This window comes from Papio anubis, chromosome 14, assembly GCF_008728515.1.
Source record: "Papio anubis isolate 15944 chromosome 14, Panubis1.0, whole genome shotgun sequence".
In the NCBI taxonomy this organism is placed as follows: Eukaryota; Metazoa; Chordata; class Mammalia; order Primates; family Cercopithecidae; genus Papio; species Papio anubis.
In genome coordinates, this window is record NC_044989.1 from 74902315 (window position 1) to 74974174 (window position 71860).

Sequence of the window (71860 nt, forward strand, 5' to 3'; positions counted from 1 at the left end):
TAAGTACCTGGCACTACAGGCATGCACCACAATGCCTTGCTAATTTTTGTGTGTGTTTTTTTTTGGTAGAGACAGGGTTTTGCCATGTTGCCCAGGCTGGTCTCAAACTCCTGGGCTCAAGCGATACTCCCACCTTGGCCTCCCAAAGTACTGGGATTACAGGATGAGCCACCACTTCCAGCCTAATGTTCTATTTCTTGATATTTATTGTGGATATTGGGTGTTCACTTTATACTATTTAACTATACAGTCATGTTTTATGACATTTTCTATATATATGTTATATTTAATAATAAAAATATTTTTAAAAGAACATTAGGACAATCAAAAGAAAACATAAAAGAAACACGATAAAAAAATTAGCTAAAAAATATGTCCCCACCTCTGAGAACTAAAATCATTCTATATAATTGTTTTTAGCTAAAGAATGTAGGGAAAATTAAAGCTTCTGTGATTTCCCCTGTGACCAAGAGAAAGATAATTACGATAATTTTCAGAAACACTTTGGAATTTAGAATCTTTAAAAATGATCTAAGAATACATAGATAGATGTATTTCCCCAGATGAATTTGTGAAGTTATTCACTTCAAACTTCCCTTTTTGAATGGCGGAAGTCAGCATTTGTTCATTCAACATTTTTAAAAACTGAGTTCCAATTATGTGCTGGATACAGCTAGAAAAATAAATGAATGAATATGCTAATCTGTTGAAAGTTATCTTGAACCAGAAATCCAAATCAATTACTAATGTATTTACCAAGAAAGCACATAACATATTTTTAAACTGTACTTTAAGTACATGGGGCCAATTTCTACATGGAATGCTGAACTTGAAGCTGACACAGAGAAATTCACACAAATAGGCAGTTAGAGGCCTTATTTAATGTGTAATTAAATTTAATTATCCATCTCCATCTCTCACTTCTGAAAATGCCATTTTAAAGTAGAGGCAGTCCTCATTTTGCATGGTTCCAGTATATAGATTTCAGTTACTACAGTTTAGTTAATTAACATCAGTTCTCCAACAACACAGTTCAAATTTCAGTTACCATGGAATATTAACTGTAATTACATAAAGTAGTATCTAGCTCTTCAGTTCACAAATTATTACATAGTTATCAGTATCAATAGTATAGTATACTGATATCGTGTACTGATATAATATAGTGATCAGTGCATCATGATCAGTAATTAATTACATCACTTCTTTCAAAGTCTTTTGGTGACTGGTCACTGCAGATCCGTTATTCGGTTAAAGCGCAGACAGCAAAGTGCATAGTTGTGTCGCCTCCTTGTCTCCTAGTGATAAGCCCACGTGATGTTTTACAAAAATGAAAATTGAAGGAGGAAATTAGCCAATAAAAAGAGCAGCAAAGAAATAAAAAATGATAATGCTGAGAGTGAAATCTGAATCTAACATAAGTGGAGTTAAAGGAGAAACAGCTGACTATGAGAGTGTTGACACTGCCTCCATTTGATAGACTCTAGAGAAGCAGCCAGAGGAATTTCGAGAAGGCAAACTTATCAACATACTTGAGGAAAGTCATTGTGATGAAAAGGATGAAGACGTCCTACAGAAAGGGTCACTGGCAAAAAGCTTCATTATTAAAGAAACTTTCAGAGATATTTTACAAAATTGAAGGTACAAAGGATAAAATGTAGGAAATTGACCCAAACTTAGAAGTATGAGTTTGCCAAGACACACAAAAAATGTTTGCTCTCACAAGTTTTACTATGAGAAGAAAACAAGTACTGTTCGAACTACTCTTGATAATTTTTTTTCAACAAAACACTTTAGCTTTCAATGTTTCTAATGTTTTAAGTTAGTGTATGAAAGTTTTACTGTTTTACATTTCCCTATATACTTAGTAAGAAAGTTTTAGTGTTTTGACAATTTTTCAAGGTTATAGAACGACTGTAATTTTTCCCATTGGTGTTTAAGATCTCTTTGAATGGTTTCAGCTTGCAGTCATTTTTCAATCCCACACTAATGTGCAATTGGAAGACTGTATTTTAAATGAGGTAAGAGGCAGCTGTCTTCCTTACATCCTCAAACATCATCAATTCATGCATCTGATGTGTCTGGGCATAGTACTAAACAGGATCTGACCTTATTTTGACCCTACACTCTCCACTTTTGCCAGGAACACTCGCTTAATGATTTCTCCCTGCAAACTGGTTAAAACTGGAACTGGGCCTTGAACCACCCAAAACCACCAAGTTACACCCAAACTAAAAACTCTCCAAGGACTTCCAATTACACCACTGGAAACAAAATCCAAATTCTTTACCCTGGCCCTAAAGTTGCTTGTGCCTTCTGCCCAAATCTCCATCCTCACGCCAGGCCCTCCCCTGCCCGCAACCCGGGAGATCCACCTCTCACAGATAGGCCTCTCGCTGTGTCTCTCTCGGTGGATGTTCTGTTCCGTGCTGAGCTTTCTAGGTTAGGGCCCGTTTACGTGCCCTCGTTCACTTTGTCACGTGATAAATGATTCAATGGTTCTCCCTACGGCAGGGCCCCATTAAAGATTTCGTGGGCCCTTTCCTCCATTAAAAAAAGATTAAAAGAAGTTAATGGATTTTGTAGGCCCTAAAAATCTCATTTTCCCCTCCTGATGTGAGAAAAAAATCAAAACACTTTATTTGACTTTACAAGTTCACTTTAAACGAAATGAAAACATTCTCGTGGCCGGGCGCGGTGGCTCACGCCTGTAATCCCAGCACTTTGGGAGGCCTAGGCGGGCGGATCACAAGGTCACGAGTTCGAGACCAGCCTGGCCAACATAGTGAAACCACGTCTCTACTAAAAATATTAAAAACTAGCAGGGCGTGGTGGCGGGAGCCTGTAATTCCAGCTACTCAGGAGGCTGAGGCAGGAGAACCGCTTGAACCCGGGAGGCGGAGGTTGCAGTGAGCCGAGAGAACGCCATTGCACTCCAGCCTGGGCGACAAGAGTGAAACTCCGCCTCAAAAACAAAGCAAAACCAGAAGAAAAAAAAAATTATCGTGGCCCCCTGAATCCTCGTGGTCCCTCGGCATGGGGCCTACCGTGCCTGACGGATCAGCAGCCCGGCCCTCGGGCCTGGGGGTCCCGCGGAGGAAGCTCCGGGCCCAGACTCCGCGCAGGCCTGGCCGCCCAGCACAGTATGCGGAGGGATGACCCGACAGCGATTTCGGAGCCTCTCTCTGGGCGTCAGTCCTGCCCCAGCACTCGCCACGGCCCGCGCAGCCAACACCTGCCTGAGGACTGGCCCGAGCTCGGCCCACGCCCAGCCTGCGAAGTGGTGCCAGCTGCTCTCGGCTGCCCTCAGCTGCCCTCCCTCCCCGAGGCGTGGAGAAGCGGCCCTGTCTTCGGAAGGCTGAAGCCTCTTCACCTGGTCCTCCGGACTCTCAGCGTGCGCCTGCGCGTTCGGAGGCGCCCCCGTTAGGCCCGCGCGGCTGGGTGGGAGTCTTACTGCGGGCAAGGCGGGGCCCGGCCGCCTCAGGGTGCGCTTCAGGTGACGCTTCAGGAAAACGGTCTCCAAGTCCCTAGACGCCCTGAGAACAGTCATTCTTTGTCCCTTAGGTAGAATTTTGTCTATTTGTTGGAAATACTGTGCTAAACCTGACATTTTTTCTTTTTCTACCGCTTCCCTCCCTGAAACATCCCAGTAGCGCCCCCACCGACCGTGTTATTTGTTTTAACTTTTCCCTTCCACATCATTTCCTTCAGCTAGTCGCTATTTTGTTCACTAAACATCTGTGGTGGGCACATTACGTGCCGTGCACTGTGCTAGGACTGGAGTACAGTGGATGTACAGACGATGGTCCCTGCCCTCATGGAAGTTATAGGCTACCTTCAGAAAGTTTTTTAAAGTCTTTTCAAACTCCTGTATTCCAAGAGGGTCTGTCCCTGTCTTCATATTCATTCTCGCTTATTTGAGGTTGATTCCCATAGTCCCTTTGACGAACTCCAGATGGGGTAGGAGCGTCCTGGTCCTTAACAGTTGGTTGGTCTGGGTCTTCAACTCTGTCTGGTTAAAAAGGAATTCTCTGAATTAGTCCACAGGAGAGGGAAAGAGAATGCTACTTCCAAGCTAGAAATGTACAAGCAGTTTTCCTTGTTTTCTTTATTATTATTATTTTCTCAGTTCATTGCCTAGATGCAGGTTGGAGGTGGGGTGGGACAGTATTTCAATGAATGGCACAGGATAGGTTACATGTTTCAACAGGAAAAGAGTCACCTGCTTGTATTCTAGCCCCACTAAACCATTTTGCTCCTATCAACTGTTCCTCAGGGTAAGAACAGAACTATTTAACTTGTGTCTTTTTTAAACACTATAATCTGATATACAAGAGAGTTCCTGTGTTTCTGTTGAAAGGGTAGCTTCTCAATCGCTCTTCCCCCCATATAGTCCAAATTAGCCTTCCTGTCTCTAATCTCCAGATTATCCTTTCCACTGATGTTAGAATTGTCCTTGTAAAAATATTTTGATCATATTCTTTGTCTTAAAAACGGCTTATGTTTCCTTTTTGGTTAAAGGGTCCATTATAACTGACCCCACCTACCTTACTAGGCTCAACCCCAACATTAACTGTCTTACTCCCCTTTGTGTTGCTGTGCCAGAATACCACAGAACAAGTAATTTATAAATAAAGGAAATGTATTCTTAAATTCTGGAGGGTAGAAATCCAAGGTTGAGAATCCCACATCTAGTGAGGGCATTCTTTCTGTGTCATCCCATGGCAGAAAGCAGAAGGGCAAGGGAGTACAAAAGAGCAAGACAGCAACAGGGAGCTGAACTCACTTTTACAACAAACCCACCCTTTCAGTAACTAACTTACTTCCAAGATAATGACATTAATCCATTTATGGGGGTAGAGCCCTTATGACCTAATCACCTCTTATTAGGACCTACCTCTGAACACTGTTCCATTGGGTATTAAGTTTCCAGCAAATGAACTTTGGAGGACACATTCAAACTTGAGCACTAGCCTCACTCCAAACCATACCACCTATTGCTCTTACCTACTATTAATTTCTTTCTGTACCCTCTATAGCATTTATTAAAAATATGCAAAGAACTGTACCAGAAATGGAGACTATGACATAAGAATTGTTTTCTGAGGGTGACAAACTATAATGGTCATGAGAAAGCACCTTGCAGACTTTAAACTACAAGGAGTGTAACTGACCAAGGGCATCAGCTGCTGCCTTAGAAATCTACTGCCACATTTCCATGGAGGCCCTCTTCCCAGCCACTGACTGAATGTGGTCGAGATACTGAGGCAGACCCATTCCTGGGAAACAATGCAGTCCTCACACAGCACTCCTCTAATGGCCAACATTGGCTTGATGATTTCCCAACAGTCTTGCTGAACTATACTCCAGTCTGGAGTATAGTATGTGGAAGAGGAGTGGCAAAGATGAAGCAGTAGAGTTAGGCAAAGGGCCAGAACATATACGATCTGTGGACTATATTAAAGACTTTGGATCTTATCTCATAGCAAAAATGGAGTGGGCTAGAATGGGGAGATAAACTGAAGTGTTTAAGCAGAAGAGTGACATGATCTGATTTGTGTACTGGAGAGAACGTTCTCCCTGCCTTTCCTGACTTAAAAGGAATGGATTGGGGGCTAAAATTGGGGTGGTGGCAGCGGGGCACAGGGATAAGACTAGAGTAGGAAGTAGCCCAGGCAAGAGAAGATAGTTGCTTGAATTAGGGTGTTGGTAGAGGGGACGCAGAGATGTGGGAGGAAATATTTAGGAGTTAAAATTAACAGGCCTTTGTGATTGATTCGATTGATTAGGAGGAATCCAAAATGACAGGGCCTAGAACACAGTAGGCATTCAATGAATACTTGTTGAATAAACGAATGCAAAGTCTCTGGCTTAGACAGCTGGAAAGACAGTAGTACTATGTATAGAGATGGGAAACATTGGTTTTAGCATCTACACAATTACCAGGATGCTATGAGGGTGGGGATGACACTTCAGTTTTGGGCATGTTGAAATCAAGGTGCCTGTGCTTACATTATGTGGAAATGTCCACTAGGCTCTTGGATGTGTGTGTCAGAAGCTGAAGAGAAAGATATTGCCTGGAAATGTAGATTCATAAAATCATTGTTAACTAAATTAGTATGAATGAGACTACATAGAACAGTGAGTTTTTTTTTTTTTCAAAGTGGGGATCTCAACTCATTAATGAGTAGTAAAATCAATTTAGTGGGCTGCAACCAGCATTTAAAAAAATGGAGTAGAATAAAATGCAACATGATAGGGGAAAAAAATGAGAATTTAGCTCCTGAAGTAAAGGTAAATATGATGTAAGTATGACTTTGCTAAAAATTTAACTCACTAATATGTACATTAAGTACATGAATGCATGTACTTAAGTGTGATTAGGTTGCAATGTAAAATGAAGCTCTTGTTGTATGTTTTTTCATATGCAAAAAAATTGGAAAAAGATTTTTGAAAAAAATCAAAAGACAAAATAACCAATAAATGATGTTCAGAGAAGGGACTAAGGCCTAGGCTAGACTGATGAGAAGCAGCTTAGGAAAGGCATATAGTGGTGCTAGAGGAAGAAACTCAGATGGGGGTGCAGGGGGGTGGACAGGGGCTTCCATTATGTTGAGGTTGGTTTTAGAAAGAAGATTTCAGAGAGACGATTTGAAGTGCTGATCCCAAATGCCTGATTTTCCCTCTAGGCTAAGCAATTTGAAATCAGGGACCAGGTCTTTTTTTTTTTTTTTTTTTTTTTTTTTTAGGAAGGCTGGAGTGCAATGGTGTGATCGTAGCTCCCTGCAGCCTTGAACTCCTGGGTTCAAGTGATCCTCCTGCCTCAGTCTCCTGAGTAGCTGGGACTACAGGTGTGTGCCACTTGCTATTATTATTATTTTGCAGAGACAGGGTCTCACTATGTTGACCTGGCTGGTCTCGAACTCGTCTTCAAGTGATCCTCCTGCCTCAGCCTCCCAAAGTGCTAGGATTACAGGTCTGAACCACCATGCCCAGCCAAGGGACCATGTCTTAATCTTCTTATCTCTAGTACTTAGTAAAATGCCAGGCATATAGTAGGCCCTTAATAACTGTTGAAAGAATAAACTAGAACTAGTACTTGCACTTTAGAAAGATTATCCTGATGGCAGTCTGGAAGGGGAGGGATTGGAGGTAAGGTTTTTGTTTTTTAAATGAACTATCATACAGTCCAGGTGAATGATGATGATGTACTGAACGATGATGATAATGGAAAGAAAAGGATGGATTTAAGTTATTTTTTAGTCGGATTTATAAGGACATAGTGACTTCTTACATATGGGCATGGTAGCTAGTCTCCAGGAAAGGAGGCTGAAATCCTTGTTCCCACTGAAATCCCTGTATACTACCTGATGAAGTCCCCTTCCACAGTGCATCAGGGCTGGCCTGTGTGACAAGTAAAATATGGCAGAGTGATTGTGTGTTACTTCTGAGGCTAGGTCACAAATATATCATTTGCTCTTTTGCCTTGTTCTTTTTGATCACTTTCACTGAGGAAGTCAGCCCATTTTGTGAAGACATTAAATCACCCCCATGGAGAAATGCATGTGGAGAACAACCTTCACTTACTGCCAACAGCCACTACCAATTTGGCAGGCATGGAAGTCAGCCATCTTGGAAGTGGATCCTCCAGCCCCAGGCAAGCCTTCAGTGGACTGCTGCCCCATTTGATATCTGGACTGTAATCTTGTGAGAGACTTGGAGCCAGACCATCTAGCTAAACTACTCCTAAATTTCTGACGCAGAGAAACTGTGAGAGATAATAAAAGTTTATTCCAAATGTCTGATTTTCCCTCTAGGCTAAGCAATTCGAATTCAGGGACCATGTCTTTTGTTTGTGTTTGTTTTAAGCCACCAAATTCTGAGGTTAATTTGTTACATTTGTTTTGCAGCCTAGATAACTAATACAATGGGGGTGAAAAAGAAGAAAGCAAAGATTACCTGCTAAATGCAGACTAAGTGGCTGAAGAAGGAGCTAGGGTTGGGATGAAGGAGATGGTGAGTTATGCTCAGGACCTATGCTTGCCTTGTTTGTAGGATATCCAAGTGGATATGCCCAAAGGTAGTCTTTGTTCCTCGCCCTCAAAGTCCTACCAACCCTAGAAGACTCAGTTGAAATGTCACCTCTTCTAACCTGGTCCTTCTGCACGTTATTATAGCAAACATGCATTGCTTCGTATTGCAATTATCTATTTGCAGTTATTTGTTTACATTTGGAAGCCCCACTACAGTGTGAACTCCCTAGGGCAAGGGCTGTGATTTTTAGTATTTTCTGCACAATCGTGTATGTGTGCGCGCGTTACTCTGTGCCTGCCCAGCACATAAGCAGCTGTCCTTAAATGCTTGCAAAGTATTAATTTTGAGAAACTTGGTGCATGTATCCACGTCCTCTTATTAGTAAGTTTTCCTTATTAGTACAGCTATGGGCATTTGAGTTTTTGGGGTGGCCGGGACAGACTCGCTACTCGAGGTCCCTGAGTGGCAGCCCCAGCCGACTTCCGAGGCAGAACTCCCACCTTCACCTGGGTCTAGCTCCGCCTCTGCCTGGGTTAGGCCTGTCCTCCCCTCAGCCCCGCCTCCACTCAATCCCGATTGACTGGAGGAAGAAGGCGGCCCGACCATTGGCCCCTTTTTGAGGGGGCGGAGCCAGGCGGTGTTTCATCCCTCAGCCTCAGGCCGAGCCGGACCAAGCCGAGGGGACCCGAGTGGGGCCGAGGCCGGTAGCCCTGCGGCCCTGAGCAAAGGCAGTAGCTTGCGCCGCACCCGCGGCCAGGCGGAGCCAAAGATGCCGGCCTCTGATGCACGGCCCCGCCCGGGTCCCGGGCCGCCTACAGCCTCGCCCTTCCCTCTGCTGCTACTGGCGGTGCTGAGCGGCCCGGTATCCGGCCGCGTCCCCCGCTCGGTGCCCAGAACCTCGCTTCCCATCTCTGGTAAGGCGCGGGCGCCCACGCCCTCAGCCCTTCGCGCCCACACCCACACCCACCTGCTCCCCAGACCGCGCGGCGGGACCCGGGCCTCTCAGCCTGGTGTATGGCGTTCCACGCCGCCCACGCCCTGCCGGGACACGGGCGAGACCCTCGCACTTCACCGCATCCCCTCTGCATCCCCCCCGCGCCCCGCAGCTCCGCATCCCCAGCCTGGGCCTCGCGCCTCGGCTCCCACGACACGCCCAGGCTGCCCCAGCGGGCCCTATTCCCAGAACCGCGGTAGCGTCCAGTCCTCACCGTGCGGACACTGAGGCCCAGAGCTCGGGTGGGGGCTGCCAGAGGTCGTTCATTTCGAAGTTCCGTCTCCCTTAGTCCCCTGTTTCCCCGCACACACACCTGGGTCCATCATTCCAGCTTGACGCCAACTCTGCTTTCAGACCCATCAGTCTTTCATTCTACTCTAGCTTTCCATTCCAGTCCCCAGCTCAGCATTTCCATCTTCTCCAATTCATTTCCCTATCAGTTCTACACATCATCCGAGCCTCTTGGCCCTTCTCACAGCCCTAATCTTCCTAACCCTCCTCCTGCTCCCCTAACATCTCTGACACCAGCTCCCATTCTCCCATTGTTGGATCCACGTGAACTCTCCTAACTTCCTCAACGTTCCTTGCTGCGTCTCTGCCCATTCCCTACATTGAATATTGGTAAACCATTCAATGTGCTGATGTAAAGTTCTGCTTAAATGATTTTTCAAGTCTTCAGAAGGAAAAATAGAGGAGGGGGATATGATCCTTTGAAAAGATGTGGAAGAAGCTAGGAGACGTCACAAGGTTAGAAGTGATCATTGGAGCGATTCACATTTTAGACTGCTGAGGTGGATATGAGCGTGGCCATGAATCTTGTCTTCTCAGTGGGGATTGAGTGTTATCAGCACCTTGGGCAGACAGAACCAGTGAAGCCAAGAGTACCACCTGTTGGCAACAACTCTGGACTGGTTAATAGTAGTTTAGAGTTTAAACTCAGACGAGTGCCATATAGGAATGCTGTGATTCCCGAAGGCGAAGTTGTGGCCAGAGCCTGGGGTTTCAGTTTGCACCGAGCAGTAGCCACGAAGTAAGTTGAGATTGCCGGGCTGAGTTGATGTGCAGGCATCTAGAGATGTCTAGATGGCAAGCAAGGTGAAGCGGAGTTGAGGATATGAGGGGAAGTTAGTTGATCCAGGGCTTATACTAAGCATGACAGAGTGGGCAGGATACAGCACAGAGGTAAGTATGGGTGTGGGAGGATGGAGTGGGTGGGACTCACATCAGCACATCTAGGAATGAATGGGTTGGTGTCCATTCTACCCTCTTGAGGGTACTGAGCAGAGGAAGCAGGTAGAGCAGAGCTGTATTGGTGCAGGGGTAGGGTCCCCAGAACCAGAGGTTGAGCTAGGAAGGTAAATTCGTGCCAACTTATTCCAATCTTTAAATAGATAATAATTTTGAATGCTGATATGAGGTTTAGATTTTTTTTTTAAATGGAGTCTTGCTCTGTCACCCAGGCTGGAGTGCAGTGGCGTGATCTTGGCTCACTGCAACCTCCGCCTCCGGGGTTCAAGCAATTCTCCTGCCTCAGTCTCCCAAGTAGCTGGGATTACAGGTGCCTGCCACCACACCCAGCTAATTTTTTGTATTTTTAGTAAAGATGGGATTTCACCATGTTGGCTAGGGTGGTCTTGAACACCTGACCTCAAGTGATCCACCCACCTCAGCCTCCCAAAATGTTGGGATAACAGGCGTGAGCAACTGCGTCTGGCTAGTGCTCTATTTTTATAGAAAAAGCATACTTACCCACTGGATTGTGTGCTAAATATTCTGGCCTCATCTATCTCTGGTTCACTTGTCAAGGCTCCGTTTCTCCCCCATGGCTGCTAAATAAATGGTACTTGGAAGAAAACAAAAATTGGCCCGTTTGGTTTTGCTCTTGTGGACTCGACCCTTAGGAAACAATGGCTAACATCACTCTCTCCTGTCTTCCTGCCAGAGGCTGACTCCTATCTCACCAGGTTCGCTGTCCCTCAGACATACAATTACTCCGTTCTCCTTGTGGATCCTGCTTCCCACACACTTTACGTTGGCGCCCGGGACACCATCTTCGCTTTATCTCTGCCCTTCTCAGGGGAGAGACCCCGCAGGGTGAGAGACGAGAGGGAAGGACCCCTGACCCCGTAGCATGTGATTAAATCTATGATTTTATGAGTGTGTGTGGGGGGGATTTCATAATAGCTAAAGATGTAACCGCAGGGGTAGTAGGAGGGGGTGAGTTGGGAGACATCATCCACTTTGTTTTCTTAGCTAAGAGTATGGGGGATCAGGGTGACTGGGGAGGATATGAAGGAGGTTCATGATGATGGGGAGGAGACCACAGTGACCAGGTTTCAGGTGACAATGGGCAGAGGGATCATTAAAATTACAATAGGGAAACAGCTTTCAATTTTTTTTTTGACCATTATTAAGAACTATACAGTTGGAGCATCCCTAATCTAAAAATCCAAAATTCAAAATACTCCAAAATCTGAAACTTTTTGTGTGCCAACATGGCACTCAAAGGAAATGCTCATTGGAGCATTTTGGATTTTGGATTTTTGAATTAGGGATGCTCAACCAGTATGTATTCTGTGAATATCCCCGAATCTGAAAAAATGTGAAATGTAAAACACTTCTGATCACAAGCATTTCAGATAAGGGATACTCAGTGTGTACTGTGTATTGTGGCCCAGTACATAATTATGTACTGAAAGAAACCTTTCTTGAAACAATATCTACTCTCTTATATTTTGATATATTCTATTTCATTAAAAATGATGTTGGTCATGATTTCACAATTGATTTTATTACTCATTAATGGGTGGGGACCTCCATTTGAAAAACAGTGCTCTAGGGGGACTTTTGAAGTTCCCAAACTGATGGAGGTTTAATCTCCTCTAACATTGTGGGAGTTTGATGTTAGGGGAATCTGGGTGAAATGATCACTCCTCCTTTCTCAGATTGACTGGATGGTTCCTGAGGCTCACAGACAGAACTGTAGGAAGAAAGGCAAGAAAGAGGTAGGTGTAAATCTGAGTCCTGTCTTGAGTGTCAGTTGAGACCTTGGCCCAGCCCTGACTCTCAGTCCCCTGTAATGCTTCCATCCCAATGGGCCCAGGCAGAGACTCTTAACACCATGCCATCACCCATCATCTCCGATCCCAAAGCTGCGTCTGACTGTCCTGACATTACCTTACCCTTCCTTGTACCTGCTGCTTCTGATTCTTTCTAACCATCTCTGACCCCCAGGACGAATGTCACAATTTTGTCCAGATTCTCGCCATTGCCAATGCCTCTCACCTCCTCACTTGTGGCACCTTCGCTTTTGATCCGAAGTGCGGGGTTATTGTGAGTGACAGGGGTGGGAGGAGAGGGAGAGGGTGCCTGCACCAATGTGAGTTACTTGGGGTGGTGATGGGAGGATGGGAAGGGTTTTCTGTGAGCTACCATGATCGGGGCATGGTCAAGGCAACCATTGTGCATGATAAGCATTGGGTGTAGGGGCTGTCCTCATGGGATGAGGGTATGTGTAAACCACTGAGGGAGGGAAAGGGAGGTTGTCTGGAGAGGGTAAGATATACAAAGTGTAAAGAGAGACGTAGTGGGATAGTTAAGGAAGTTAGGGATGCTGGTTGGGCTGGGGAAACAACAAATCCAGGGAGAGACTTCAGAAACCAGAAACTCATGTTTCCCTTGCCCTGTGCATGCTTTGTCCAGGCAGCCTGGGTTCATTTCTTAATTAGTGAAGCCCATTGCCTGTTTCTTCCTTTCATAGCATGTGACTGTATCTTACCACCTTCTCTTACTTCCACTGCCAACTTCATTATGTGTGGGCTGTGACTCTCCTCTCATGGCTTCTGATGTCATTTCCACTAATGTAATATCTGCTGGCCCCATATTCTGGATCTTGCCTTCAGGGCGGGCACTCTGTCAATCACGTTTTCTTATAGATCTTGTTTATTGCTGCTCAAGGCCTGGACATCACCACCCTCAAACACAGGCAGGCTTGGGACATGTGTATCCCTAATCACATCTAGGCTAGTCATAATCTCTGGGACTGATGACTGTTTCTGAACTCCCAGCTTTTCCCATCAGTTACACAGTAGTCAGCACTGGTGTTCTGGCAACTCACATTTGTGACAAGCCCCTGGGGTGAGTCAGAAGCCTCGCATATCCTTTATATCCAGTAGCTTCCCTTTCTGCTCTGTAGAGCAATAGGAGGGAGTATAACAGCTCCCTTTTTTGACCTAATCCTTAACTGTAGATCTTGTCTTGACTCTTCTGCAGTCCTCAGTAATCCTTGCCACCTGGATCAAGTCAGTGTGTATCTCTAAACCCCTCTTTGTTGCATACCACCCTCATATCTCTGGCTTAGGATGCTAATCATAATCATATGCATGATTGCTCCAGTTAGTCGCCCTGGGCTGCCTTGGGGTGGGTTGGACTTATGTTGAGTCCTTTTCATAATGCAAGTGATACAGGCTCCCTACCAGCATCTGGATAGCTCCCTCATTCTAGAAAGGTTCTCAGTTCAGGGTGGTGGTGAAAATCTCTGTATTCCCTCAGGTAACATTGAGGTCTGATTTCCCTACAGTTTTCCTTAAGTTTGTAAGGTAGCAGTGGTACTGCCATTGCCATATTTGTCCTTTTCCATTCTGCCAGGCTCGGGGATCCCATGGGTATGAATGCCAGAGCCATGGCTTATAGACAGTGTGATTGTTCCAAGTTAGTCTCCTAGGGCCTTTAATTCTTCCTTGTTTCTCTGAGGTGGGACTCTAGTGGTTGTTATATAAGGTATCGAGACAGAAAATGTTCTTTCTGGACATACCTATCAGGATTGGTGTGACTTGGATGCCTGTCTCTTCTCGAGGAACATCAGCAATGAAGAGTGAAGCCAGGGGTCTATGTCCTGAACTCCCACAAATTCAGCTCTTTCCCTGAACCCTCCTGTCTAGCAGGCTTATGAAATGAGGGCCCATCCTTTGGTCAAGGCTTGTCTGAAGGAGCATATAGAGACTAGCCCCAAAAGGTCAGCTCTGGTAACCCTTTGATACACATCCTGTCTGCTCTGTAGACGTTTTGAAAGTTCTCTTCTGCCTTAACCTGTCTTATCCTACTACCCAGCAGCCCCAGTCTGCTTGACCAAGTTCTTCCTTTATCCTCACTGCTGAACCTCTCATGATGACTGATGACTTTGAGACTGTATATAAACAATTATCTGAGAGCTTTGTTTTGGACACAGCAACTTGCTCAAAGTTGATCGTGGAGAAATGAAGGTTCTTAATAAAGGAAGTTCAAGCATTGGATCTAAGGGCTCCCACAATGTGGAATGCTGTCCTTCAGTGATAGCTCATTGAACATTGGAGGAAAATATCGTAATTTGTTTTGTTGAGGGACCTCCAGCAGTTAACAGAGAAAAATGTTAGACTTCTAACAACAACAACAACAACAAACAACAACAACGGCAACCATTCAACTGAATGTCTGCTTTGATGAAGACTTGGTATTAGGTACTTTACATTAAGGATTAAATTTAATTCTTACCACCGCATCATGAGATTTAGGTATTATTTCCATTTTACAAGTAAGGAAACTGAAGTTCAGAGAAATTAAGTATTGTGTCTAAGATTGTATAGCTAGCAGAGGCAGAACCAAAATTTAAACCTGTGTTTGTCTCTGGCTCTGTTCCACTATCCTGTCCGTTACTCTAGCCTGCAGCCCAGAAGACCTTATCTGTCTTCAATTTCTTGTGGCATTTGATGTGTTTCATGTACTAGGAACCATCTTTCTTTTCTTTCCTTTTTTTCTTAGCCGTCTGGGAAAGGTCCTTTCTATGCCTTGAACTCCTCTTGGCCAAGGCCAAAGGACCGGTTCCAACCCATAGCTCAGAGAGAGCCTTCCTGTCCAGCTCTGGCCTTCAGCTTCAGGGACTTTGCTTTACGACAGCTGATTTTGAGAGACTATGCTGCTGACTGACACAATGACGATACAATGAAGAATCTCAACATTCAGATAGAGAATGTAGTGGAGTGGTCATGTCTCTTTCAGACCCAAGTTAAATGTCATTTTGACCATGCAATAATCATAACCTATCTAGTTAATAGGAGGCTCACTTCCTCAAAGGTTGGAAACCTGGATGACATGATGATGCCATTGGGGAAAACTAAAAGAGAATTAGTTTCGACATGTTGAGTTTTAAGGGGCAGCTAAGAAATCTCTGTGAGGAAGTCCAGCAGTCAAATAAAAATATGGGCTAGAGTTTGGAAGATACCAGATTTGGAGAGTTTGGGGAATGATTTGCACAGAATATCTGGCTGGAAAGAATGAATGAGATCTTTGAAGCATATGTGAAAGCGACTATGGATAGATTCTTAGGATACACATGTAGGAGCTAGAAAGAAGAAGAAGGAAATAGAGAAATAACAGGAGGGATTCCAGAAGGGTAGAGTTTCAGGAGAGTCAAGGAATAGAATATTTCAAGGAAGGGGGTGAATCAAAAGTATCCAATGGCACATAAAGAGAATGAGAACTGAGAAAAAGTTCATCCCTTTAGTCCTTGGAGAAATGTAAGGCAGTAGTTATAGGCATAGAAAACATAATTTATTTTCCAGGAATAACAGGTGATCTGGTTTGGATAGAACAAAGGTCATTTTGAGAAGTAGTTGAAAATAAGTAGGTTTGGCTAATGAGGTTGTACTCCAGGCAATACTGGGCTATTTTCTCATTCTCTTGCACAAAAATTTATTATTAAGTCAGTGACCAATACTTCAGAAGATTAATCTTGGGTGGCTATTAGAATAACTTGGTTGGTGGGGGTGGCTAGATGATGTGGAGAAAGGAGTTTACTGCCATGCTTTAGGTGAGAGGTAAGAAGGGAAGCAGCAGCAGGTACATACCACATCTCTAGAGTGCCCAGCCATTTTGTTAATCTCTCACCAAATCCATCTTTCTCCTGAGGTGAGGATGCTCCCACTGTCACACAGCTGGAGTGCTGTGCCTCTGTGGATCCCTCCATTCCAGCAGACTCTTCTGACCCAGCATTCCCTTTTTGGGTACTTCCAAAGTTTTAATAGGCCTTCTTCAAGACTCTCAGTTAAATAGAACCTTGTTTGCCATCTAGAGCAAGAGATGAGCAATTGGAGTGGGCTAATAGTACACTTATGTTTGGGGGATATATATTGATATTTCTGCAACAGCTACCATGGAAGTAATTAGGCTCCAATAACACCATATGCCCACCCCAGTTTGTGAACTAAAGATACAATACCTGGCATCTCCATGCCATAACTTTGACTCCCAACCAGCCACTGTTAACTTCCCTCTCAGTCCTAGGTTGAAATCATCCTTGTTTTTAGATGTTATCTTGAAGCCTCTCTTAGTGCCAAATGCTAGACTAAGGTAACTTCTGGCTGGCCATGATGAAGTTCTTACACCTCTTGTTCCTTGCCCAGGTCAGTCCCTCTGGAGTCCCTGGGTGAGGAAGGTACCTATCTACCACTCTCAAATTCTGACCTGAGCTTCAGGTCATTCTTTACCAACTTTGCAGGTTCCCCCATCCTCTGCCCTTGGTCGTATGATGCAGCTCTTTCATCCTTGGGGTGGGGAATAGGAGGAGAATGGCCCTTGTCTCTCTAGGCCTCTGTGTTTCAGATAGTCCTTTATCGGCCTGTACTTTTCTTTGTCCTTCCTAAGGTTTCCAGTCCTCAGGAGGCCTGCTTTCTTCCTGATCCTTTTTGTCATGTAGCATATTCTCCAACCAGTTACAAACCCTACAGTTCAGCAGTGTTTCAGAGGAAAGACCTACCTTCAGCCTCTTAGGTGCTTCTTGGGCTGTCCTAGGAATTTCTTCATCAGGGCATGTGGGTGTTGGCTACTGGGGGAATTGAGGGAAGAGGAATAAACTGATGAACAAAGGATAGCAGATATGAGAAATGCAGGAGTAGATGGGGGCATCAGGAATAGCTGACTGGATATATGGGGATGGTAGTTGGGGGTGGGGAGTGGAAGGGGAGAGGAATGGGAATTGACCTTTTCCTTCATCTGACCATCTTTGTAATTCTCACCATGAACCTGCCCTGTGACCCCTAAACCAATTGCCCCCTTCTGGTCTATAGGACGTGTCCAGTTTCCAGCAGGTTGAAAGACTTGAGAGTGGCCGGGGGAAATGTCCTTTTGAGCCAGCTCAGCGGTCAGCAGCTGTAATGGCTGGTGAGTGGGGAGAGACAAGAACCTGTAACTTCTTGCTCTAATTGCCTCCTTCCCCACCCCTGCTGTTAGAATTTCTGTGTTCTTTCTTACCTTGGAATGTCTATTATTCCCATGTCTCTTTTTAGCCTTTCCTGTTCTTCCCTGAGTGCCTGTGTGACCACCTGCTTTTCCCCACCTAGTATGATATCCCCAGGATTCTCTCTGCAGAATGTGTCCTCTGCACCTCTAGTGTAATGTTTCCTCTCTTAACCTTATTTTCTTTTCTTATAGTGTTTTTTTCCCTGTTAATAAGTGGAATATACTACAATGCATATTGTAATAAATTTGGAAAAAGTATAAAGAAGAACATGAAAAAAACTTTTAGAACAGCACTGTCCAAAAGAAGTTTATGTAACGATGGAAATGTTCTAGATCTGCACTGTCCAATACAGTAGCCACTAGCTATTGTGGCTATAGAGCCCTTGAAATGTGACTAGTGTGACTGAAGGAAGGAATTTTAAATTGTACTTAATTTTATGTAAATAGCCCTATGTGTCTAGTGGTACCATATTAGTGCAATTCTAAAATATCTCTATTTAGAAAATTATTGCTAATATTTTAGGATATATCCTGTATTAGTTCATTTGTGTTGCTATAAAGAAATATCTGAGACCAGGTAATTTATAAAGAAAAAAGTTTATTTGGCTTATGGTTCTGGATGCTGGACATGAAGCATAGTGCTAGTATCTGCCTCTGGCAAGGGCCTTAAGAAGCATACAATCATGGCAGAGGGTGAAGGGGAGCCGTGTGTCACATAGTGAGAGAGGGGGCAAGAGAGAGAGGGAGGAGGTGCTTTTTTAAACAGCCAGATCTTTTGTGAACTCAGAGTGAGAACTCACTCATTACTGCTAGGACAGCACCAAGCCATTCATGAAACATCTGCTTGCATGACCCAGACACCTCACACAAGGTCCACCTCCAACACTGGAGGTCACATGTCAACATGAGTTTTGGAGGAGACAAAACATCCAAACCATATCATATCCTAGATAGATATTAATGTGTGAGCACACCCATGTACATTCATGCACATACATTTGCTGGCCGGTCTTTTGTTGCTCAGGGGAGTCAGTAATGACTATTAAATAAATTCCTGCTAGTACTTTTTTTGAACAAGCTGTCTATGATTGCTCAAGTGTGAAATGGGTCTATCACAAACCTAAACCTCTTCTGGAGAATGACTAATTTGTTAGCAGCCACACAGCAAATTGTTTTTGTGCCACATAGCCTAAATTTTAGATCAGACCACCCAACATACACCCTCCAAATTCAGCGAAAAGCCATTTTCTTGTGATGGTGTAAAACAAGCAGGTTAATAGAAATTTTATGAGCATGTACATATTATAAAACTTTTAAATGTCATGCTACATGGATGTAATTTTGAATTCTTCATGTAACTTTATATCATAGGCATTTCTATGTAATTTAAAAATTCGTTATAAAGATAATGTTTAATGACATGTTACTCATTCTGCTAACATACCACGAATTAAACAATTCCATATTATTTATATAAATTTAATTAGTTCAGAGATTTTGCTGTTACCTATATTGCTATAATGAACATCTTTGTGCATACATTTTTGCTCTCATTTTAGGTTGGTCTCTTAAGATTCCTAGAAATGGATTACTGTTTCAAAGGGTGTGAACACTTAATGGCTCATTATCTGTTGCTAATTGAGTTTCTAGAAAGAGTATACCAATTTACACCCTAAATCAGTAGTGAATGAGAGCAGCCTTTTTTTTTCACATACATTTCACCAGAATGTATTGTTCTCATTTTAAAAAATCTTTGCTATTTTGAGACTAAAAATGGCACCTTGTTTTTATTTGTATTTCTTTGAATATTAGTGAAGTTGAACATTTTTCATGTTTTAGTACTTATTTTTATTTATTCTTTGGTAAATCCTCTGCTCATGTTCTTGGACCAGTTAAGAGGTAGGATATTAGCTTTTTAATTACATATCTTTTCCTTTGTGATTGTATATAATTTTTAAGCTCAATCCTTCACTTAAAGAGCAGATAACATTTTTTCTTAAAATTTTTTTTCCAAACATGTAACTCTTTGATCTATTAATATTTGGAGTTATTTTGATGAATCGCATGAGAGGGGGATCTAAATTAATTTTTCCCAGCTAGCTAATCAGTTGACTCAGCATCATTCATTATACTGTTTTTTTCTTTCCTTGGTTTTTTTTTGCCAACTGTATCATAAAATTAATTTTTGCCTATATTTTTGGGAAATATTTTATATAAAACAAAAATTGGGACACAAGATCTAATGATGAAAATTTTTTCCTATGCATGACTTTATTTTTTAGGGAAAGTCTTAAAAGCTATACAAATTACATCAGTCTTTAGTCTTATAGTTAATGACTTACCTTTTTCTGAAAAATAAAAGTTTTTGAAAATGAGCATAAAGTATATGTTGACTAAATACAATATTTTGAGTTGTCATGATTATCATTATCTACTGTTGAAATTGATGAAACCTTCCTTATACTCATACATGTTGGAATAAAACAGTTTAGTTGATAGTTTATTTTTATAGGTTTTTTTAATCAACATCTTTGGCAAAACTCTGAGTCATTAAGAAAGGTTTCTGTAAAAGTAGAAAGATTTATACGATCTGAAGAGAAACGCGTGAACCCGGGAGGCGGAGCTTGCAGTGAGCTGAGATCCGGCCACTGCACTCCAGCCTGGGCGACAGAGCGAGACTCCGTCTCAAAAAAAAAAAAAAAAAGAAAGGTTTCTGAGTTTTCATGGTTGTGATGTCTCTTGAGTCTATAAAATTGTTTATCAACAAAATGACTTACTTGCAACAATCTAAGATAATCGTTTATCATACTTTTGTTTGAAGCAGTAATTTTTTTTTTTTTTTTTTTGAGATGGAGTCTCGCTCTGTCGCCCAGGCTGGAGTGCAGAGCGACATCTTGGCTCACTGCAGCCTCCGTCTCCCAGGTTCAAGTGATTGTCCTGCCTCAGCCTCCTGAGTAGCTGAGATTACAGGCCCCCACCACCATGCCCAGCTAAGTTTTGTATTTTTAGTAGAGATGGGGTTTCACCGTGTTGGTCAGGCTGGTCTCAAACTCCCGACCTCGTGATCCGCCCGCCTTGGCCTCCTAAAGTGCTGGGATTACAGGTGAGAGCCACCACACCTGGCCTCAAGCAGTAATCTTTAAGCATGTGCAGCCCTCTGTGAGTAATTTCTCTTTATTCAGTCAGCAAGTGAATTCGTATTAGAATGTGGTTTAAGAATATAAATTTCCAGTTTTAGTATATATGCTGCTGAAGCGAGCATAAGAATACAAATTTCATAAAGAAGATCATTGTGAGACAAAGTGGGAGGAACATTTTCAAAAAGGTTTTAAGTCTTTTTTTTTTTTTTAAATAAAATTCAATGTTGCCTTTCAGTTGATGATTGATGGAGGTGATCAGAACTCACTTCCTAATGGCTTCAGTTAATGTGGAAACTCTGTCTCTAGCTGTCTCAGACCCAAATCATAGTCAATACTAATATTATACATTTTCATCTGCAGTTATTACTTTACAGGGTTACAATTTAAAAGTTTTTCCTGGTCTGACATAAGGGCTAGCGTCTACTTGGGGCTTTCTAGAATGATTCATTATGCCTTACTTTGCCTCTGTTTTGAAAATAGCAGTATAGAAATAGTGGTAACATTATATAAGAATTAGAACCAAAATTCCCAATTAGGTTCTAAAAAAATGTCCTTAAAGATAATAGCAGTATTTTGAAATGAAAAGAGCTTTTAATAATGAAAATATGATTAGAATATAATAGGAGTATTTACTTAAACCTATAAAAATTACACTGTGCATTGTAGAAAATTGAGAAAATGTAGAAATATATAAAGAAGAAAGTAAAAATGTTATTTGTAATTCTATCATTACCAAGTAACCACTATTATTATTTTGGAGTATTTTGAGTGTTTTCTTCTACTGTGTCTATGTGTCTGCGTATTTATTATAACTTGGAATTATGTATATTTCATTTACTATTGTATACTGAGCATTTTCTCATCACAGAAATTGTTTCTTCAAAACATGATTTTTAGCAATTGCATCCAATTACATAAATTGTACTGCATACGTAGATGGATGTAGCATGATTTAATTATTTCTATGTAATTATACATTCAAATTTTAAAATTATTGTTTTTATAAATAATGCTGTAGCAGGAATCCTGTTACATAATTCTTTGCATTAATCTACTTAATTGCATATGAGTCAATCCAAAAAGTGGAATTGCTACGTGTAAAAGTCTAAATATTTTGATGGTGCCTGATGGATTTGGACAAATTAATTGCTCTCCAGTTAGTCCTACCAGCAGTGGCTAAAGGGCCTGTCCCATTGCACTCTTGCCAGTCCCAAGTAATATGTACAAACAAACAGTGACCTCCTACAAAGTCCGGTATGATATTTACATATTTTGATTGGCATTTCTGTTAGTGAGGTTGAACAATTTTTCATGTGTTTATTGGTACTTCTGTTTCTTTTGGGAAAGCCTCAGAAATCTTATTTTCAAATATGAAGTTTATCTGTACTGTACTTAGATACAATTAAGAAAATGATCTCCTTGTCTTTATTTGCGCTGTTCTAATTTGGAAAAATATGAATATTTTGACATTCACATTAGCATAAGAACATCGGTGATTCCTTCTCAGTCTTCTTGATAGGGCTTTCGTCTTCTGCTCATTCTTAAATGTTGGAGTTCCTTGGGCTTCTACCTAAGAGCCTCTTCTCTTCTTACTCTATGTAGTTGTGATCTCAGTGAGCCCCATGGCTTCTGTTTCCGTTACATTCTGTTGGCTCCCAAATCTACATCTGCCTCCTGGACATTACCTGGAGGTACAGACCACACGTCCTACTGCCTTCCAGACATCTTCAGTTGGATGTCCCACAGGAATCTCAAAATCATCATGCCCCAAAGTGAGTTCATTGTCTTTACTCACCTCCCCCAGACCTGCTTCTCCATCAGTCTTCCCTCCTCCGAGTGTATAGTGCCATACTCACTCAGGTACCCAAGCTAGGGACAACAGTCAGTCGTCTTTGGGCCTCCCATCACATCCTATAATGGATAGGGTTTCTATCAAGAAGAGCAGAAGACTTTGCTCTTTCTCTTTGGGAACCCATCCTGTGTTTTTATCATATGGTTTTGGTGTCATTGCATCTTGTGATGAATGCATCTGCCAAGGAGCTCTGCAAATGTTCCAGATGCACTGCATGCTGCCAGCATTTTGAGGCCAAGTCTACCTCTTAAATCTCCGAGACTAGCATTCACACATGAAAACAAGACAGTTACAGAAATCCTACATGCCCGACAGAGGGAAATGTACAGTCAACACTGCATCTCCGATCATCTAATTATGCCCAATAATAGGCTTAAAAGAAATTTTTTTAAAGTATCCAGCTGGCTCAATCCTTAAATAAGGAAAAGACTTTTTGAGTAGGAGCTGTCTATCTGAAAAATGTCTGACCATGAGAAGAAAAGGGAGTGGAAGAAGAAAGGAGGCCAGGGCATGTAAAAAATCCGTGTTTTTTTTGTTTTTTTTTTTTTAAAACAGCGTCTTGCTCTCTCACCCAGGCTGGAGTACAGTGGTGTGATCTTGGCTCACTGCGACCTCTGCCTCCTGGGTTCAAGTGATTCTTCTGTCTCAGCCTCCCGAGTTGCTGGGATTACAGGCACGCGCTGCCACGCCCAGCTAATTTTTTGTATTTTTAGCAGAGACAGGGTTTTGCCATGTTGGTCAGGCTGGTCTCTAACCCCTGACCTCAGGTTATCAAACCACCTCGGCCTCCCAAAGTGCTGGGATTACAGGCATAAGCCACCGCGCCCGGCCAAAAAAAAAAAAAAAAAAAAAAATCAAAATCAGCTTTTTAAAACTAATGTACAAGGCTAGATGTGGTAGCTCACACTTGTAATCCCAGCAATTTGGGAGGCCAAGGTGGGAAGATTGCTTTAGCCCAGGAGTTCAAGACCAGCTGGGGCAACATACTGAGACCCTGTCTTTAAAAATTAAATTTAATTTAATTGATTTAAAATTAATTTAAAATTAAATTTAATTTTTAAAGACAGGGTCTTTAAAGGCCCTGTCTTTAAAAAAGACTGTCTTTAAAAAAAAATTAGCCAGGCATAGTGACACATGCCTGTGGTCCCAACTACTTGGGAGGCTGAGGTGGGAGAATTGCTTGAGCCCAGGAGGTTGAGGCTGATCACGCCACTTCACTCCAGCCTGGATGACAGAGTGAGACCCTGTCTTAAAAACAAAAAGTAGGCTGGGCATGGTGGCTCACACCTGTAATTGCAGTACTTTGGGAGGCCGAGGTGGGCAGATCACGAGGTCAGAAGTTCGAGACCAACCTGGTCTACACAGTGAAACCCTGTCTGTAATAAAAATACAAAAATTAGCTGGGCATGGTGGCGGGTGCCTGTAATCCCAGCTACTTGGGATGCTGAGACAGGAGAATCGCTTGAACCTGGGAGGCGGAGGTTGCAGTGAGCGAGATAGCGCCACTGCACTCCAGCCTGAGCAATGGAGCTAGACTCCGTCTCAAACAACAACAACAACATCAAACCAAAAAGTAACAAACACACTAATGAACTGATAATTCCTATTGTAAATCTCCTTTAAAAGGAAGCATTTTGATGCCAGAATGGAAATTTTAAACCCCCAGGCTGTAGAGAAATATTCACTGCCATGACACATGTTTATAGGCTTTCCATCTGGCAAGATGGGATCTATTTTCACACACAATTATGATTTTTCTTTGAGTGTGTTTCTTCGTCTTTTGTGGCTTTCAATGTCTTTTTTTTTTTCTTTTTGTATTTTCAAAATGAAAATATCTTAGTTTTTTTGCACTATAAAAGTAAAAGATGCTAACTACAAAAAACAAGGATTATTCAATGAATAATCTTTCCCAGGCTTGCAGTCATATATACATATTTAAAAAAAAATAAAAATAGGGTTGAATTATTCCTGGTGATGTTTTCTAACCTGCTTGTTGAGCAAACTCATCACTGTGGGAATTACTCGCTTTTGCACATCATCTTTCGCCAATGGCAGATGTGGCCTTGATCCATTCAGCAATAATTTGCAAAGCAGTTGTATGGTCAGTGTTATTATATAAACAATGTATCACAATCACAATATTTGGAATTGAGAGTGTCTTGAAGAGTCCAGGGCATGTGGTGATCTTGTGGACTCCTATGCTCAATATTGTAATGGTTGCTATTCTTTCTGCTGTGTAGGGGTGTGTGTGTGTGTGTCTGTCTGTAAGATGTGCTGCAAGCCCCCTGGTACTCTTAGGGCACCTGGAGCCCTGCTACTTCCTCCCAAAGTGTCTGATCCCTCCTGCTGATCCTTGGCTGTTCCACTCTGAGTGACTGCGCACTTCTCAGCATTTCTGGGCTCCAGTGTTGCTGATTCCCCCATTGGTCACTTAGGAAGTTTTGTGACCTCCATCTACTGCTGAATCTTTGCATGGTTATCTGTGGTCCTTTACTGTTTCCAGAATATTTATGATTGTTTTTCTCCAACCCTACATACCAAGTCATGATCCCAGCATCTGCTTTACCACATCTCCTATTCTTAGGGTATCCATGACAAGGCTTCTACCAGGGTTTTGATTTTAGAGCATTTAATGTGTCATGCTCTTAGGGAACATTTTCAAACTCTGGCCTCTGTGTCAACTTTTTCCCCCTTGGAAGTACAGAGGGTTGGCTCATTTGCTGTTCCATTTTCTGCCAGGACCTTTGACCAATACTTGGTTTTTCTTTCCTGAAATTTTCTAGAAGGGAATGGATTATCTTTGTATAGCTTCCCCCTCTTCTGGTGGCAGATTGAGCATATGGCCTTTTGAAGTTTCAGAAGGAGCTAACATGAATGAATGTCAACCATGTGCCAGGCCTTAGCTAGGGCTCTTTATCTTATTTAACCCTTAGCGCTATTCTGAGTGGAAGATGGCATTATCTCTGTTCTGCATTTGAGGAACCTGAGGCTTCGAAAGTTGCTTTGCCCAAGATCATAGTACCACTAAGTAGTCAGGGTTCAAACCCAAGTCTTCCTGGCTCCCAAACACTTGGATTCTTTTTAAAATTGCAAATAATGGAATAGTCTCACTTCCCCACCCCAAAAGAAGGCTTTCAACCCTGCAGTGCTGCCCTTGTAGGGCTCTGGCCCTCTTGTTCTCTACGTAGAGTGTTTCTTCAGTGCTGGTTACCTTTCTGGTGCCCGAGACATGCTGCTTCTCTGGAGCATCTGTGACCCCAGGATGATCATGCTTCCCTCCAAGTGGCCCCCCACTCTCTACTGCTTCCCCCAGTGTGCATGAGCCCTGTGGTTCTGGCTGAGCTTTCATGCACCCACTTCCAGCACATTGGCCTGTCTTGCTTCTCTAGCCTCTCTGACTTGATCTTCTCAGTTGCCTTTGGTAGCTCTCCCCTTAAATGGGAGTGTTCCCCAGGGCTCTCTTCTGGCTTTAACTTTTTCCCTGGCTATGACTTTCATGTCATGACTTAAGCATGAAGTGTGATGACTCCCAAGTTGCTGTCTCTGGCCCTGTTGCCCAGGCCCTTCCCTTAATTGCTTTCCAGGATCTCTGACCAATATCCTGAAGGCACTTCAGCCTTAGGATGTGCAACGAGTGGACTCATTTCCTCTCCAGCTGCGTCTTTTATGGGCCTTGTTCTATCATTTGCTATCTTGGTTAATAATGTCACCACCAACTATCATCAGTCTTATAAGCTAGAAACCTTGAGAAACATTGGTTTACTCCATTCTGTCTCATCTCATATTCAGTTGATCAATTTCAAATCCTGTTAATGGATTCTACCTCAGAAATACCTTCCAAATCCAGTCCCTTTATTTCCTCTGCCTCTGCCTTACTTTGGGCCTTTCACTCTTGCCTGGACTGTATGAATAGCCTTTTAAGTAGCATTATCTTTTTTAAAAACAAAACTGTTTATATCACTTTCCTCCTAAAAAAGTCTCTGCAGTTTTATGCTTACCTGCAGGGTAAAGTGCTTATCTGCTGGCATGGCAGAGCAGACTAACCACAGAGTGCCCATCCCCACACCTCCAGCTTCCTCTCTGCTCACTGGCCCTGCCCAGCAGCCCCTCTGCCCCCACCTGGCTGAGCATGGCTCCCCTCTTCACTGCTTGCTTGTCTTCCTCCCTGAAGTCCTCCTTCCATCTGGCAAATTTCTTATTCCCATACCCAGCTCACATGTTGCCTCTGAGATGCTGTTCCCTCAGGTAGATATAGCTGGGTGCCCCATATGTGTTAGTCTGTGCCTCCCGGAATCTGATTACACACTTGTCTTCCTGACTCACGTGGGGGTTCTTGGGGCCAGGGATTTACTTAGCACCCGGCACAGTTCCTTGTACGTAGTAGCTGGTGAAGGCATACCACCTTGTTTTCTCCAGAGTGCCTCTGATACTCAGCACACCCCCAGGGTGTTCATGACTTGGTACTACTCTCTGATTCATTTTCCTCCTACTCGTGTCAGACCCATTGGTGGTGGTACTCAGAGTGGCTACAGTTCTCTCCCATTCAGCCCACAGAGCTGAACCCCCCTTCCTTCCCAGAGTGTCTGTGATTTGTCTCTTACTCAATCCCCACTATCCCTGGAGCAAGCACCTTTGCCCCTCCACTATACTAGGAGGGAGGACCTGATTCCTTGTTGCCTCTCCTGGCTGCCTGTGAAATCTCCACTCATCTCCTAGGCCAGTATCTCTCAAAGTGAGGTCCTGAATTACCTGCATCCGATTACTCTGATTGCTTCTTCGAAATGCAGGTTCTTGAGCCAACCCCAGCTCTACTGAATGAGAATTGCTGGCCCAGGTATCTGCATTTAAATCACTTCCCCAAGTGAGTCTAGTATTCTCTAAAATTGTGACTTGTTCTAAAGCAGTGTATGCCCACTAATGTTCAGAAAGAACATTCATTCCCTGAGACATTTACCAGAGTGGGACAACTTAAATAAGATGGGGACCTGTTACAAAGCAGATGCCCCTTTTGGAGAGTCACAGTACAGTCAGCACATTACAGGGTTACTGAAACAGCAACAAAAAAGCCCCAGAGAAACAAGCTTGATTTTTATGAGGGACGCCTTTATTCTCATACACATGGACATTTCCACACAGTATTTTCTTAATGCTGGTTTCCCTGACTGCCCTGGAGGAGTTTATGTCTAGATTTCCTTAATTGCGATAATGCCTTTGATGTGCTCAGCAGTGTCTGGCACTCATGGGTGCTTAGTCCCTGAGAGTCGCTGCCCTGCTTTATGCCCTACTCTGCCTGTGACCTCTGTTGCTTCCCTCAGTGGGTCACTGATATCCCATCTCCTCCCTGTCGCCCTGCAGGGGGGGTCCTCTATGCTGCCACTGTGAAAAACTACCTGGGGACGGAGCCGATTATCACCCGAGCAGTGGGTCGTGCCGAGGACTGGATTCGGACAGACACCTTACCGTCCTGGCTGAATGGTGGGGAGAGGGAGAGGGGTCCTCTGGGGGAACTGATGGGGTGGAGTCTGGGAAGTCCCAGGTTGTGACCGTGAGGATCTGAGGCCACTGGTATTCCCAGCCCCAGCCTTTGTCGCAGCCGTGGCCTTGAGCCCAGCCGAATGGGGGGATGAAGATGGAGACGACGAAATCTACTTCTTCTTTACGGAGACTTCCCGAGCATTTGACTCATACGAGCGCATTAAAGTCCCACGGGTGGCCCGTGTGTGTGCGGTGAGACCCCATCCCAGCTGTCTGTCTGTCGTCTCCTGCTCTGTCTGTACCCCTGTCTTATCTTTTCCTCTTTGGGTCTCTGTCTTTAAATCTCTCCCGTGTCTCCTATTTTCTCTGCCTTGACTTCTCTTCTGGGAGCTTGAGGAATGTGAGAGAGAGGCTTTGGCCTCTTTGACACCCACAATTACCCTTGTGACACACTGTCTACAGGAGGTGGACTAGTGTAGAGGGTAAAGGGAGGAACTGGACCAGGGTTCAAGTCCCTGCTCCACCCACCACTTAACTGCCTTTGCAACTCTGTCCAGGTTCTTTAGTGTCTTTGAAACTTGTCTATAAAAAGAGGATAATAATGATGCCTGTCTGTGAGGGCTGTTTGCGTATTAAATGAGGTAACTTACGTAAAACACATAATGTAGTACTTTGTAAGTGCACAGTTAACTTAGTCACTGTCATTGTTATTGTGACCCCTTCACCCCCGTATCTCATTATCCCTGCAGCTACTCTGTGTGGCTCCCTGTCCTTGCATTTGTATGCATCTGTCTCCCCATCTGTCTATGTCTGCCCTGAAGTCAGAAGGAAACTTAAATTGGTCTCCATGCTCCTTGCCCAATGATGGTCATCTAAAGAGAATCTCCCATGTGTTCGTCACCGCAGGGGGACCTTGGGGGCCGGAAGACTCTCCAGCAGAGATGGACGACGTTTTTGAAAGCTGACCTGCTCTGTCCAGGGCCTGAGCATGGCCGGGCCTCCAGTGTCCTGCAGGATGTTGCTGTGCTTCGACCTGAGCTTGGGGCAGGGACTCCCATCTTTTATGGCATCTTTTCTTCCCAGTGGTGAGGGGTCTTGGTGTGGAGGAGAGTTACAGGGTGGGAGATAAGTGGGGATGGCACAATGTCAGTGTTGTCTCTTCCAGAGGGGGCAGGCTGTCCCGCCTTTGGCTGCATGGCTCGCTGTGTGTTTCTCGGGGGTCATCTCATTTGACAAGGGATGAGTTGCTGTCCCCTAGACCCCTCCAGATATCCAGCTCCAACCTGTGAATTCCAGGGAGGGGGCTGCCATTTCTGCTGTCTGTGCCTTCCAACCACAAGACATTCGGACAGTGCTGAACGGTCCCTTCAGAGAACTAAAGCATGACTGCAACAGAGGACTTCCTGTCATGGACAATGATGTGCCCCAGCCAAGACCTGGAGAGGTGAGGGGGCAGATCTTCATTCTAGGCCTGAAGTAGAGAGCTGCTATTAAGGCAAGAGCCCCACCAAGCATCACTGGCATGTCCTGTTCCTGGGAAACTTTGTCACCACCCCTGTATTTCCTCTAGTGCATCACCAACAACATGAAGCTCCGGCACTTTGGCTCATCTCTCTCCCTGCCTGACCGTGTACTCACCTTCATCCGGGACCACCCACTCATGGACAGGCCAGTGTTTCCAGCTGATGGCCACCCCCTGCTGGTCACTACAGATACAGCCTATCTCAGAGTCGTGGCCCACAGGGTGACCAGCCTCTCAGGGAAAGAGTATGATGTGCTCTACCTGGGGACAGGTATATTTAGTGGTCAAGCAGGTTGCCTACCTAGTGCATACACATTCTCGTCACAGAGAGAGTACTGTAATACATATGTCTGAGTCCCAGGCACGGGGCAATTATGTCATTATTATTGTTCCTTTCCTGTCCCCTAGAAGATGGACACCTCCATCGAGCAGTGCGGATCGGAGCTCAGCTCAGCGTTCTTGAAGATCTGGCCTTATTCCCAGAGCCACAGCCAGTTGAGAACATGAAATTGTACCACGTGAGTTGTAGATTTTGGAGAATCTATTGGGGAGACATCTGAGTCCAGAGCCAGTTTGTGACCCTGAGGTCTGGGAGATCCAGTGTATTCCCCTTCCCCGCTCCCTTTTTGTAGAGCTGGCTCCTGGTTGGCTCCCGTACTGAGGTGACACAAGTGAATACAACCAACTGTGGCCGTCTCCAGAGCTGCTCAGAATGCATCCTGTCCCAGGACCCAGTCTGTGCCTGGAGCTTCCGGCTGGATGAGTGTGTGGCCCACGCTGGGCAGCACCGAGGGTGAGTGTAGCTGCCTGGATTTCTTGCTTACTGTGCCAGGGCTCTGTCCCATCCATATGTCTATGTTTCTCATCTGTTAATGCTGCCCTGCCAGAGGCTGTTTTCTTTTTCTGTCTGTTAGTGTCTACATCACTCATGTGTCCTTCTGTCAGTCCATACTAACTCATCTGTTTGTCCATCTAGTGCCACCTCATCAATGTCCTTGCCTCTTGCCTCTCTGCTGGACCTGCCTTGACCTGACAGTGTGCTATCTCTAGTGGACGCTTCTTAGTTTTCATCTTACAAGAGCTCTTGGAAGTGTTTTCACAGTTGTCCACTCCCTCTTTCCTTGAAATACTTTACTCTTGGTCTCTATGACTCTGCATTCTTTGGTCTCCTTCACTTTCCCATCCAACTACTGAATGTTGATATTCCTCAGGGTTCAGTCCTGCACCCATTCTCTTTACACTTTCATGCTATCTCTAGGCAGTTTTATTCTCATTACTTTCAATACCATCTGACTGCTAATGACAACCACAAATATATCTAGTTGAACTGTGGAACTCCCCATCCAACTGTCTACTTGATATTCCCTTTGGATGCTTCATAAGCAACTCAAATTTAGCAAATCAAAGTGTGCGGTATTGTTTCCTCTTTCTCTCACATGCTCCTCCTCTGGTTTTCCTCATTCCAGTAAAGGGACCTCCATGCATCCAGTTGCTGAAGCCAGAAATTGCCCACATTGTATTATGATTTGTACTGATTCTAGCCCCTAAACATCCTTAGTCCACCCTCTTCTCTCCACCTCTACTGCTACCACTCTAGTCCAAGCCATCATCGCTTCTTAACTGGACTACTCTAATAATCTAATTGGTCTTCTTTTGACCATTTTGGGCTGCTACCATCCATTTTCCATTTAGCAGCTTAAAAGCATATGTCACATTGAAGCAAATCCCTGACATCATATCATATTCATCTTAAATATTTCAATATGTATCTCTACTAGATAAGGACTTTTTTTTTTTTTTTTTTTTTTTTTTAAGACGGAGTCTCACTCTGTCGCCCAGGCTGGAGTGCAGTGACGCCATCTTGGCTCACCACAACCTCCGCCTCCCTTATTCAAGCGATTCTCCTGCTTCAGCCTCCCGAATAGCTGGGATTACAGGTGCCCACCACCACACCCAGCTAATTTTTGTATTTTCAGTAGAGATGAGGTTTCACTATGTTGGCCAGCCTGGTCTGGAACTCCTGACCTCAAGCAATCCACTCGCCTTGGCCTCCCAAAGTCCTGGGATTACAGGCGTGAGCCACTCCTCCTAGCCCAGGACTCTTAAAAACATCTTATTGTGGGAAAGTTCAATCGTAGCCAAAAGTAGAGAGAATTGTGTAATGAATTTCCATGCATCCATCCCTCAGCTTCAACAACCATCAGCTTCTGGTCAGTCTTGTCTCTTCAGTACGTTTACTCATTCCCAACTATTTTGAAGCAAATCCTGAACATCATTTCACTTCATCCATAAATCTTTCTGTCTGTATCTCTAACATACAAGGGTTTAAAAAAAAAAAAAAACCGTATTACCATTATCATACCAAAAACTTACTTTCTTAATGTCATCAAATATCCAGTCAATGTTCTGATTTCTTCAATTGTATATATTTAAGAAATAGTTTATGTCAGTATCCAAATAATGCTTATTAATTGTAATTGGTTGATATGTTTCTTAAGTGTCTTTTAATCATTGAGATCTTCCAGTGAAGTATTTTTAATTACTTGATTTGGAAGTGTTTTTGCAAACTGACCTTGAGATTTCCTATTTTGAAGTCCAGTTAATTTATAGCATATTTGTATACTACAGAACCTCAAGTATATACAGAACCCCAGAATATTACAGAACCCCATGGCTACACATTCTTTAGAGGTAAAAGTACTTGTCTTTTGGAATAAAACAGATTAATTCACACATGTCAAAACAGAGTGAAATGTTTAAAATGATAGCTGATCTGTAGGGCTAGATATGAAAGAAAAAACTGACATATAATTAGAATAGTCATAACATTTAATTTTGTTTTTCTGATATTTGTCTTTAATTATAAGTGTAAAATCTTATGCCATCTATTGATCAGATTCTTGACTTTTTGCCAGTTGGGGATATAAAGTAATTCTTGGATGACAGGCTTGGCCAGCTTTGCCTTTTTGGTTAAGAACTTTAACCTGGTCTTTTAGTTTTCTGGGGGAGAATTTTTAAACATCTAAGACAAAAGCAAGGGCTTTATTCTGTCCTTTATTGTTTTAATTTCCATTAAAATAAGCATTCACTGGTCTTAGATATCCTCTATACTTGAGCTTCAAGGATTCCCTTAAGGTATACGTGAGTAGGGGGAGGGGGGAGAGTGTGGGGTGTGTGTTTATGCCAGTGTTCTGGGTTGTTCTTGTGTACATTTCCCATACCTCAGTTCATCCAAGGGAGAAGAACATAGACTGAGAAGTTCCCGTGGCAGCAGCTGTACATGTGGTCTTCCTGTGTTCCTCACTCTCAGCTAGACTAATCAACCTTGGTTTTACCCAAGAAACTTCCATCTATTCATACCAGTCTTGGAGCTCATTTCAGGGACCTCAATTCATATTGAAGGAGTTCCTACTCAGATGAGTCTGTGTTTGATTGAGGCTTTGTGTGTTCAGACCTTTTACCTGGCCTTCACTGACAACCCTAGTAGGGGTCTCATTGACTTCCCGGCCTCTGGGAGTGGTGCCAGAGAGTTCAGCAGTGAGCAGTCCATCTTGCTGTCCTCCATCAGATATAGTCCACCCAAATCCTGGAAGTACCAGGACTGTGCTATTTGAAACAGATCTATTCAAATAACACATAGGCCAGTATATATCAACCACTATTGAAGAGTTCCTTTGTAGAGACAAGCAGCTTTTAGGAAACAAAAAATCACCTCACTGACCCTAAAGGAATTTTGATTAGCTTCTGCAGAAAAGGAATTTGCTCTTTGTCTTAAATAAGAGAAAAAAAATCCCTATAGTTTTTATCCTTTTTTTTTCCCTAGAGAAATCTTGTGGTTGTGGAGAACCAGGTTCATTTCTTAGAAGATTCTGTTTCTTTTAAAGCACCCCCACTAAACATCTTTCCAACAGACCTAGTGCAAATTTAGCTATCCATGGTCTGCTAGAAAGATGCATGCATGAAATGTCATGAGTAATATTAAGAGGTGTTGGGGAAAAATTTGGTGATGAGGAGAAACTTGACTGATAATTTCAGGAGTGATTTCTGGGATGATGGGAGATGTATTGAATGAGGGAGTCTTCAGTAATACTGAGGAGGATTGAAGGGAATGTTGACACTGGATTTACCAAGCATTCTCTTCTTTATAGGTTGGTCCAAGACATAGAGTCAGCAGATGTCTCCTCTTTGTGTCCCAAAGAGCCTGGAGGTCTGTGTGGTCTGTATGGCTTAGGGAAATGTGGGTGGAGTGGATGGAAAGGGGCTAGAGAGTTGTTCATTTTGGAACCATTCTAAACCTTGGATCTTGGAGGATGTGGCAGCCAGGTACCTTGGGCCTTAGCCTCTTTGGAAATCCCCTTTTTAGTTTAGTCTCCATAGCCCCTTCTCATGATTGACATCACCCCACACTTTTCTTCATCACACCTCCAGCCTTTAGCCTTACCTCCTTTTGTGCCTTTGCTGTCTCTCGCAGAACGTCCAGTAGTGTTTGAAGTTCCCGTGGCTACAGCTGCGCATGTGGTCTTGCCGTGTTCTCCAAGCTCAGCATGGGCATCCTGTGTGTGGCACCAGCCAAGTGGAGTGACTGTACTCACCCCCCGGCGGGATGGACTGGAGGTGGTGGTGACCCCAGGGGCCATGGGCGCTTATGCCTGTGAATGTCAGGAGGGTGGGGCAGCCCGTGTGGTAGCAGCTTACAGCTTGGTGTGGGGCAGCCAGCGAGATGCCCCGAGCCGGGCCCACACAGTGGGGGCGGGACTGGCTGGCTTCTTCCTGGGGGTTCTCGCAGCATCCCTAACTCTCCTTCTGATTGGTCGGCGTCAGCAGCGACGGCGACAGAGGGAACTTCTGGCTAGAGATAAGGTGGGCTTGGACCTGGGGGCTCCACCTTCTGGGACCACAAGCTACAGCCAAGACCCTCCCTCCCCCTCTCCTGAAGATGAGCGGTTGCCCCTGGCCCTGGCCAAGAGGGGCAGTGGCTTTGGTGGATTCTCTCCACCCTTCCTGCTTGATCCTTGCCCAAGCCCAGCCCACATTCGGCTAACTGGGGCTCCTCTAGCCACATGTGATGAAACATCCATCTAGAGCTGGGCAAATGACCACTAGTGTATAAGTGATCACTGGAACGGAGGGACCACTGAGATGCTGGGGTCACTAGGCCTGGAAGACCATCCCAGCCTCTGAGTTCTCTTTGAGTATGAGTGATTACTTGGACTTTAGTGTCTGTTCTCTCTGAGTCTGGATGGACTTGGGGCCAGACCTTTGCCTGATTCCCAATTGCCATGAAAGATCAGAACTGCTTTCTGCAGCAGTCAGGGCTTCTGCCCAACATCTGAACCCCTGTGACCCTTCATCCCTGGCCCCCTATCTTGGGCCCATTAGTTTTGGGGATGGGGCACAAGGCATAGCTATGACTTTGCTTTCTGGTTGGAGCCTGACCAGAAAGAAGAGCCCTGGAGGTGGTTGGAGGGGAATGTGCACTGAGTCCTTGGGGTGGTTCTGCTTATTCTTCAAGTTTATCTGAATTTCTGTGGGGAGTGCATGATCCCCATGTTGTGACATGGAGTCTCTGCCCTGAGATCTTCCCCATCTCAGTTTTCCTTCCATGAATGAGTGTGTGTAAATACATGGTGTTCATAGGAGACCTGGCCACATGTGCATGAATGACTGGGCTGATGCTTAGGAATATTTATGAGGGATGGGGAGGGAGAAGATTGGAATAGGAATATTACCTGCAGAACTTTAGACCCTGTAGCCATAGAGGGAATGGCTTTCCTTTCTAAAAGGAACTGAAACACTGCCCCTCTCCCCATTGCCCCACAACCTTACTCTAAATTTGAGTAGAGAAAAGCTCGTAAAGTGACTTTCCGGCTGGGAAGGGCAGCAGTACACATGACTCCATCTTTTTCTTTGTTTTTGCCCTTTGGCTGCCACCACTGCCATGTCACAGCTGCTTTCTCTGGCTAGAGTGTAGGCTGTACCCCATTTCCTTGGCTCCCATTGAAAATGAACAGCATTCTGATGATTAGGGAACAACAGAAGGGGAACAGTCATAGGATATACAAGCAGTATAAAGATAGGTTCACAATCAGTGACTACTCAGGGTGACACCCTTGCCCTAAAGCAAGAGTCCCCCCTACCTGGGGTCCATGGACTCCCTGAAATTGTATGCAAAATATTGTTTGTACATGTGTGTCTGTATGTCTCTGTGGGGGAGGTTTTATGGCTTTTGTCAGATTTTCAAGGCCTTAACAAAGTTAAAGGACCGCTGCCCTGAGGTCACTGCACTGAGACCAAGCTAGGATGGCATCACTCTGTGGCAGCTCTGCCTGGCCTTGCCCTGCCTGGAACAGGGTGATTGCTGGAATGGAGTTACCACTGAGATGCCAGAGGTTCCTGGGTCTGGAAGACTTGTTGCCTTTCAGCTGTCTTTGAGTCTGACTGACTGTGGCCAGTCCCTGAACTGGTAGCTGCTGGAGGCCTTCTTGTTTCTCCAGTCCCTGGAAGCTGAGCTCTGTGTGTATTTGATGACATTGTCAACTCTCACCAAACTTCAAGACCTCTTCCTGCTTGACCACTCGCACATGCTCTAGGCTTCTCCTGCTCAGTACTGGTCTTGGCCTGTGAATGTGCCTCATTCATCCCTGGTGCTTGAGCCCCTCAAGCTCCAGTCAATGATCCAGTCCTGCCCCTTTGAAGTTTTCTCCTCTGCTTTCCTTGGCAGCAGCCTGCGAACTACTCAAAAGAGTCCCCTTGGGTTTGGAATGATCAGTGGCTTTGCCACTAATAAATGTGTGATCTTCGGCAAGTAACCTAACCTAGGGACATTAGTTTACTCATTTGTGAAGTGGGGATAACAAAAACCTACCTCAGGGTTGCTACAAGGATTACATGAGAAAATATGTCAACAATAAAGACCTGTCTGTACCAATATATGTTGTTATTGCAGAAATGGGCTTATTCATAATCATGTAGCTTAACTATATGATAACCATGACACACGCAATCACATTAAGCCTCACTCAGTAAACGGACAGTCATTACTTCACAGATGTCCTGTTCTGGGTCACCTCTGGACAGCTCATAGCTGCTGGTTTCTAGGTTTTGGGAGGCAGATCTATGATTTTTATAATCCTCAGCTCTGTCTGACCTTAGTGGCCTGAGATCCCTTTGTATAGAATGGAGGAAGGCTGTGTGTTCTTTGGTTTACCCTCAGCCTGTCTTTCAACCCCACTCACTTGAGGTTATGGCCTAGTTCCTCTTTAGGGGAGGAACGAAGGTGGGGAGATGTCAAAGGGGACTGGGCTTCCTGTGGGGAGTGGGAGGGAAGAGTTTTTCAAGGAGGAGAGAGACCAGGGCTCTTATACTCTGAGCCACTATCTCCCTGCCCTAATCACCTAGGGCCAGGCACCAGACAACTAGGGATTGGCCTCTTTACTCCAAAGCCTGCTGAAATTACTCAAACTAGCCAATCCTAAGTCTGCCTACCCTGCCTCACTCATTCCTTACAATGGAAACTACAATAAGCGCTCTTGCCCATGATTCCCTGCTCCCTCTGCATCCTGACTGACCCTGGTGCTTCTCCATGTGGTCCCTGCATAGTGTGCTTTGCCTCCTGTTTCTAGGGACCTGTGAGTATAAACTTCCTCGATGATAGTCATTTCTGTGTCTGTGTGTCTTATTATACCTTATTAAAGCAAACCTGGGTACATTTTTAAAACAGCAGAGATTCTCTGAAGATTAATGATTGAGAAGGCTGATTGGACCTGTCTAATCAGGGAGGCTGAGGCCTCAGGCCTTCCTTAGGCACGTTGCATATCTGTTAAGTAAGGGCCACTAATCCCCTCACATGGGTTCATCTAAACTCTCTGCCAGCCCAAAACACGAGGACTTGCCACCCATCCTTAGCACTCTCAAGACACACATTTGTTTGATACGTAAGCTCCAATTCCTTCCTCCATAAGAAGTGAGAAGGCAGAAGTGGCCTTCCCCGAGGTGAGGACGGGGATGGGTGTTTTTTCTTTGAGTGATGTAGACCTATGCCCTGCTTCCATGCCACTTCCTCAGATGTGACAGACCTCTGCTGGGATGGAATATGTGTTTGCTGGAGACAGCTGTGACATAGAGGATTGTGAGAAAGGGTCCCCATGCTTGGTGTGGAAGGAGGGAGCTGCTCACCCTCTGTATGGGCTTGGATGAGGAGCTTCTCAGCAACAGTCATAAAAACTAGAGGATCTTCCGCCCTTTGCTGGGAGCCACATGAGGCCCCTGGATTCATGTGGAATTCTAGGGAGAGGGACGATCACCCTCAAGATGGCTGAGATCAAATATCTTGTCAGATGACTGGACGCTTAGAATTGGGCTAATTTGATTAAATAAATAAAATAGGTTTTTGCACCTATAAGTTTGTGGAGAAAAATTCCTGCCCACTATACTAATATCAGCATTTCTAAAATGGTCTGTCTGGAGCATATGTGTGATGAACCTACCTACAGATTGAGCAGAATAGCTGTAGATAGGGTGGAGTTGAGTGAGCACCAAGTGCCCGAAATGAAGAAAGAGGACCTCCTTCCAACCTTTTGTAGGAACCATCCTCCTAATGCAATTTCTCCCCACAGATATCCACCAAATTAACTTTTTTTTTTAACCAGACTCAAAGTCTATGATTTCATCATAACAATATAGGTCATCATAGATTGAGATTACCTTGTAATTCCTAGGTAAATGTCCTTGGAAAAAAGGAATATGAACCTACGGGATTGCAGTCAACAAAATAAGGTGTCCACATGCTACCTCTACAAAGGTTTGTAATACAGTTGTCATTGGGATCTTTGCTAGATAAGTTCTTATTCTACTTTGGGTATTTATTGTGTTACTAGCCAGGGCAGGCTTTGCTATGATGCAATAACAACCCCACACTCTTAGTGGCTTAAAACATTTGTTACTCATGCCTTATGTCTATCCTTGGCAGTCACTCAGGAACCAAGGCTCAGGGAGGTTCCATCTTGACACAAGCTTCCATGATTGTAGAAAAAGGAAAAGGGAACTTGGCTAGCCATAGGTAGGCACCTGAAGTTTTTGTCTAGAAGTAACATGCATGATCACATTTCAATGAACAAAGCAAGCCATGTGACTATGCAAGTTCAAGCAGATGGAAAAGAGCTATGATAGCCTTGTGCTAAGATCACAGTACTAAGCATTTGTGCCTGAAGTACGGCCACAGGGCCGGCGCGGTGGTTCACATTTGTAATCCCAGCACTTTGGGAGGCCAAGGCAGGCAGCTCACTTGAGCCCAGGAGTTCCAGAGCAGCCAGGGCAAAATGACGGAATCCTGTCTCTGAAAAAAATACAAAAGTTAGCTTGGGATGGTGGTGCATGCCTCTACTCCTAGCTACTTTAGGAGGCTGAGGCAAGAGGATGGATTAAGCCTGTGAGCCTGGGAGGTGGAGGCTGAAGTGAGCCATGATCGTGCCACTGCACTCCAGCATGGGTGACAGAGCGAGACCTTGTCTCAAACAAAAACAAAAACAAAAATTACGGCCTCAGACCCTTTTACTAGGACCAAGAGCTGCTGATGTCCTCTTTGTTTCTTTATTGAAGAGAAACATATACTAAATCTTTGTACTCATAATCTCACTCACCTCTCCTACTGAGCACCTGCTGCTTTCTCTCCTTTCTTCCGTCTCCCTGGAGTAAAGTGAATTTCCTCTTAGAGAAATGGTGACTGGATATTTTAAAAAATACCTGGGTAAGAAGGGCTGTTAAGTTAGAGAGGGTTCATGGTGACAGGGTTCAGTAAAGAGAGAAACTTAGTGGCTCACTTAGTAGAAAAGATAAGGAGTAGGTATTCCCTAGGATTGCAAGAAGGGCCTTAGGAACTGAGGCCTTAGCCACTGGAATCAGGGTTAATGCCACTAGGATTATTTTTCTCCCATTAGTCTGTCATCTCTTCATGTTCTGCTTGCTGGAAATGGACATATTCCTAGAGCTATAGATGGTTGCCATTTTTCCTTCACATTCTCTCAGCTCTGTACTGTAGAGGCAAGGCTACTTCTTTAGCTCCAATCCAGGAATCCCAGGGAAGGACTCTGATTGGCCCAGCTTAGATCACATGCCCACACTGAAGCAATGACTGTGTCCAAGGAAATGGGATACTATGATTGGTCAGGCCTGAGTCAGGTGTGTGCCCAGGGAGGACAGGATTAAATTGTCAGAATGAGGGACATGGTTAAGTTGGCTGGGCAAATAAAAACCATAATTACTTTAATTTACTATAGCTGTCTTAGAGTTTGATATAGACAGTGACCTTTGAAGACTAAGATTGGAGAAAATTTTTGCAATCTATCCGTCTGACAAAGGGCTAATATCCAGAATCTACAAAGAACTTAAACAAATTTACAAGAAAAAAACAACCCCATCAAAAAGTGGGCAGAGGATATGAACAGACACTTCTCAAAAGAAGACATTTATGCAGCCAACAGACATGAAAAAATGCTCATCATTACTGGTCATCAGAGAAATGCAAATCAAAACCACAATTAGATACCATCTCACGCCAGTTAGAATGGTGATCATTAAAAAGTCAGGAAACAACAGATGCTGGAGAGGATGTGGAGAAATAGGAACGCTTTTACACTCTTAGTGGGAGTGTAAATTAGTTCAACCATGTGGAAGACAGTGTGGGGATTCCTCAAGGATCTAGAAATAGAAATACCATTTAACCCAGCTATCCCATTACTGGGTATATACCCAAAGAATTATAAATCATGCTACTATAAAGACACATGCACACATATGTTTATTACGGCACTATTCACAATAGCAAAGACTTGGAACCAACCCAAATGTCCATCAGTGACAGAGTGGATTAAGAAAATGTGGCACATATGCACCATGGAATGCTATGCGGCCATAAAACGGATGAGTTCATATCCTTTGCAGGGACATGGATGAAGCTGGAAACCATCATTCTGAGCAAACTATCACAAGGACAGAAAACCAAACACCGCATGTTCTCACTTATAAGTAGGAGTTGAACCTCGTTATGAGAACACATGGACACAGGGCGGAGAACATCACATACCGGGGCCTGTCGGGGGGTGGGAGGCTAGGAGAGGAATAGCATTAGGAGAAATACCTAATGTAAATGATGAGTTGATGGGTGCAGCAAACCAGCATGGCACATGTATACCTATACTGCATAGGCGTACATGTGCACATGTATCCTAGAACTTAAAGTATAATTAAAAAAAAAAAAGAAAAGAAAACTAAATAAGACAGTGTTGTTCCTTCCAAATTAAAACCTTCCCATCACTTCTCGTTACAATTAGAATAAAATCCAAATCCTCCGTTGTGATTTACAGAGCCTTACATGTTAGGACCTCTGTTCATCTATCTAAACTATTTTTACTTTCCCCTCACTCAGGGGCAACAGCCACACCAACCTTCATTCAGCTTTCTAGATACACCAAGCTTGTTCCCAACTAGGGGGAACTAGTTGTTTCCCCTGATCTTTGCAAGTCCTTCTGGTCAGTCAGGCTTTATCTGAAATGTTGCCTCCATAAAGAGGCCCACTCTGATTACTTTGTATAAAATAGCTCCCAGTTACTTCCTATCACATCCTCCTATTTTAATTCTCAGCATAGCATATCATTGATTGGTATTTTCTTGTTTGCTTGTTTATTTAAATTATTTTCCTTCTTGTTAGATTGCAAACTCCATGAAAGCCTGGATTTTGGCTGTTTTGTTCACTGTTGTATCCCCAGTGCTTAGAACAGTGAACAGTGCCTGACACGTAGTAGATGCTCAATATTTATTGAGTGAATGAATATGGCCATTGCCGAGCTGACACACCAGGTAATGGAAAGAACGCAGGTCCTGCTGAGAGGCCAACACCATCCACTGGTCAGTATTCCTATAGGAGACCACTTAGCTCCCAGCTCCTGTGGTTCTGCAGTACCAAGTGGCAGCCCCTGGGATCCTCTGCTCATAGGCTCATGGTTTTCAAGGGACAGCTTTAGGGTGTCCTCCTAGACCTCAAACGACCTCTCCCTTTCTATGTTCTGAACTCCATCCTGGACCCTTCTTTGCTTTGGGCCCTAATTTGTGTCTGGTTGTCCACAGGTAGGGCCTCTCTGCTCTTTCTTCCAGAGTGAAAGAATAAAGGTATCTCTGGAAGGCACAACACCACTTTGCAAGCATAAATTCCTTAATCGTAGTTGCCTTTAATAATAATAATAATGATGCCCTAAAATATAATAATGTGCTAGATATGGTGTGGGCATTGAGCTAAACATTTTATACATCAAGCTCAATCTCAGAAAGACTAGTGTTGTTAGCCACATTGTCGGCCAGTGAAACTGAGGCTCGAAGGAGAAATAACTTGCTCAGGGTCATACAGTTAGTTTGTAGTTGAGTTGTGACTAAAACCCAGGTCTCTCAGATTCCAAAGCTTGTGCTCAGAACCCCTGCAGTTACAAAGTACCCAAATAGTGCCCATTAGGGATCAACTTCCAAGAACTGGGTCTTGCCTTCCTAGAGTGGAGCGGTGTTTCCTCCTTTACTCATTGTTCATTTCATATATGTAAAACAGAACATGATCATATTTCAATACGTAACTTCTGCACAACCCAAAATTAAAACACCACAGTAAAATAAATGAGAAAAACATGGTATTTCATTTGCAATACTTGAAAAAATGTTAACCTTCTTAATCATAAATGAGCTCTTAGAAATCAGTAACAAAGAGACTAACATTAAAAGGGAAATGAAAATAAAAGAAACAGAGGAAAATGAAATAATGCAAATGATTAATAAGATGATATGAAGATGATGTAGCTTAACATTAATAGATGAAAAAGCACTTTCTTTGTAATATTACATTATCAATGATCACAAATACAGAAATCTAACATTTGTATAGAATATTAGGAAATAAGGAACTATTAAACACTGGAAAAATTTACTCCAGTTTTGGGAAATTTACTCAAAATTTAGATCTTGTATGTACTTTGTCCTGGCAGTTCCAATCTGTAGGAATTATTCCAACAGAGTAGTTGGACAAATTGAAATTTATGTATAAGTATGTTTCTTACATAGAAAATCTATAGCTAATTTATCACCCCCAACTACTTGTGTATCAATTGATTTTAAAAAAATAGATTGGGGGTGTTCATTAAATATTAATTTAGGTCTATTTAGGTTAGGTTCTGGGCTAGATTCTGGAGACACAAAAGTGAATAAGACATAGTCCCTGTCCCCTTAAAGCTCATAATTCAGGGGTAGGCAGATGAGTAAGCAGACAGCAACACACTTTGAAAGGCGCTATTGTTAAGGTGTGTTCCAAATCTGAGGAACCCAAAGATACTTCATTCTACTGACCTCTCTTCTTAGCTAGCAGCTTGAGAAACAGGTTTGAGATGATCAAAGCATTTGTACCACCTAACCAGACTCCCCTGAAGCTACTGAGACAGTCTAATGTAGTGTAGTCTAGTGAGACATATACATGCCTCTTTTTGTCTTTTGTGTGTATCAAATTTTACATAATAAAACACTTTAAAATAAGATGTTTTTCTGTCTATGGAACCAGAAAAGACAAGAAAAAAAGGTTGGTGACCTTGTGTGCTCCCCAAATAAGGATTTGTGGAGAGTGAGTGTTCTATACTATTGTTGGAAATGAAATTATTACACACTCTATGGAGGGCATTCTGGCAATATCTATTGAAAACTTTAAAGTGTATATATCATTTGATCCAGTAATTACACTTTTAGATATTTATTTTAAGGAAATAGCAGTATAAGTGTGCAAAGACATACTTCTAAAGATTTTTATTTTATATTAATTATAAGCCTGAAATGTTGGGAAAAAATCAATTATTCAACAATAGAAATTTGGTTAAATTAGCTTCAGTATTGACATGAAAAAATGTCCACATTGTTAAGCAAAAAAAAGAGGAAACAATAAGAAAGAGAAAAGTGGTCCCTGACAGATGGGAGTTGGCCTGGCACTCATAGCCTCGGTGTTTTCCTATTGAACATAAAGGATTTCATAGAACACCAACATCAGACAAGGACACTCAGTGCCGATGATAGATGAAGAAAAAAATGAGATCACTCTGTAATCACGTCTGAATGCGGGCAAAACAGGAACATTGTCCAGACCACAAAATGACTGAGCAGCCTCCTGTCCCGGCTAAGAGGAATGACTGCTGCTTCTTTACCAGTTCTTCACTGGCTTTAGCTTTGCAGCAGTCTTCCCTCCTTCCGGATGAGAGTTATTAAGATACCCACCCACAGAATTACCCTGCTTCCTTAAACCCTTCTGCAAACCCCCTAGCACAAGCCTGAGTCCCATAATAAGTTCTTTCTAGCACCCTCTTACTGAAACACCCCACAGTTCCCCATGCCATGCATTCTCCCCCACAGCAAAGAGTAATAACCCCAACTAGCTTGACTACAGGTGTGTTCCGAGTGATCTTTGGCTGGAGAGCAATGACAACCAGTACTATCTTATAATAGTTTGTACTAGATATGTATTTCCACTGTCATAAAATTGTGTGGCATAGCACACAACCAACTGTTAGCAATGGTCACCCCTGATGAGGGGTTTTACTTTTGATTTACTATCTTACTTTTTATTTTATTTTTAACAATGTGCATGAATTGAGATGGAAGGAGGAGGATGATGAAGACGTGGGGAAGGAGAATAAGTGAAGGAAAAAAATGGAAGAATGAAGAGAAATGAAGATGGCAGTGGCAGCAGCTCTAAGACATGTTTGATAATGATGTTATTAGAGGATCTTTGTGTTCTTTAACTATCTATAATATGCATTACACTTGAATATGAAACAGTTATTTTTAAATGAAAGAAGATTGTCATTTTTCCAGAGAAATACGGTATGACTATTTCTAATTTTTTATTTTTGCAATAGTGAAGTAGGGATCTCATGCCCGACTAACGTTGAACACAAGTTTGAAGACTTTTGGTTTTCTGTGTCCATTGCAGTATAGTTAGATGCAGTAGGTGTCGCTTTTCCCCAAGAATAGCCTGTTGCTAAGACTGGTGGAAGTCTGCTCCGAGCTGTGCCCAATTCTGTCAATTATCTGTCTTCAAGATTTGCCTAATCTCTAACCTTTGAGTAATGTGTACTTGTAGTTTTCCTTCCTTCTGTAATTTAGATGCATGATCCAATCTAGTTAAGGGAAATTACCACACATTCTTTATTCTTTTCTGTAGAACTTTCACATAGCTATCCTATTAGATTTTCATGGTGATCCGAAGCGCTTCAGGCAGGTATTATTGGCTTCATTTTAGAGATGAGGAAGGCGAAGTTCATCAGAAAACTGAGGTCATTAACAATTAATTGGTCAAGGTTTCTTTCCCCTTCATTAGCTAATTCAAGAAACAAGGATATAGGCAGCAAATAAAGCACTATTTGTGCTTTAAATATATGAATATATATGTACTGGTGTAAGTGTATCAACCTTAAAAATGCATTCCCATCAGTTTCTGAGAACTGCAGTACAAACTATGAGAACTGAATGTGCTGCTCGCGTACTGTGATTATGCAAAAGCTTCGGGGGATGCATTACATGGGGAAGCCCTCTCAACTTCGGACAGGGTGTGCAGTCTTCAGAGGTCTGGGAGTTGTTTGGAAACACCTAGGCATCCTCGGGGAGCATGCTGAAGGTGACTCATGTTTGCACGTGCGTGACTTGGGGTTGCGTTATAAACATGAGGTTGTGTGCTGAGTGGTAATATCAGATGCAAAGGACTGTTTGCTCCCTCTTTTGGAGGTCTCATACTTTTCCAAACCTTGCATGTTATCAATTATCAGGCAATCATTTCCTGAGGCCTGCCACATAGCTGCTGCTTTCCCTTTTTTCTAGTTTGCTTTTCCTAAAATGCTTTGGAGTTAGAAATCAAATAACCAAGCTAGGTGGAAATGAGCATAACGTAAAGATTTCCCAGGTTCAAAGCAACTCTATTTGAAGACATTTGTATCTGTGCATTAATTCCTGGTTCATAACTAAATTATGGAAAGGAGACACTTTCCATAATGGTTCTGGATAGATGAGGGATGACTATGCCAATATTTTTCAGAGTCCCAAGATGATCAAGGCCAGCTTTGATCTCAGTCTACGGAGTCATGCTGGACATATATATGGCTTGGTCACTCCATTGCTGCAGCCATGGGAATGCTCCTGTCTGGCGTGATGGTGTCCAGCCTTACGGAGTGAGTCTGACCACCCTACAATGGTGTGGTGGGCAGTGGGCCAGGAGGGAAGCTGATGGGGTGTGGGGCAAGTACCAGGCAAAAGAAGTACCAGGCTCTGGGGGCAGGCTGCTGGATTATGACTCAAGTTGACACAGGAAGATAGCAAACCCAGTCCTCTCCCCAGAGGAATTGAGACCTGATGGGGGCCTTCTCACAACTTCAGGGTGCAGGGTGGAGAATAAATAAGGATCAGATACACCACACATACCAGCAGCTTGTGCCCAGCAATGTTCCTAAGATGAGATGGGGAAAGGCAGACACAGGGTTCATGAAATGTGGCCAACAGAAACGAGGTAACAGAATGCACCCAACCAGCCGTCTGAAATACAAGGCAGGGACCCAAGGGAAGAAATACATATATGGGACATTTAAGGTCCCAAGATGAGGGGGATGAGGTGACAGGAACTGGTATGCTCTGCCTATGACCTTCAGCCCCATTGTGGGGCTGAGAAGCCTGGCATTTGGAGGCTTCAGACTGCCACAGGGATCTCCAAATTCACCCACTGGGGAGGCAAAGGCTTCTGTTGGATGTGTCACAAGGAGGAGCCCTCTTCACTCAGGCAAGGTAGGCAGGCTTCAGAGGGCTGGGGGTTCTTTGCAAACAGCTAGGATAGGGCTAGGACTAGGTATAGGTACTGAGGACAGGGGCCATGGTTACCTGGGGAATTGAGGCCAGAGTAAACTTTTTTGGAGTCCACAGATCTGAGGCTTCTGTTCAGAGGTGCAGGGACCAGGCAGAGCAGACCAGCTTGGTTTTTCACAAAGGTGGGAGTTGGAAAGTGGCCTTAGGTCACAAACACTAACCACTTTAAGAGAAATGCAGCTCATCCCACTGACCTTGAAATGAGTTTTGCATGTGCATACACGAGTGTGTGTGTTTGTGGGTGAAAGAAATTTATCTAAAAAATTACATACATATGCTCATAATAAAGCATTTAGGACATGCTGAAAAGTATATAAAAATAAGAATCACTTCAAAACCCATAGGCCAGAGATACAATCTCTAAATATATTTTGGTGGATTTCCTTTCAGACTTTTCTCTATGTATATATTCAACATGGGGATATAAATAGATACTTTAACTAAACATAGTATGATACTATTTTGTAAACTGCTTCTTCCATTTGATACTATATCTTGGATATTTTTCCACCATAAAATGTTATTCTATATCATCATCCTGCAGTAGGATTCTATTGCTTGATATTTCTTTTTTTTTCTTTTTTTTTTTTTTGCACCAAAGGCATCTCCTAGCTTTATTAACGGGACTGCGCTGCAGAGTCAATATAAAAACACAAAAAGTCCCATCAGTTTAATAACAATAAAAAAACCCCAAAAGTGGAAAACTGAGGGGGCAGGGGAAGAGACTCCTAGGCCAGGGGCACGAGGAGCCCTGCTCATGGCACCAGGCCTGGCCGCAGGGTCCGCCGGTATTGCTGTTGCTACGAGTTCGGGGGGCAGCGATTGTCCTGTGGGAGCCACCGTTCGCCTCGGTCGGGGACCCTCACTTCTTCTGGCGTGTGCTCAGCTTCTGCATGCCCCGGATCTTGCCCAGCAGGCCAGAGGTGAAGGCCTCTGTGGGTTTGTAACAGTCAACCAGCAGCCCGGGCATCATCACTCTCCTTGTCCAGGAGCTCATCCACATCAATCTCCAGTTCTGGGATCTCCTCTTCCTGGCAGTCGTAGAGGCACGTAAGCTGCTCCAGGATCCGCTCCTCTAGGTTGAGGCGCTTCCGTAGTTCCTTGAGGTCATACTGGACGGTGACCTTCCCTTGGCGCCTCACTGGGCCCTCATCGTCCGTGCCGCCCGGGCCCTTTCCTGCGGCCCCGGGGGGGGCTCTGAAAGTAGACGCGTGGTCCTGGGCCGCCACTGCCCGGCCTGGGGACCGGGGCCACCGACGCCGCGCCCCTCGCCGTGCTGCGCCGCCACCTCCGGGACGCCCGCCGGCTAGCTCGGGTTAACTCGCCGGCTCCGCTCCGCGCTGCTCCGCGGCGAGGGCGCCGGCGGGGGCGCCCGGGGGCAGCTGCAGCTTGCGGAGCCCGGGGCCTGGCCTGCCGCGCCCCGCCCCCTCCCCGCTGATCCGCCCGCCCTTTGTCCCCCGCGGCCGCCCTGCTTGATATTTCTTATTTTAACTAACGTTCCATTGATTAACATCACATCATTTGAAAATAATACATTTGTTTTTTTCTCCTTTTTCTTATTTCAGCATGTTGGCTGGAACTTCCAGAACTGGCCCAGACAGAACTCATTCTTGACTTGAACCTGATTTTATAGCGCGCATTTAGTATTTCAGCATCGTTTTTCACACTTCCTCTTGGTTTCTAATAGGTTTGTAATACAGAGAGAGTCTTTGCATTACCTCTAAAACACTAATAGGGTTTTATATTTTTCTTTTAAGAGGATAGGATGGATGCTGAATTATGTCAAATATCTTCCTAAGCAGCCAGTAAGATGATGGTATAGTTTTTCTTCTTTAGCCCGTGAATGTCCTAGTGCTGAAGCCGCGTTGGTTCCTAAGGTCAGCCCTGTGTTGGTGGTTTTGCAGATCGGGAAGGGGAAGTTGCTACTGTTGAAAATATTGCAGAAAAGGTAGCATGTTTTATAACCTGTGCTCCACCTGCTCTTTTTAACCGTAAATCAAGGAAATTGTCCTCTATCAGTTCATGGGGTGTTTCCTCATATTTTTTTTTTTTATAGCTACAGAATGTTCCTTTGTGTGGTTGTGTCCATAGTTTATTTATTCAACCAGTTCCCTAGTGATAGATATTTGAGGTGTTTCCAGTCTTCTGCTGCAGTAAGTAACCCTATAAATCCATTATTTTGTAGGTGTGTGGATATACTTTAAAATAAATTCCCAGAAATGGGACTGCTGTGTTAGAATGAACTGGAAAGCTTTCAGCCTTTTAGAGATAGATTACTTACAGATAAACTCTGATGGACTCAGATAAACAAGAGTTTAGACAACTTCGCTGTAATATATTCCTATGTTTGATAAAACATATGCAGCCAAGACAGTGGAGCTTGGAATTGTTGCATGTGTGTGTGGGTGTGTGTGAATGTGTGTGTGCGTGCTTCTTTCATACCTTTTATGCTTCCTTCTTGATATTCATGCTTTCTCATAGGGATTCACATCCTTCAGTCTCTCATTTTTTTTTTTAATGCACTTAGATTTTCCAGCACATGATGGAAGCAAGGAAGGTGATAATCATTGTTAGACACTGAGCAGCTTGGGGCCAGACACCTTGGCAGGTGCTCTGAGTATATATTTCGAACTCTCATTTCAACCACACCAAGAGCTCTTTTGAACTCTTTTTACAAAATGAGGAACCCAGAGCTCAGTTTGCTCAAGGTCCCCAGTTAGAAAGTAGTAAATGCAGAGTTTGAAGCCAAGTCTATCTGCTCCACAGCCATATCCTCTTTATTAGCCACACCCATCCAGTATTTACCCCCAACGTTCCCGTTCCCAGTCATTTCCAGCTAACAATGAGCTGGGAAAGACTGATGCGTGGCGACATGTCCTAATAGTTAAAAACAATACCATTCAGTTTCTGGCTTATTCTTTTAAATAACAGCTCTGTGTTGCTCTTTTTGATGCCAATCAGGTAAAATTAACAAAGACTTGTGGAACATCTGTCAGGTGGAAAGCATGGGGCTACTTTCTGTAGGGAATATGGAAGTGTAAGTCAAGACTCATGCTGGACAAGCTGAAGCCTAGTCTTGCCAAGCAATATGTACATTGACTGGTTAACCTATAAAGAACTGCTCCCATGGGATAATGCGACCAAACTGACTTCCCAGGGTAGGGACTTATACGTTGTGAAATAAATACAATCAATCAGTCAAGATTAGTTTACTCTTTCTGGGGGCCACACACCACACACCAAATTAAACTCCCTATCTGTAAGCTTATTAAACCTCTAAATCAAGTTGTGGAAAAACTAGCAAAGATTAGAGTATTCATTTCTATTGTGGAGGAATAACTTTGTAAGAACGAAGGCTACAGAAAAAAATGATTAAAAAATTGATAGATAGCAATGAAAAATTTCAGAAAAGAACTTAAAAATACAGTGGATTAAATGAATCAATGTGATAGCATTACTTTTAAAATAAAGATAATGGTTATGATAGCTTAAGTCAGAGGTGTAAAAAGCTTATTAAAATACATTAAAAAATGAAATCTTGATCCCAAATGATGGCCAAGAAACAAAAAGATGCTCTGCCTAAATGTCCTAGTAAACTTCATGGCTGACGATAGGATAGGATAAATTCAAGAAAGATATAAAGTAAGAAAGTAATGAAAACATCTGCCATGTTCATATACTTTAACCTAGTTATGCTTCCCTTCCCTGGAGAATTCTTTTTTTTTTTTTTTTTCTATTTTTTGAGACAGTGTCTTGCTCTGTTGCCCAGGCTGCAGTGCAGTGGCACAATCTTGGCTCACTGCAGCTTCTACCTCTCAGGCTCAAGCGATCCTCCCACCTTAGCCTCCCAAGTAGCTGGTACGACAGGTGCACGCCATCATGCCCGGCTAATTTCTGTATTTTTTATAGAGATGAGGTTTTGCCATGTTGCCCAGGCTGGTGCCAAATGCCTGTCCTCAGCCTCCCAAAGTGCTGGGATTATAGATGTGAGCCACCTTGCCTAGTGCTGAGAATTCATTTTAAAGAAATTTTTTTGAGGATAGGAAAGCTAAATATATAAGAAACTTTAACATAATAGGGAAATGGTTAACTAAATTACAGTGTATCTATGCAATGGAACATTATTCAGTCATTAAAATAATCATTGTGAAGGCTTTCAGGCCACAGGTTTATAAAGTAATATTAAATGAAGATATCAGAAATCTACCTACAGAATTATTCTATTTCTGGAACAATAAGTTTTTATGATCAGGGCCTGGAAGTAAACACAGAGAAGAAAAAAAAGAATTGTGTTTGGGTGAGAGTAACTGGAATTAAAAAACAGACGGCCGGGCGCGGTGGCTCAAGCCTGTAATCCCAGCACTTTGGGAGGCCGAGGCGGGTGGATCATGAGGTCAGGAGATTGAGACCATCCTGGCTAACATGGTGAAACCCCGTCTCTACTAAAAATACAAAAAACTAGCCGGGCGTGGTGGCGGGCGCCTGTAGTCCCAGCTACTCGGAGGCTGAGGCAGGAGAATGGCCTGAACCTGGGAGGCGGAGCTTGCAGTGAGCCGAGATTGCGCCACTGCACTCCAGCCTGGGTGACACAGCGCGAGACTCCGTCTCAAAAAAAAAAAAAAAAAAAAAAAACAGACTTTATTTTGTAGAGTAGTTTCAGGTTCACAGTAAAATTGAGAGGAAGGTACAGAGATTTTCCATTAACCCTCTGCCCTCATATAGGAGGCAGTTGCATAGCGTTCCCCATTATCAATGTCCTTCACCAAAGTTGTATATTTGTTAAAATTGATGAACCTACATTGACACATCATTATCACCCAAAGTCCATTATCACCCAGAGTCCATAGTTTACATGAGGATTCACTCTTGGTGGTGTACATTCTATGGGTTCGGACAAACGTATAATGATATGTATCCACCATTATAATATCATACTAAGTAGTTTCATTGCCCTAAAAATCATCCATACTACACTTATTCATCCCTCCCTCCCTGCTAGTCCCTGACAACAACTAATCTTTTTACTGTCTTCGCCTTTTCCAGAAGAATGTTTTATAGTTGGAATGGCTGGATGCGATGGCTCATGCCTGTAATCCCAGCACTCTGAGGGGCCAAGGTGGGAGAATCACTTGAGGCCAGGAGTTTGAGACCAGCCTGGCCAACATGGCAAAACCCTGTCTCTACTAAGAATACAAAAATTAGTGGGATATGGTGGCACATGCCTGTAATCCCAGCTACTTGGGAGGCTGAGGCACGAGAATCACTTGAACCCAGGAGGCCGAGGTTGTAATGAGCTAAGATCGCACCATTGTACTCCAGCCTGGATGACAGAGGGAAACTCTGTCCAAAAAAAAAAAAAGAAAAGAACATTATATAGTTGGAATCATAGAGTATGTAGCCTATTAAGATTGGCTTCTTCCACTTAGTAATGCATTTAAGGTGACTTTATGCCTTTTCAAGGCTTGATAGCCTGTTTCTTTTTAGTGCTGAATAATATTCTATTGTCTGGATGTGCCACAGTTTATTTATCCTCTCGCCTCCCAAAAGACATCTTGGTTGCTTCCAGGTTTTGGCAATTACGAATGAAGCTGTTATAAACATACACGTGCAGGTGTTTGTGTGGATATGTTTTCATCTCCTTTCGGTAGATACTGAGGAGTGTGATAGCTGGGTTGAGAATTAATTTTTTAATATGAAATTTTGTTTTTGAACAAAAATGGTTTTCAAGGAATGAAAAGAGGAAAATTGTTGTGCTGGGATCTCTGGGTGTCTCAGCAGGTTATACCAACACTGTCAACACCAGCATCAGACACCCAGCCAGATGTGAGAGTCGAGTTGCCTCCCGAGTAGCTGGGAGCAGACTCAATTGCAGAGTTGGTGTCTTATACTCGTAGAGCTCCTCTATCCTCCTTGAGCCTTCAGCCTCTGTCTCCATGCTTCTCACTCAATGATCTCCTTTGCACAACCTCAGAGCACAACAATGCTTCTGTTCTGCATAGAGCACTCCCCTGTCTGGTTTTTTGTCATCCTTAGCCTTGCCCTTTTTTCCCCAAACGCAGCAGAGCAGTTGGCTGACCTCATCTTCCATATCCTCTACCCATGGATTTCTGTTATCCCTACTCCCTCATCCCTACAACCCTCAATAGAAGTAATTCCAAATCAGTGAATAAAATAACTGGACTTTGTCATATAGAGGGTAATCCCCCAATAAACAGGATGCTGTATTAAACTCTTTCAAAAGAGTAAATGAGTTACTTTTTATATGACCAAATTGCTTTCTAAAAGGACTAATCCAAGTTAAAGTGCAAATTTAAAAGCCTCTGAATAAAGCCTAAGAGAAAAGTACACGGCATGGACAATTGACAAATATAATCCAAGAGCAGGAAGTAACCAGATATGAATTGTGAGATGCCGGGAATTCTCCCGTAGTTGGTGCCAAACATGCTCAGTCAATTTGATACTGTCTGTACAAACGAAAGGGCACAGAAGGGAGCAGTAATATAACACAGGGTGCGATCCAGGAAAATATCTTATTTATAGAAGAGCAGGGCTGTAAGGGACTGAGAGCATACAGGGCCACCCTAGTCTTACAGATGAGCAAATTCAGGGAAGCCAGGGCCCCACCCAAGATCGAATCTGAACCTCTGCCACCTAGTTCAGCACTCTTTGCCCATTTAGAAGGCATTCTGAAGTGATTTTGAAAAAATCTCTATTAATTTCTTTTTTGCAAAGTTAAAATATTTACGTTTAAAATATATATATGTTTGTATACTGAAAAACCTCTCTCCTGCCTCTTTTTTTTTTCTTTTCTTTTCTTTTTAAATTGAGATGGAGTCTCACTCTTTCACTTAGGCTGGAGTACAGTGGTGTGATCTTGGCTTACTGCAACCTCCACCACCCAGGTTCAAGCGATCCTCGTGCCTTAGTCTCCCAAGTAGCTGGGGCTACAGGTGCATGCCACCACTCCCAGCCAATTTTCTTGCACTTTTAGTAGAGATGGGGTTTCACCATGTTGGCCAGGCTGGTCTCAAACTCTTGACCTCAGGTGATCCACCCGCCTCGGCCTCCCAAAGTGCTGAGATTACAGCCATGAGCCACTGTGCCCGGCCTGCCTCGCTTACTAATTTCTTCTGTACACTTCTAGTGTTTCTTTGTGAAAATACAATCAAATATAAAAATGTGGGAAGGGGGTGAAGGATTACAAAAAACTACAAATTGGGTTCAGTGTATACTGCTCAGGTGATGGGTACACCAAAATCTCACAAATCACCACTAAAGAACTTACTCATGTAACCAAACACCATCTGTTCCCCAAAAACCAATGGAAATAAAAAATATTTTTAGAAAAGAAAGAAAAAATTAAAATGTTAAAATGCATTCTTATTTCCATTATTTTTTACATAAACAATATATCAAGGAGATCCTTCCACATCAATGCATAAAAAGTGTCCTTGTTCTGTTTTAAGGTATTGTGTTGTAAGGCTGCATCACAGTATATTTAACTAATCTCTATTTATGGTGCCTGGGGCTATTTCTAATATTTTGCTGTTACAACCTGTGGTGTCATAACTAACTTTGTACATACGTCATCTCATAAGAATGTATATCTGTGGATTCCCAGAAATGGATTTGCAAGGTCAAAGAGTAATTGCGTGTGTACTTCTGATGAATATTACCAAAATACTTTCCCAAAGGCCTGTACCATTTTGCATTTTCATGAACAGAGTAGAAGTGTGCCTGTCTCCCCACAGCTAGAGTAAGCCCTTGTTGGAGATCTGTCTTCCCAGGTTATAGTCTGCTTGGACTAAGATTAAATTCTTTCATCTGTTGAGTACATACTGGGGGGCATTAGTCCTGAGGCGTGCTGGGTGACATGGAAAACCAGCATTGACTCAAGAACTTGGCACGGCTAGAGCTCAATGTATAGTCCAGAGTATCAGTGTCTGTAACCCCAGATTAGCTCTTTCTTGCACTACTCTTTGAGAGGCGGTTGCTTAGAATAGCCTCGAATGTTGGGCAATCAGGTGATCAACTCTAATTTTATCCTCAAAGTAATCCTGGGGAAGTGAGGGGGCAGTTATGACTTCCACTTGATAGATGAAGAAGCTGGGGCAGAGAGGGAAGAGATAGCACCGTCTTACTGCCCTCTTCCTCTTCTGAGATGAGCCCCAGTTGTAAGATTGGGGTCTTGATGAACTGGAGAGCATTTTGAGAGGGCAACACTTTGAGGTGGGGTTGCCTCCTGCTGGGGAGGTGCAGGTCATTCAGAGGGAGTAGAGAGCAGCACATTGAAGGCTGCTCCAGGCTCTGGGCTTTAGACAGAAGAAAGAAACAATCTTTAGTTCAACTTTGATCCCTGGTTTACTTGTGTTCTTGATGTTCCTTTGGGCCAGCGACTGGACCTCATTCATCTTCATACCTGGAACCTCTAGGATTAGCCGGGCCAGGGCAGGAGTACAAACAGAGGATCCCAGCCCCCGGTATTCCCCCTTCTCTTCCTGGCCCTGGCTCCATCCTGCATCTCAAAAAGCCCTGTGCACTGCCCTCAGCCACGCCTCAGGCCTGGGAGTTCACTCACAGGCAGCAAGGTCCCCTCTTCAGACCCAGAGAAGCTGCTTGTCCAGGCCCTGGAATCAGGATAAGGACTGTTTGGACAGGAAATTCCAGGGTCCCAGTTACCTGCAATATGACTCAGAAGGAAGTTTGGACTCCCGATGGGCACATCCCTTAGGGACCATAGATTTCCCCAAAGAAGAACCCTCTAAAACATAGGTCCTAGGTCTAAGGGTGATTCTATGGGAAAGAATCCAGTTAAATCATCAATCCAAAGGGACTAGGCAGAGCTGGAAAATCAAGATACAAAAAAGCTAGAAGCAAGTCAGAGAAATCTGTTCATAAGAAGGTTTTAAATGGAGAGAAAGGAAGCAGAGGTTGTAGGAGCCTCATAGAAAGAAAATATAAGTATGATACATATTATGGGATGGGATGGCCCAGGGATGGGCAGGGATGGAGCTGTCATAGAGTTGGGGTACATTGTCATATAGATGTGCATGGAGCTGGCTGTCAGTGGGAGCTATCCTTTTCCAGACAGCAATGCTTGTCTTCTGTTTTCTACTTAGAAGGCAGAGGTATCTGTAGACTCAGTCACAAAAAGTCCTTCCCAGCCTGGTTGTCAGGCCATTTTACTCCACCCAGATTCAGGGGCCCTGCCTCAAAGGATATCTGGTTAGGTTCGTTGAAACAGAACCTTAGCACAAAGGCCCTACTGTAATACGAGTCATGCCAAATCCATATCCACTGAGGGGTTCCTTACAAATATAACTAAGTACAAATACCTCCAAGAAAGTCATGCCATGGTGAGTTTTCCTTTGACTATCACTCCTTCCCACTTGAGAGTGTATTCAATTTCTTCTCTTCTCTCAGGTATCCTAAAACATCCCTGTTGTTATTTCCACTTCAGAGGGTCAGAGCCCCCACCAGCAAACCAATGCCCAATTAATAAGCAGTAGTAGTACCAGGTTTCACTGTATTTGGTCAAATTTGCATAAGCTCCATTTTGCTTTCTCACAGAATCACAGGCTCCTGAAGTTTGAGGGATTATTATTATTATTTTTTTGTAGAGATGGTGTCTCACCATGTTGCCCAGCCTAGTCCCTAACTCCTGGCCTCATGTGATCCTGTTGCCTTGGCCTCCCAAAGTATTGGGACTACAGGTGTGAGCCACTGTGCCCTGTCTTACTGAAGGAGTTTAAAGCCTGGTGCTTTAATGCTGTCAATAACTGAGGTAACTTACAAGGTAGCCAAGTTTACCTTTGAGCCACTCTGACTTCCAAAGGGTCTTCTTTAGGTTCAGCTGAAATCTGTCTTTTCCAATTTTCCAATCATTTGTCCTCATGTCACCCTTTGGGGTACACACAGAATATCTCCAGCTCCTTTCCCAGTTGACCCAGACTGTGGTTCACTTTACTACCATAACCCATCTGAGTCACCTCTGTGGATCAGATACCTCCTAGGTTTTCAGTCATCCTCCACATGATATGGTTTCAGGAACTATCCCCTACACCCACATGCTGAGTTTGCAATGCCTCAGGGGGACCTCCAAGTGAAGATGCCACATAGGCTGTTGGATAAATCTGACGTTCAGAGGGAGGACTAAGATAATGGCTATAGATTTGAGAATCCTTAGCTCATGTTGGAGGTGGTTGAAGGTCGTTGAGGTCACCTATGGAAACTGTAAGATGAAGAGAGGGTGGAACCTGGGGGAAGATGGATTGTTCAAGGGTAGGTGGAGGAAGATAGAGGAGCACACAAGAGACATAGAGAAGGAGCTGTCAGAGAGGCAGAGGAATGACCAAGAGAATGTTACCATAGAAACTCAGGGAGGAGAGTGTTCAAAATAGGGATAGCGGTGATGTCTAATATAGTGGAGGCCCAGGCATTTGTCAGCTTCTCAGGAGAAGTGAGAATGAGAACTCGAGAACATAGGGCTGAGGAGAGAATGGGAGGGGAGAAGTGGAGGCAGGGAGTGAAGACAACTTTTTGAGATGCTAGCTGGGAAGGTGGAGTCAAAGGAGTGCCATTTGTGATCAGGGTGGGAGAGACCTGATCTTGTTTCAATGCTAATGGAAGGGGCCAGGAGGAGGATGAGGTGGAAGATATGCAGAGAGTGGGTGGAAGATATGCGGAGAGTGGGAAGAACACCACGGCTAAGGTGGTCTTGAGGAAGAGCATTGCGGGCACGAAAGGACAGTGGAGGAAATTATTCTTAAATAATCTTCAGAGAGAACAGATGATTCACAGAGCGGGAGGAAAAGCATGTGGATGGGCTTCAGAGCAGACATCTCTGAATGAATGTAGGGGTAGGGTGGAGGGCAAGATGCCCAGTTTTGCCTTGACGTAGTAGATGAGGTCATCTGTTGCCAGTAAAGGGAGCAATGGTAGAGTAAGGGTCTGAGAATAAATACCACATTTTGGAATAGATTCCCCTGCTCCTCACTAAATGATATGTCTCCTGCCGGACCCTGAGTAGCACCATGGCTCCTGCTGCCCCCCACCCCATCCATGGCATTGGATCCAACCCTTGGCCTGAATGGGACCTCAGTTTATTATCTTCAGTCTTGCAGGCTAGATTGCTGATTAGTACTCTTGTTGTCCAAACTCTTCTCTTAGATAAGACAGAGCCTGGGGATGTGGGAGGGATTCTTCCAAGTGCTTTAGAAGTATTAAATCATTTATTCCTCAAGCAATCATACAAAGTAGGCACTAGTGTTATCTCCATAAAAAAACTGAGGCACAGAGAGGGTAAGTAACTTGCTCAAGGTCCTTCAGTTGGAAGAGCAGAGCTAGGATTCAAATCTCAGACACTGGTTCCAGAGACCATGTTCTTAACTTTCTTTAGTAAGAGAAAGTGAAGGTAACATGCAGAACAAAGGACAGAAGAAAGGTGAAGAGACAGTTCTAATGGTGTTTCAGTTCCTGGTTCTAGTACTTGAGGTCTCTGGAGATTTCCTGGTTCCTGCTTTCTTGAAGCTTAATTCTTCAGTTATTCCTTTGATGCTGTGAGACACCCCAGTGTCATTCTAGTAAAACATGAAAGTGGAGAGATTCAGCTGGAGGTTCTGAATCATTCCTGGGACACTCAGCCTTCAGCAGCCCCTGATATTTGGAGATCTCTGATGGGTGGGGTATGGCTTAGCCAGAGGGGAATGTGTAGCACCCCAGCTGCCTTGCTTGTGGGACAGGATGAGGCTGTTGAGTTTACTGAGCTGGACCGGGCACGGGGGTGTCAGCTGCACTGGTCTCCATTGTTCTGGCCTTGCCTTTACTGGATTCCCCCACACTCCATCCTATTGAGGTGATCGCTGGTTCACCAGCAGCCTGTCTGAGATGGGACACTGTTTATCAGTTCCTTCTGGGTTTCCCTTCCTTCTTTACCCAGGCTGGGACCCACTGGCTATTTCACCTACATTCTCATCAGTGACTCCCACCTTGCTCTCCCTGCACACCTGTCAGGCCATCTCCCAGTCCTGAATCAGCCCTACCATTTATTTTCTCCAGTTGAACTCAGCTAGAAAAAATTCCACAGCCAGGTTGACTGGTTCCAGAACAAATTTATGATTTCCAACCTCAGCTGTGTTTGCAATGCTGCTAAAAACATCTTTTCATTCAGTCAGTACTTTCCAGATACCCCATGTCAGTTGCTCTGAGCTCTCGCCGTGCTCTGTGAGTCCCTCCCCCAACCTCAGCACCTCTCATTGTTTGTAACCTCTATCTTCACAGCTAGGGGCAGGGGTGAGATGCATATTGACTGAGTAGTTGGTGAAGTGGTACATGCTGTGCCCAAAGTACGAAAAGAAAAGAAATTGGAGGATCCTCATATCACACTATGAAATCTGTGTCACTTGTTTCAGTTCAGAGATATGCAAAGTCACTGAAAAGAAGCAAGTTGGATCCCAGGCCTGGAGTACAGCTTTAACCTATCTAAAAAGAATGTGTCCATTTACAAGTGCCTTGGGCAGCCTGGAAGCCCAGGAAAAAGGTAATCCCAGAGGTCAACCATTACAGCCACTGAACAATTGCAATTGATCACACATACACTCATGGAGTTCCAGTGGGACCCCATGAGAAGGGCATTGTGGTAAACTTGAGCCTCATAATGCCGCAGCTGTAGCAATTTGGGGAACACTGAAATCTCTCCATGGCTCTTCCGAGCCTCTCAAAAACATTTAACACAATCATCAGGATTAGGGACCTGACAGCCAGGAGGTAAGTTTGGCAGCTCTGAGGCATTTGCTTTTAACAAGCTCTCATGATGATGTCAACTCCCCAATTTATATCTCTAGCCCTCTTGCTTGAACTTCAGACTATTGAGAGCTGTTTATGGAACATCTGCTCTTGAGTGTTGAAGTGACATCTCAAATTCAAGATAACGAAAACTTAACTCCTTCCTCTGCCCTGAAACCTGTTCTATCTGCAGTTATCTCCATTCAGTTCATGTTTATGGTACAGCTAAAATTGTTCATCAGCATCTAATGAAGCAACGAAGCAACTTTGTCAATCAGAAACTGTTGTTTTAGTTTCTTTTTCTTCCATAAACTTAGTCTATGCTAGTTCTTTGGTTACTAGTGGACCTTGAACTCTTCCTGGGCATCTCCAGACCTGGTCTCTCATCAAAAGGCTGGTCTCATCTAATTAGGGCCTGAGGACTGCAGGGGAAGGAAGATCAAGGGGAATCCTAGAAACCTGGATTCCGTTCAGGCAGGAAAGCAGATTGATGATCAATGGCCTGGGTTCACACCCTAGCTTTGCCACTTACTGCTTGTGAGACTAGGGAAGTTACTTACTTTCCAGAAGATTCATAGATCAACCTAGGGGAGGGGGTGTTGACTAAATGAGAATATGTATAGTCACTGATGCATAGTAAAAGCTCAGTTAACTACTGGTAGTAATGCTTTATCTTAGGATATTCTGAGCTAGAAATAAAGTAAAAAATGAAACTGATTTGGGAGCCTAAATAAATTATCCTGAAATACATAAAGAGAAACATGTAAGATACTCATTGAAAAGTTGAAATGGAAAAGGGTCATTTCCCCATAGATATTGGTGGTTCATTTCATAATTCTTTCTGAATTAATCCTTTAATTCAGCATGTATTTATTGAGCATTTACTATATGTTAGGCGTTGCTCTAAATGCTGAAGAAAAATTGGTGAGCAAAACAGGTGAAAATCCCTACATTTCTGAAGCTAACCTTCTATTGGGGGGTCATATATTGAACAAAAGAAATAATATTACAGATTGGAGGAAAGGAGATGATTCATTTGGAGTTTTTAAGTAGAGTGATCTGGGACCATGACATCATCTTCTGAGCTGGGAGAAGATACAAAAAAAATCTTAAAATATAGTCCCAGCCCTCCAGAAATGCACATTTTGGTTAAGGAAACAAGACAGCATTCACATGCCAATTTTGGTGGTAGAACAAACAAGGCATTACTATGTACATGGAAACAAGCAATGTTCTAGAAGGTCAGAGAAGCTGGGGAGCAGGAAGGGATGCAGCTCAAGGACTTGTTGGCAGGAGTGGTCTGGAAAAGTCTCCTGAAGGGAGTGGAACTTAGCTGGGAAATAGTGAAGCAAGTTTTCTTCCATCCTTCCCTCCCATTAGCTGCTGGGAAGCAGTTTGTGTTGCAATGGGTCAAAATGAAACACTAATCTTGGCCTTTTCCAGGAAGAGGCTGTCATGGGGAGATGCTGTAACAGGCACAGAAAAATAATCGCAATAGCTTCAGCGGACCCCCACACGACCTGGTCAAATTGGCTGGAGAGGAAACAAGTCTTTCAGGTCAAGCTCAGGCTTTGGACTCAGTAGGAACCAACTCCTGCAGACTCAGTAACATCTTCTACTTCCAAATCTTTGTAGCATGAAAATCCAAGGGGGCCACAGATTGCCCTGTTAACCACCAGGAGCTGCCAATAGGAGGGTCCTCCTGCATCTCTTTCTTAAGGCTTTGAGTTTGTACCTGTACTCTAGAGATGCAGCCAAGCCCCACTTGTGGTCTGTGTTAGAGAAGCCCCAAAGAACACAGACATGAACCTTGGGGATGGTAGCCAGGTGCAAAGTAGGGCTTGAGAAGACTGAGTTCCTAGTACCCATTTTAGATTAGACTGCACAGGGGAGAAGGTAGGCAGGATGTGTAAATCAGGAAATAGGTTGGTTTTTTGGGCCTAAATGAGTGTCAAATCTCCAAAGAGTCAAGTACATTAAATTCATTAAATTCATGAGGTAGGTGCTAAGTTTTTCTAACAAGTAGATGTTTGAATAATTGAGGCCTTATATGAGTCACTAGAGAGGACTGGGTGTGGAGAGGGGCAGAATTATTGATCTCCTTTTCCTCATTCTCCGTGTAGAATTGCTACTAGAGTCTTACCTTTATTTTCTCATGGCTATTTGGCCTTCAACTTGAAATAGCATCTAGTATGACTCATGGGTTGGATAAAGATGTCAGCCCTGGTAAAATATTGCAGTTACTTTGAAAAAAAGTTGGAGTTCTCATCTAGGATCCCGTCTTACCAGCTATGTGGCCTTGAACAAATTGATGCACGTCTCTCAGGCTGTTTTCTTATCTGCACAATTGGCTAGTGTAAACTTCATGAGGTTATTATAATGATCAAATTAGATAATGCATATAGAGTATAGCACCTGGCTCAATAATTGTTTATTGTTATTACTTTTATTATCTAACCAATTGGAAATGAGGAAAAGTAATTATTAGGGGACAAATATTGTATAATGAGCCAACACAAGAGTAAGTGGAAACTGTAACTTGCCTACCAATGCGGGCGGGATTCACACTTAGCCAGACGTCTCCAATAATGTTCCCAACACTAGCAGAGCCCCAGTTGCCTTCTGAATGGTCACTGGATTTGTCCCTTCCTATCTTCTCTCCTTCTCCAAGCCCGGCCCCATAATCCTGACCTTCATTTCTGCTAGCCCTGGAGTCCTACGATTTGCCCTGCTCTTCTTCTGTTCCTCCTAACACTGCAGATATCTTTGTTCTCCTATGCGTTTGGTCCTCCTCCTGCCCCTCAATCCAAGAGTCCATCAGTTTCATGCAAATTAGGATCATATTCTCTTCATGACCACTCACCCTAGAAGGGCAAAGCTTGCAAATGTGCGGATGGGTTTGGCGTGATGTCAGGATGGACAGAGAAGTGCATTTATTCAGTCCAACATTTTCTAAATACAAATTACATTTTTTAAAAAAGGAAATTAAAATAACAATTAGATACCATTTCCCCATGGCAAAGGCAAGAAAAGAATGACCGTATACCCTGAGTAGGTGAGGAATATAATTTGATAACATCTTTCTGGAGAGCAATTAGGCAATGTATTTCTTTTTTTTTTTTTTTTTTTTTTTTTTTTGAGACGGAGTCTTGCTCTGTCACCCAGGCTGGAGTGCAGTGGCCGGATCTCAGCTCACTGCAAGCTCCTCCTCTCGGGTTCACGCCATTCTCCTGCCTCAGCCTCCCGAGTAGCTGGGACTACAGGCACCCGCCACTTCGCCCGGCTAGTTTTTTTTTTTATTTTTTAGTAGAGACGGGGTTTCACCGTGTTAGCCAGGATGGTCTCGATCTCCTGACCTCGTGATCCACCCGTCTCGGCCTCCCAAAGTGCTGGGATTACAGGCTTGAGCCACCGCGCCCGGCCAATGTATTTCAAAAGTGTTAACATTTTCACATTTTCTTTATCCTAGCAATTCCACTCTTAGGAATTTAATTGAGAATAAGAACAAAGATTTACAAGCTTGTTCATCACAGTAACTGCTTGGAAATAGTGAAAAAATTGCAAATGATCTAAGTATTCACAAATAGGGGATTGGTGGAGTAAGTAGAGACATCCCTGTACAGGTTTACTCTGTAGCCATAATGGATAATATTGAGAAATCTATTTATGGTCAGTGAAAGATGTTGTCATATATTATCATATAAAAAACAGATTATAAAGCACTATGTACAGTATTTTACAATGAGTATTTTAAAAAATTTTATTTTTGTAGAAACAGGGTCTTGTTCTATCACTCAGGCTAGAGTGCAGTGGCACAATAATAGCTCACTGATGCCTCTGACTCATGGGCTTAGGTGATCCTCCTGCCTCAGCCTCCTGAGTAGCTAGGACTACAGATGTGTGTCACCATGCCCAGCTAATTTTTAATTTTTTTATAGAGATGGGATCTTGCTATTGTTGTCCAGGCTGGTCTTGAACTCCTGGCCTCAGGCAATCCTCCTGCCTCAGCCTCCCAAAAGCACTGGGATTATAGGTGTGAGCCACTGGGCCTGGCCATATTTGCACATTTATAAAGTTTCAAAAGATATGTATCAATTTATACACTAGTATCTTGGTGTTTGGGGGTTACAAATTATTCTCTATTTTCTTTTTGCTTTTGTATATTTTCTGATTCCATTATGGTTAATGTGAATTAGTCATGTAATTACAAGCCATTTTAATTTGCATTAAATTACTAGTAACACATTTTAGGCCTTGGGAATTCAGAAAATGAATAAGAGAAGGAGAAATTACAGTTATTGAATTTTTTTTAACATTTTAGGCAATGAACTGAATCCTTTGCATAATTTAATTCATTTAATTTTTACCATAATTGCATAGGATATTATGTTTCCAGTTTACAGATAAGGGAACTGAGGCTCATAGGTTAGAAACTAGCCTAAGATTGTACATTCAGTGGGATTTGAAACTAGATCTGACTCCAAAGAACTTATCGTTATTCATACAGGTTTATAATTTTTCCATGACTCCACAGGAGCTTGCAGTATTAGAGGGGCTCAGAACCCACAAACACAAAGACTTCAGGTCCAGGCAGATCCAGATCAGTGGCTCATGAGTGAGACAAACATAGGGTCATGGAGATGCATAAAGGGGAGATCTGGCTGCATAATCAGGGAGGGAGATCTGATGTGAACTTGATATCAGATTTCAGGAATCAGCAATTGAAGCTAGAGCTTTTCCCGAAAGCCAAAGAATGTGGTTGCAGTGGCAAGGAGGAAGAGTAGGGACAGATGGGTTGTCTGGAGTAGAGGTGGGGAAGTTTCTGACACAGGCAGTACTGGACTAGGTTGCCTGTACGAGGTTTGCTGACTCATATTTCACGGTTAATCTCTTTGCATTTATTTATTTTATAGCATTACCACTTTTGTGTCATTGATTTTCACTTCTGAGTTTGCCTATTTGTTTGAAATCTCTTCATTTCATTTCTATTAGTTTTTATACTCCACTGAGCACTTCTCAGTGAGTGAGGATTTTCACCTCACACTCATCAAGGAGCCAGATGATGAGAGGAGACACCCTAACTGCAGGGATTAGGTAGCAGGCTTCACAGGCAGTGACCAAGCAGGATCCCTGGTAGGCCACTCCCTCTCCTCTGCTACCTGGAAGCAGAACAAGGCTGGATCTCACCCCTCTGCTACCTATATTTAACTAACTAGAAAGTCATATAGGTTATATTTTAAAATATATTTTAAAAATATGTATCTGACAAATAAATGCATTTCATGATCCTAGATTGGATTCTGGGTTGGAAAAAAATTACTATAAAGTACATTAGCAAACTTTGAATGTAGACTATATATTATATAATAGTTTGTTATCAATGCTAAATTTTCCAAATTTGTTAATTATACTGTAGTTATGTAAAAGGATCCTTGTTCTTAAAAAACAGATGCTGAAGTATTTGGGGTTAAGGAGCATGATGTCAGCAACCTACTCTTTTTTTTTTTTGAGATGGAGTCTTGCTCTGTCGCCCAGGCTGGAGTGCAGTGGCGCTATCCCAGCTCACTGCAAGCTCCGCCTCCTGGGTTCATGCCATGCTCCTGCCTCAGCCTCCCAAATAGCTGGGACTACAGGCGCCTGCCACCATGCCCAGCTAATTTTTTGTATTTTTAGTAGAGACGGGGTTTCACCGTGTTAGCCAGGATGGTCTCAATCTCCTGACCTCGTGATCCACCCGCCTCGGCCTCCCAAAGTGCTGGGATTATAGGCGTGAGCCACCACAGCTGGCCAGCAACCTACTCTTAAATGGTTAGGCAAAACCAACAATAATGTGTGCATGTGTGCAGATTATCTATCTATCTATCTATCTATCTATCTATCTATCTATCTATCTATCCATCCAACTATCTAGAGAGAAATAAAACAAATGAGACAAAATATTAACAATTTGTAAATCTAGGTTAAATGTATGTAAAAGTTCATTGTACTATTCTTGCAGCTTTTATGAAAGTTTTATTTTTTTTAAAAAAAAAGTTAACAATTTCTCTAGAAGACTTCTGCTTCTGGCCAAGATGGAGTAAAAGGTTCAGATTTGCCCTCTTGCCTGAAACAATAACAACACCACCAAACACAATAAAGATATATGAAAGAATGGTTTTCAAGACATGGACATCAGGTAACAAACGACAGTGATTCCTGGGAGGTGAGGAGAGTTTTACAACTGCTCCAGCTTACAGCCCTGAAGAAGTTCCTAGGCCACAGTTCAGGAAGGTGGAACCCAGGTGGAGCCTGGAAAATGCTCTGAGTTGAGGAAACAGAGATAAGAGTCTGGAGAGACCAAAGCAACTAGAGTTTGCAGGATAGATGATGGAGAGGAGAGAGGTGCACAGAAAGAGCCCAGGAGATCCTCAGGGGTCTCCTCAAGATCGGTTTAACTAAGTATCAATCAGCACATGTGTGTGAGGAAACCACCTGTGAGGATTAGAAGCAACGCTGTTCAGTGCTCACACAGGGCTGAGAATAGTGCCAGTTCCCACCTGCCGGACTGGAAAGTCCCATGATTCCTGGAGCACTCAGTAGTTTGTACAGAAGGGCGTTGCCTTAGAAGTGGGCAATAATAGCCCTAGACTGAGCACTTCTCAGCACCCTTGAAAAAAAAAATCATAAAATCAAAACCTGAGGATCCAACTGTTTCCAAGTAGTTTAACTTATCCCAGAGCAAAGTTCAAAAATATGTATAGGAATCCAAAAATATTTAACACCCAACAAAGTACATTTACAATGTCTAGCATCTAAGCAAAAATTACCAGGTATGTGAAGAAGTAAAAAAATATGACCCATATAAAAAAGGAGTCTAGGCTTTTCCCCTCACCCAGCTGTAATGAGGTACCCCCACCCTTCCTTGCTGACATGATGTGCCCTGTAATGACCTTCTCAATGATTATGTCAGTGAAGTCCATGTGGGAACCTGGAATTCTCACCCTCACCAGCAGTAATGAGACACCCTACCCCAGTGGAGTGTCCACGGAGGCCAAGTGAGGACTGTGGACTTACACAACCACCTGGCAATTATGAAGCAGCAACCCCCTTTCCTGACTGGCACAGTGTCAGACAGGGCCTGCTAAAACAGGAAATTTAAATGAGATCTAAAGTCTTACATAATTCCCCCAAAGCCCACGAATTAATAGAAAATCACTCATCATGTCAAGAACCAGGAAAATCTCAACTTGAATGAGAAAAGACAACAGATGCCAATGTTGAGATGACACAGATGTTGACAAAAATTAAAAAAAAACCATTATAAAAATGCTTCGATGAGCAGTTATAAACATGCTTAAAACAAATTAAAAAATAGAATGTCTCAGCAGGGAAACACAAGATATAAAGAGGAGTCAAATAGGCTGGGTGTGGTTGTTCACCCCATTAATACTAGCACTTTGGGGTGCCGAGGTGGGAGGATCGCTTGAGCCCAGGAGTTTGAGACCAGCCTGGGAAACATGACAAATTCCCGTCTCTACAAAAAATACAAAAAGAGCTGGTGTGGTGGTGCGTGCCTGTAGTCCCAGCTAACTCAGGAGGACGAGGTGGGAGGTTGGCTTGAGCCAGGTGGCAGAGGTTGTGGTGAGCTGTGATTGCATCATTTAAGAAGCTAATGAACCTCAAACAGAATAAACTGAAAAGAAATCCATGCCAAGGCACATCATAATCAAACTTCTGCAAAACTAAGACAAGAGACAGAATGAGAGAAATGACACCTTGCACAGAGAGGGAAAATAATTTGAATGACAGAAATTTCTCATCAGAAACTGTGGAGGCCAGAAGGAAGCATCACACATTTTTCAAGTCCTGAATGAAAAGAACTGTCAGCCCAGAATCCTATATTCAGTGAAAATGTCATTCAGGAATAAAGAAGAGATTGCCTAGCTGTATTAAAACATTATAATTTAACCTAATGTAATTTTCTAGGCAGTTTTAGTCAGGTTTTTACTACTGTCTGATGTTCAAGATAGAAAAAGTTATTTTACAAGCAAGCTGAATACAAAATAATGGAAATAGTTTGTAAAACCAGTATATATTTTATGCCTACATTGCACATGATAAAGCACTCCATTATAATATTCAATTACAGTATATAATCTACTGTTTTTGAACAGTTTTGTTCAGCATTTGGCTATTTAAAAAAAATTTATAAAGAGATTTATTTCTTCCAGTTCTGGAGGCAGGAAAGTCCAAGGTTGAGGAGTTCACACCTGGTGAGGGCCTTCTTGCTGTGTCATCCCAAGGCAGAAGGTGGAAAAGTAAGAGAGCATGTGTGTATATGTGTGAGGGGGTGGAAAAGAGCGAGAAGGAGAAAAAGAGAGAGAGAAGTAAGAAGACGAAAATCATCCTTTTATCAGGAACCCTGTTTTATTTGGGAAACATAACAGCATTAATCCGTTCATGAAGGCAGAGGCCTCATGACCGAACCACCTCTTAAAGGTCCTACCTCGCAACACGGTTGCATTGTGAATTAAGTTTCCAACAATATTTGGCTCTTAAGTAGATTTTTGTTGTTGTTTCCATTTAGAATTTCTTTTCTAGAGCTTGCTTTAATTTTATTCATTCAAAACTTTGAACTTTCTTTCTTTTCCTATATTTATTTCCTTTTTAGGTTATGAAGCTTTTTGAGGCAGAACCAAGCACAATTCTTGGATCTAAATAAGCATTTGATTTAAATTATCTTTGAGCTTTTAATAACTTAGTGAACATTCTAGCTATTCTATGGGAAACGCTTGAGTTTTTCATTTGCTTATATTTTCTGTATCAATTTTGTGTCTTTGGGTAAGTAAAGGACACAAAGTATGGAATACTTTAATAAGACAGTGAATTAAATCTATTCCTCTGATTTAACCATGAAAAAAGTCGATAATAAGAAAACAATCTCCCCTTCCCCAAATAGTACAACTATTTGAACAGCTATTCAACCAAAGACAATATATGGATTGGCGATAAGAGGATGCTCAACGTCATTCATTAGGGAAATACAAACTAAAGCCACAATGAAATATTACTGATTACCTATTAGAATGATTAAAATAAAAAATACTGACCATATCGGCCAGGCATGGTGGCTCATGCCTGTAATCCCAGCACTTTGGGAGGCGGAGATGGGCAGATCATGAGGTCAGGAGATTGAGACCATCCTGGCTAACACAGTGAAACCCTGTCTCTACTAAAAATACAAAAAAATTAGCTAGGCCTGTTGGCGGGCGCCTGTAGTCCCAGCTACTAGGGGGGCTGAGGCAGAAGAATGGTGAGAACCCGGGAGGCGGAGCTTGCAGTGAACCGAGATAGCTCCACTGCACTCCAGCCCGGGGGAAAAAGTGAAACCCCAAAAAAAAAAAAAAAAAAAAAAAAAAAAAAAAATACCGACCATATCAAGTGTTGGCAAGGGTATGGAGCAACTAGAACTTTCATATATTGCCAGTGTAAAATGGCACAGTCATTTTGGAAAACAGTTTGGCAGTTTCTTAAAAACTTAAACATATACCTACCATGTGATCTAGTCATCCCATGCCTAGGTATTTACCTAAGAGAAATGAAAGCACATATCCATACAAAGAGTTTATATGAATGCTCATAGACACTTTATTTGTAATAGTAAAAACTGTAAACGGGCCGGGCGCCGTGGCTCACACCTGTAATCCCAGCACTTTAGGAGGCCGAGGCGGGTGGATCACCAGTTCAGGAGATTGAGACCATCCTGGCTAACATGGTGAAACCCCGTCTCTACTAAAAATACAAAAAAATTAGCCGGGCGTGGTGGCGGGCACCTGTAGTCCCAGCTACTCAGGAGGCTGAGGCGGGAGAATGGCATGAACCCAGGAGGCCGAGCTTGCAGTGAACCGAGATCGCGCCACTGCACTCCAGCCTGGGCGACAGAGCGAGATTCCCATCTCAAAAAAAAGAAAAAAGAAAAAAAAAAAACTGGAGACGACCCAAATGTCCATCAAAGGATGAATGAATAAGTATCTATGCGGTGGAATACTACTTAGCAATGAAAAAGAATGAACTATTGACACATGCAGCAACATGGATGAATCTCAAAATGATTAAGGTGAGTAAAGAAGCCAGACAAAAAACAGTACATATTGTAAGCTTCCATTTATATAAAATTCTATAAAATCTAACATAATTTATAGTGATAAAAATCAGATCAGTGGTTGCCTAGGTGTGATGGGGTGTGGTTGCAGGGGGAGGGATAATAGAAAGCCAGGAGAAAACTTTTGGGGTGATGGATATGTTTATTATCTTGATTGTGGGGCTAGTTTATCAGGCATATTCATATGTGAAAACTTATCAAATCACACACTTTAAATGGGTGTATTTTATTGTATATCAATTATACCTCAATGATGTTGTTTTAAAAACTTTATCTTTAGGAAGAATATGAGCTCTAAGTCAGTCACACATTAATTAACGTTAATTAATTTTCTTTCTCTTTCTTTCTTTCTTCCTTTCTTCCTTTCTTTCCTTCTTTCTTTCTTTCTCTCTCTCTCTCTCTTTCTTTCTTTCTTTCTTTCTTTCTTTCTTTCTTTCTCTCTTTCTCTCTTTCTCTCTTTCTCTCTTTCTCTCTTTCTCTCTTTCTCTCTTTCTCTCTTTCTCTCCTCTCTTTCTCTCTTTCTTTCTTTTTTTATGGAGTCTTGCTCTGTCGTCCAGGCTAGAGTGCAGTGGCGCGTCTCGGCTCACTGCAACCTCCGCCTCTTGGGGTCAAGCGATTCTCCTGCCTCAGCCTACCAAGTAGCTGGGACTACAGGTGCACACTGCCATGCCTGGCTAATTTTTTATATTGTAGTAGAGATGGGGTTTCACCATGTTGCCCAGGCTAGTGTTGAACTCCTGAGCTCAGGCAATCCGCTCGCCTTGGCCTCCCAAAGTGATAGGATTACAGGCATGAGCCACTGCACCCGGCCCCAGAATCTGCATTTCAACAAGCTCTTCTGATGGTTCCTCTGCATCTGGGAGTTGAGTTCTTTCTCTATGGCCTCTGAAGTTGCTTTGAATCCCACTTCAGAATCTCAACCCACTCCTCCGCCTTTTCTAGTCATAGTTACTTTTCCTTAAGTGCCACATTGGCATAAAGGCATTCTGTGTTCCACTCTCTCTCCTGCAGGTGTTCAGCACATGATTGGTGGTTTCTAGGGTCTGCCATGGGGCTTACTAATTATTTGGAACTAAATGTAACAGAAAACGAGTTTGGAATTCTTTAAAAAATCCCTAAAAGCCTTTTAAAAAAATCTTGGACGCAGCAGCTGTGAATGGTCTGGGCCTGCCTGTGCAATTATTGCTGAAATTACTGGGGCTGTTGAGTATTTGGAAATCAAATCCCAGAAGTGAATTGGCTGTGCCAGTCAGTTGTAAAAGGATCTGGCCCTGGGAGGTTTGATGGGTAGGGGCAAATGGGGACATGGGAAGAGGGCGGGAGGCTTCAGGACTGCATAAACTGAGTGGAAAGATTTGGCCTTTGGGGACAGGAGCATGCAACAGGCAGTTGTTCCCTGTGACCTGGGCATCTGGGACTTACTGAGGGAGAGACGTGATCTTGGCCTAGCTGACCACCATTGAAACCACTCATCGGAGGCGTGGATGCAGTTTGCTGGGAAGATGAGTGCCAATCTGTCTGGTGGTCACATGGAGGGTTTTGCTGATCTCTGACACTGGATATTTCCCCTTGCCCTCGTGTCAGGGACTAGGGGAGAGATCACTCTGGGCTTGGGTCAGGGACAGGGATGCCAGACATAGCGAAAGAAGATGGCTGTGGTACAAACCCAGTCGATGAAGTGGAAAATAAACAAAAGAGAAGGAATCAAGTTGGTTCATATAGGAAGCATGCACACACTCATCCCATCCATTGTTCCACATCAGGCACCTCCCCTGAGCTAGCTGCCACTCCTGCTGCATTCTGCCACTCATTGGCAGGCAGCACAGGGCAGTGGTTAGAGCCTTCTCTCTCAGTGTTAGACAGGCCTGGGTTCAAGTCCAGGTCTACTACATTACTTACTAGCTGGGGGATGCTGATGAGCCCAAGCTCTCTCTTAGCCTGCTTCTTGATCAGTAGAATGAGAATGACTAGCGTACCTAGTATATGGAGTTACTGCAGGACTCGAATGTGCCAATACATCTAACATGCTTAGCATAGGGCCTGATCATGGTTGGCATTTGATAAGTGCTAGTTGTTATTATTATTAATATTACTAATCATCAAAGAAGGATCTTCACTTGGATATTTGGGCAAAATTATGAAATTTATCCCTAATCTCTTGATCTACAGATTGGTGTGGATCTATTATTGTTTTTTTTTTTTTTTTTAAGTCATCTTGTTTCCTGACTCGTGAAGTGAAGTGTGTTTCTTCTCTGCATTTCTTAAAGAAAGAAAATTGAAAGAACTTTTAGAGAACTGACATGTTAGACACAGTCTTGAGCTTCATAGAGATCACAGTCTGTCAGGGAAGAAAGAGGATGAAAATAAGCAATTTCACTACAGGGGAGGAACATTTCAAAAGGGGAATGTGGGGTGCTAGGAAGGAGGGAGATGCATGAACTTAACACACTTGTCACTTCTGAGCCACTGGTACTTCCAGCAGCCCCTCCTGCTGCCCCCTCCACCCTTCCTTCCGAAAGCAACACCTAATAAGCCATTAATAAGTCATGAAGAAAAGGTTTGCCATGAAGAAAAGGCTCTAAGTATATTTCTTTTAGTTTCTTGAAATTTTCAAGTCTTATTTTAGGAAGTTGCCATAACTTGAAAAATTTCAAACACTGCATGGGCATCTAGCAAAGGCTTGTAAAATAAAATGGGTGCTCATCACATTTAGAGGAAGTATAAAGGCAGC

At 43.3% G+C, this 71860-nt stretch overlaps 2 protein-coding genes across 6 annotated transcripts in view; one reads left to right on the plus strand and one right to left on the minus strand.

Annotated features, from left to right (window-relative positions):
- M1AP (meiosis 1 associated protein) overlaps positions 1-2782 on the minus strand; it is a 96786-nt gene extending 94004 nt beyond the window's left edge. For 2 of the 3 annotated variants that reach the window (XM_021924997.2, XM_009184490.2), the window contains exon 1: positions 2376-2782. The gene's annotated coding sequence lies outside the window, so the exon portion shown is untranslated. The remainder of the gene's footprint in view (positions 1-2375) is intronic. The other variant, XM_009184491.2, reaches the window with a different exon arrangement.
- Positions 2783-8659: 5877 nt separating this feature from the next.
- On the plus strand, positions 8660-36945 carry SEMA4F (ssemaphorin 4F). Of its 3 annotated transcripts, XM_003908853.4 has the most exons (14): positions 8660-8948; positions 10971-11122; positions 11974-12033; positions 12263-12361; positions 17128-17221; positions 27647-27766; positions 27867-28018; positions 28673-28851; positions 29063-29210; positions 29337-29559; positions 29697-29806; positions 29921-30081; positions 33437-33495; positions 33760-36945. In XM_003908853.4, the coding sequence occupies exons 1-14, from the start codon at positions 8804-8806 to the stop codon at positions 34368-34370; spliced, it is 2313 nt and encodes a 770-aa protein (XP_003908902.3). In that variant the 5' UTR covers positions 8660-8803; the 3' UTR covers positions 34371-36945. The 3 variants fall into 3 exon arrangements, with proteins under 3 accessions (XP_003908902.3, XP_021780695.2, XP_021780696.2); XM_021925003.2 differs by lacking the exon at positions 12263-12361; XM_021925004.2 differs by lacking the exons at positions 12263-12361; positions 17128-17221; positions 27647-27766; positions 27867-28018.
- The last annotated feature ends 34915 nt before the right edge of the window (positions 36946-71860 follow it).

Bases quoted from the DNA above. Each gene is read 5' to 3' on its own strand.
- SEMA4F (XM_003908853.4), top strand. From the start codon at position 8,804: ATGCCGGCCTCTGATGCACGGCCCCGCCCGGGTCCCGGGCCGCCTACA. The intron at 12,034-12,262 runs GTAGGTGTAAAT...TCTGACCCCCAG, and splicing joins GGAAGAAAGGCAAGAAAGAG to GACGAATGTCACAATTTTGT. The intron at 29,807-29,920 runs GTGAGTTGTAGA...CCCTTTTTGTAG, and splicing joins AGAACATGAAATTGTACCAC to AGCTGGCTCCTGGTTGGCTC.